This window comes from Caloenas nicobarica, chromosome 8 (assembly GCF_036013445.1).
Source record: "Caloenas nicobarica isolate bCalNic1 chromosome 8, bCalNic1.hap1, whole genome shotgun sequence".
Taxonomy (NCBI): domain Eukaryota; kingdom Metazoa; phylum Chordata; class Aves; order Columbiformes; family Columbidae; genus Caloenas; species Caloenas nicobarica.
Genome location: NC_088252.1, coordinates 3,406,701 through 3,476,750, shown reverse-complemented (window position 1 = coordinate 3,476,750; position 70,050 = coordinate 3,406,701). Strand labels below are relative to the sequence as shown.

General features: G+C 48.3%; 3 protein-coding genes across 4 annotated transcripts; 2 read left to right on the top strand and 1 right to left on the bottom strand.

Annotated features, from left to right (window-relative positions):
* The first annotated feature begins 21,993 nt into the window (after positions 1–21,993).
* Positions 21,994–24,851, top strand: A4GNT (alpha-1,4-N-acetylglucosaminyltransferase). The gene is made up of 3 exons (XM_065640193.1): positions 21,994–22,110; positions 22,848–23,297; positions 24,240–24,851. The coding sequence occupies exons 1-3, from the start codon at positions 21,994–21,996 to the stop codon at positions 24,849–24,851; spliced, it is 1,179 nt and encodes a 392-aa protein (XP_065496265.1).
* A 5,448-nt stretch (positions 24,852–30,299) lies between these two features.
* On the top strand, positions 30,300–41,587 carry DZIP1L (DAZ interacting zinc finger protein 1 like). The gene is made up of 15 exons (XM_065640192.1): positions 30,300–30,344; positions 30,395–30,904; positions 32,299–32,383; positions 33,235–33,362; positions 33,650–33,811; positions 34,032–34,160; positions 34,911–35,051; positions 35,559–35,589; positions 35,841–35,885; positions 36,258–36,397; positions 37,505–37,697; positions 38,414–38,618; positions 39,670–39,821; positions 40,546–40,685; positions 41,459–41,587. The coding sequence occupies exons 1-15, from the start codon at positions 30,300–30,302 to the stop codon at positions 41,585–41,587; spliced, it is 2,235 nt and encodes a 744-aa protein (XP_065496264.1).
* Positions 41,588–47,700: 6,113 nt separating this feature from the next.
* Positions 47,701–63,138, bottom strand: CLDN18 (claudin 18). Of its 2 annotated transcripts, none has more exons than XM_065640390.1 (5): positions 62,919–63,138; positions 50,749–50,913; positions 49,042–49,147; positions 48,571–48,681; positions 47,701–47,878 (listed from the first exon to the last, which is right to left on the bottom strand). In XM_065640390.1, the coding sequence occupies exons 1-5, from the start codon at positions 63,136–63,138 to the stop codon at positions 47,701–47,703; spliced, it is 780 nt and encodes a 259-aa protein (XP_065496462.1). The 2 variants fall into 2 exon arrangements, with proteins under 2 accessions (XP_065496462.1, XP_065496461.1); XM_065640389.1 differs by lacking the exon at positions 62,919–63,138 and adding an exon at positions 55,061–55,280.
* Between the last annotated feature and the right edge of the window lie 6,912 nt (positions 63,139–70,050).

Sequence of the window (70,050 nt, the reverse complement as noted above, 5' to 3'; positions counted from 1 at the left end):
TCCTGCAGATCCTGATCCTGATGGTGGTGGATGTGGGAGCACTGGAGGATTAATGTCCCCAAGCCCTGTGGCCGCGTTCACATTGTTCTGACGAGTCACCGCTTGGATGTTTCTGTTCCTTTTTGGTGGCTTTCCATCACTTTTCATAGGTTCAACTCACATCACCTCCTTTGGAGGTGGTCTGCAGGACGTTTCCCATACTTGCTGGTGTCCCCACAGCCACCATGTGATGGGATGCCCAACCTGCTTATATTCTGACATCCCATGCCTTACCTAAGCCTTTCCCACCCACCTTGGGAGATGATCTTTAAGTGACCATTTGGAGATTGCATCCAAAAAAACCCTCCTTGTTATGCAGGAGCACCAGAAGTGCTTCTAGAATTAGCAGCTACTCCAGGTTGCCCTGTTCATTTTGAAATGTGCCACTTCAAAGCCCTTCAAGGGCTTGATTTGGGAAGTAAATGGGATTCAGAGCAGGTGAAACATTAAGTAATTACAAATTATTGGAACACTTCATGTTATGAAAGCCCTTCAAATAATTTTAAATTACTTTGTACTAATTGTGATCAGTGCTCCATTCATTTCCAAAGCCCTCTTCAAACGACAAGCCATGGTATATTTTGGGAGCTGGAACCCAGTGCTTGGTTAAAAAAAAAAAAAATAATTTTGGAAGGCTACGCTTCTGAAAAAGATCTGAAAAGTGCACTTACCAGTTGCATTTCACAGGTTCTTCCACATTGCCTGGAGCAGCATAACAAAACCAAGCCAAGGCCAATGCGTACAGCTGATACCCCTTGAGAGGAGGATATTCCCCAATTGTACCACTTGGGAATAGTTCAAAAAATGAAAGAGAGGACTATAGTGGAGAAGAAGACCAGACAACTGTGCTTCTGCCAAGAAGCACAGGCATAATTGGAGTGTGAGAGAGCGCAACAGGCACCGCTCCCGGGCATCCTTCCTCCAGGACGGCCAGAAAAGCTTTTTCATCATCCTAGCCAGCACCAGACTACATGGAAATGATTTATTTTCTATTGTGTCTTGTTGAAAACCTGCTCTGGGCTTCTCCAAGGGCATCTGCAAATGGGGCTTTTGTGAAGACGTTCATAAATGCTTGGTACTGGTAGGAATACTTCGTTTTGTTTGGAGGTCGAGGCACCTTGGAGTTGTAAGACTTGTATTGAGTGATTTCTCAGTTGCTTGAGGTCTCCTTGTCTTACAATGGGATGAATCATCCTTTAAGGGTGTTTTTTCTCACACAAAACTATCAAAATCAGCCCCGATGATACATCCAGTCAGATGATGACAGCAAGCTTGAGCTACATGGATGCACCGGACCCACAGCATGTGTGAAGCTGATGTAGAAGTTGACTGAGGAAGTTGTTTAATGTCCCCTTCAGCTAATAACACGTTATTTTCACTATCTCAACTGTACAAAAGTGTTTTATGAATCACTAATAAAACTTTTTTTCAAAAAACCCATCATATCTGATGAATGTTTGAGGAAATTTATCTTTAGGTAAGTAAGCTTGCAGGCAGTTTATGTAAATTCATAGCTGCAACTGTTAAAAAATGGTCCTGTAGTGCAATTACTGTTTCCTTCATTGCAGATAAAGTCATAATACTTTGAGCTTTTTTCCAAATGCATTATGAAGATGACTACGTCGGGTGTTTTGGCCTCATTACCAAGTCTTGGATGGTCCCTGACAGACCCTTGATGGGACAAGCCAGGAGGTCGCTGATGGTGCTCATGCATTGTAGGTTGGATGGTCAGAAAGAACAAGAGTGGTTCACAACATTAAGAAGAGCATATTCCTATCAACCTGAAAAAACAGGAAAACGGTGCAGGGTTTGGGGGTTTTTTTTTAGGGTTTTGCTGGTTTTTAGGAAGAAAAGCTTGCAAAATCCCAGTGTTTCTGGCTCCTCACCCCGCCTCTCCCATCCCAGCTTCTTCCTGATGATCTTTTCGATTCCGAGCTCCCTGGGTCTGACCATCCACCTGCACCCAGCCTCGTGGTGCCACCGGGATGCTGTTCTCCACTGGAGGGCTTTACAGTCACAAATGCTTTATTTCCTGTTCAGCAGCAAAGGTCTGACTTGGGAAACAGTATTTTTACCTCTTGGTATTTATCCCCTTTTTCGTGTGTTTTATGTGGCATGGCATCAAGTGCATTACTCGTGTCCTGACTCGCTAGGAGGGGCTTTGCTTGAGTGAGAAAGCATCTTCCTGAGTCCACTGAAAAAGTTAATGGAAATCACAGAGTTATGGGTCTTACCACTTCGCTGCACCTGGAGAAACCGCCTCTCCCTCCTGCTGCTGCTCCTCCTGGTGCTTGTGCAGCTCATTATCCTCTCCTTTCCCCATGAAAATGCTGAGGGCTTATGAAGTTGATGGTTTGAAGTACTAGACCGTGTCGACAGGATCCTTAATCTCTCCTCAGGGAGGCTCAGCTCTGCGTCTTGAGCCCTTGTGTCTGTCTGGGTCCTGACTCAAGGTGGGAAAGGGAAAACAACCCATTTGCTCCTTTTTTGAGTGAAGAGGTTGAGGCTGGAAGAGGTTCACCTTGCTGAGGCCTCCCCTCTTGGGTTCATAATTCAGTGATCCCACCAACTCCTCATTTTAACATGTCATTAAAAAAAAAAAAAAAAGAAAAAAGCATGTAGTTGGATGTTTATCCCATGAGCTGTACCAAGAAAAAGTCAAGTGATGGTGTGGGCAACCTTTGCAGGCTGCAAGCTTGTGTTTGGCTTTTCCAATCATCACCCATGGGTCCATGCCCACCTGTAGGCAGCAGCTATTCTTGCCTGAGTTTGCAGAGAGCCTGAAACGATGACGCAGGGATGTGAACCATCTTCATCAACCGCCTGGAAGCATCAACTCTAAATCAGGATGGTGCTTTATATGCCCCAGCAAATACTCTTGGTGGACTAAATGAGGAGATGCAGAGAGAGAGAGAAGCAGGATGGGAGGAGGGACTGCACATTGCTGGGCTGAACAAAATGGAGAGAAAGAGAAGAAAGCAAAGAAACAAGGAAAAAACCAGAAAAATAGAGGATACCAAAAGCAAAAGTGATGTCTCAGAGGGAAGCGATGGGTGGGCAGAGAACAACTGCACTTGAAGCATCTGATTGTATTTAACAGCCACCTTCCCACGGACCAAAACACGCTTCTCCCAGTTAACTTTATTTGCCACTCTGCTATGAGATGAGGGGAGAAAACTTCATATTTATTATGTCTTAAATACCTTCGTTAGAAATCCAGCTGCTGCCAAACCCAACGGCGAAATCCTGCCACCCTTCCCCTTACTGGTGGCTGTGGTTGAAGTCTCACCTCTCCTCTACTCAGCTGGCAATTTTCACAAGGCTTGCAGGAACTTAATTATCTTGGAGACATCAGCTGCACAGCCAAATGTTGGCTGAAATAATCCACAGTTCAGAAAGGGTTACGGGAGAGCTTGCCAGCCAGCCTGCCAACCTCCCTGCCTTAAGAAACCGGGCTGAAAATGCGGAGGAAAAACAGCACAAAATCAGAAAATGGCCACTTTACTAATTACAATAACAATAAAATTTGCTCATTAAAAAAACAGTTAAAGCTGCAAACGAACAACTGCTTCAACAGTTATCGGTAACAGCATTTACAAGGCCCAAGTTCTCAAAACCCATGAAAACGAATAGCTCAGGATATCATAAATTTTATACTGCTCCCATAGCAAACCTGCACACAGTATACCAGAAAATGCATATTTCATTACCCCTCAACAGCCTTCGCTCCCATGCAGACTGCAGGCATTCTTTTTGGTGTAATTTTATAATATGAACACAATTCAAAGCCTCTTTGTAAAAGAAACATAAAAATGATGCATGTGCGTATTAAAGGATCGTATTTATCAGTCTCAAATGTAAGTTCACGTACATGCTTAATGTTGCCATAAATCAACAGCTCTCTCTGTTAAACCACATATGCAACCTTATTATCGAGAAAACCTATTTATGAACACTAGAGCAAGTAATCCAACCATCGTTTCAAAAAATATTTATTAAAAATATTCCCTATCTGAACAAATTACTCAAAAGATACATCATGAAAGCAAAATAAAACCAAAGCCTACTAATTAAAAATAGGAAAAGACTTCAGGCTGAAGGAGACAGAAGGAGGAAGCGTTTATTTCATACACAATGAAAGCGGCGCCCTTAGATAGTCGCACTCCTCAGGTGGGCATTTGAGCCTTTGAGGATCCTCCATAAAGTCTGGGCAAAAGAAAAAAAACAAGCTGTCAAAACTAGTTTTGGTGAGAAAAGTAAGTTTTCAGCCAGAACAGTAACTCCGTTTGCTTCTGTTGAAAATGAAGTATTTCTCATAAACAAGAACAAAAAAAAAGCATGAAAAAGCATGATCTGTTGCTCGTGGTTGGACTCGATGATCTATGGTTGGACTCTACAGTCTATTGTTGGACTCAGTCTATGGTTGGACTCAATGATCTGTGGTTGGACTCGATGATCTTAATGGTCTCTTCCAACCAAAACGATTCTATGATTCTTCATGGGGAGGAGGCAGAAGCAGTGGCCTGTCCACCTTGGGCCACCCTTTGTCACCAGGGTCCCACCTCCTGCTTCTCACGCTGGCCAAGAAGGACTCCAACCATGGTGAGAAGAAGAACCACACCTCCCTTCTCATCCCTGTCCCATCTCCAGGCAAAGGCTAATGCAATTTTGGGGCTTGCACACAGGGAAGAATATCCCCCTGCAATCTCAGCCCCAGCCTCTTGCTAATATTCTGCGACTGTGTGGCTAAGAGCTCATTAGTATTGAAATTGGTTCGTGCATAGTTCGCTTGCAATTTAGGCTCCAATAAGCTTCCTATTTAGAGCCGCCAATGCTTCGAATTTCTGCCCAGCTGAAATCTGTTACAATGCTCCCACATAGACATGCAATTTCATAGAGAGATAAGATATAGATCTGCTGTACTCTGGCGATTCTCTTTCAGAAGTGTACCTTGTCAGGCCATAATTTGATATTCTTTTACCATTTCTATGGCGGGGGGGAAAGCCCTTTAATTTAAAAAAAAAAAAAAAAATCACATTTTCACCCTTTTGTTCAGTAATGACACAAATAGTAAAATGTTCAGATTACATCAGGGAATGGAAAAGCCCCATGGAGAAAAGACACTGACAAAAGCTTCATTTTCAGGTAAAATTGCATGAAGCTTGGGGCAGTGCATACTCTTAGCGATGTTGGGGGTTTTTTTCCCCCTGCCTTTCATCCCCATGCATCCCTCTGAATGTTAATAGATTTTACATGTGGATGTTTAAGCGGAGTGCAGAGAAATAGGGTTTTATCCACTCTAATGTCTTCCAGAAATCTCAAAGCAATTTACAACTGTGAATAATATACAAGTAGTTTGGTGAGAGCAGGGGCCAGCACATCAGATGCTGACTCCAGCTGCAGCTCGCATCCTGCTATAAAATCAGTTTTAATCAGGATGCTTTCGGTAATATATATATATATTTGTGTGTTTTATTTTTCCTAAAGCTGCATGGTATTTTATACTCTTGCCTCAATAACCATCAGCAAAAAAGGGAAAGGGGGTGGTCCAAAGGATGATGTCCTTACCAGGACTGCACTGGAGGATGGCACAGGCTGGGATTTAACAAGTGTCCAGGTCAAATGTGTTTCGGGATGCCACACTCTGAGGACAAGCTGGGCACATCTCCCGTGTCTTTGAAGCCAGAAACAGGTTGGATGGAAGGGGTACGTGACTCTTGGCTGGAGTCAAGGGACAATCAGTGAGAGAAAATGCACCGTGTACAACCCAAGCAGCACTTTGGTTTCATCTCCCTGGGCTGGGCATGGGGACTTCTTGTCTTGCAACACTGAAATTCCTTGTGTATGGCCCTTTTCCCATTTGGCCATAGGGCAAACTACTGGATTTTCTTTCAGACCTACATCTTTTCCAAAAGTTTTCTTCTGCCAGGGGAACATTGGGCTGAGGACTATGGTTCTGCTCATGGAGGCAAAGCAGCTCCTTTATCTCTTTCCGGGGACACTGCGCAGGTTCAGGTCTTAACTACAGAGAATTTTGGTCCTGGCTTGTCAGGAGACTTCTTGCTCCTCATGTCAGACTGCACCGGTCAGGATCACCATGGGTTGAGGATGGTTTGGACTCAGGTAGAAGAACTGTGCCAGGATGTCATGAAGTGAGTCTGGACTAGCAGATGGCTCCTCAAAGGACACCAGCATCCCTCTCCCAAGAGAGGGAGATGAGAGCAATGCTCACTCCCACCACCCCACAAGCAGCACCCTATAGCCAGGAGAGGCCCACAAGCGAGATAGTCAGGGAGCAGCAGCCTCTTGACTGTTGTTCGCTGCAGCAAATCAACCCTCAAACCCTCCTGAACATGTTCACCATATTCCAATGCAGGGTCTAGCTCTAATTAGGCTTTACGTGCCCAAGAGGTCATTAGCCTGTCCAGCCCGGAGAGAATAGCACCCCAAGTTATCCAAGCAGCATCCACCTGCACCTGAGATATTGCAATGCCAGGAGCTCTGTGCTACAAGCGGCTTCTTTTTCTTCTCTGTTGAGCTCGTGATTTAAACCTTATCAATGCTGCTAAACTTTTTAATGTATATCAATTGGGTAAAGTTCACAAACAAAGCAGGAATCGATGGCTGGAATAATAAAGTATTGATCAGGCTGATGCTAACCGATGAACCTCCCAATCAATAAGGAACACGGATCACACTCTCCCCGCACATTCGGTTACTGTTCACTCGGCGGCACGCTCCGTGGGACGGCAGGCGGGAAGGGAAAACCATTTCATAGCTCCACATGCTTTGCAAAGCACTGCAGCAGGTGCTGCTCAGTGAATACATTTCTCTAGGCACCAAGCACTTCTCAGACGGGCTCTTCATTTCCGTCATCACCCTCTCAGCCTTTTCTAAGCTGGAATGTTGACAGGTAAAAATATTCTGTTGTAGCTGCCTGTGTAATGCATGAGATTTGCCTACCTCTACCAAGAACCCCTCCGCTTGCACATTTGAGAGCTACGTGTGTGGTTTCAGGGCAGGATCACCTGAAGGGTTTGCCATCCCAGACTGAACACTTGGTCTTTTGCTGTCAGGTTCCCTGCTTAAAACAGAAAGTTTGTTTTGGAGTTCCCAAGAGAATAGGGGCACCAATTTCCCTATTACTTTTGATTGCAATAATAGTGATTGCACCTGTATCGATAGGCACAAGGACAACTGTGTACAAGCTGGGCACAGACAGGTTGAAGATAGGAATGAGAAGAAGGCTTTTAGCCGTGAGGCTTTAGCTGAGCCCTTCTGGGGGTAGAGGCACGTTTCCCTCTGCCCTCCATTGCTCTCTATGAAAATCACGAGCAATTTTGTTTTCAGACATCAGAGAAGAAAGCTGCCCCCCTACCTGGTCCAGACAGGGCTGCGATATCAAATTGTTCTTTTTTGAAGAGCATTTACTGTTTCCAAAGGTTTAAGAGAGCAGGAGGTAGCTCATTCGGTTATTCACTTGGACTGGGAGCTGTTAGACACAGATCTTAATGGATAGTATTGATTGAAAGAAACAAAGCAGCCGTTTTTTTTCTTTCTTTCTATCAGGGGATTTCAAGGCTAAGATGAGAAGAGTTTGCTGGCTTACACTCTTAACAACAGAATACCATATTACAAGGTCCCCAGAAGTCTCTCAGGATAGCACAGCAGTGAGAGAAAGAAATGTGCAAGGTGTTAACGGGATAACAAATTAATAGAGAATAGGATTAGTGAGGGACACAGGCTGGTAGCAGAGCTCCTGAGGTCTCTGGTGTCGAGGTTTAATCCATTCTTGGCACGTTGTCCTCACTGACAGATGAACACAATGGGAACCCACCTGATTCCTGGTGCCACTGGGATCCCCAATGGCAGCTGGGACAGTGACGGCGTTGTGAGTGGCCAAAATACAATTTAAGGGGAAATCAGCGCCCGCAGTACCTGGAAAGCGAGTATAATTCTGTCCTGTAGCATCTGAGAACTGTGACGAAGCAGCAGGCTTGGAAACAGTTTTAAAATCATTACTTGACTCTCTGTTGTCCCATGCAATTTTCCCATCCATCTGCCAGTCATTTCGAAAGGTCGAGAGCAAGGACGTGCAAGTTTGGGGACCTGAGACTCACTGCTGCATCTAATTCTGGTTTGCTGTCACCCACAGGTGGATGGCCCAGGCCACCAAGGCTTCCTGACCAGTCCATCCCCACCTGGACAATTGCCTGGGCATGCCAGTCTTGGCCATCAGCCATCACAGAGCTGACAGCTGAGCCCAAATCCCTTGTCGTTGCCACCTTCCTCACCAACAGGCTTCGAGTCTCATCTCCTTCTTCAGGATCTTGGACTTGACAGAGGCTAATTTTACCAACAGAACAGCGTGTGCCTTTCTCATTGCCCCTGAAGGTATCAAACCTGGAGTATTTGGAAGGTAGCATGAGCTGTGATGTCCATGCTGCCTGTTGTATTAGATTCCAGGATTCCAACCATTTCCACCAGCGCTGGGTGTACAAATCCCCTGGGTGGCTTTTCACACCCCAGCCCTCTGCTCCAGCCACCTTGGGCACCTTTGGAAGTTCTCCTGCCTCTTGTAAAATATTGATCTTGGGACTTCTAAATGAGTGAGAGACCCTAATTTCACACCATTCGCAAGCTATTCAGTCCCTCCTGGCATGAAGACAAAAACAAAAGGGCTTTCACGTCTACTCTGCTTTTGACAGCGAGAAGAGGGATGGGACCCAGGATGGGACCTTTCATTGCCTTTAACGATGATGTTGATTTTGGATGGGCCATGAAGGTCACGGAGGTTTTGGAGGGATAACTGCCCCCCAGTCCCCTTGGCAATGGTGCTTGGTTGTGTGATGCTCTGCAATCCTTCTTCCGGCACTGTAACACCTCCTTGACAATATTCTGTCTCTCCCTGACTCTGACAAGTCACTTATTATCTCTGGTTTTTTATTTTTTAAGGGCCCCCTGTCTTTCCTAGATCATGCTAACAAGACAGCTATGGAGAACAGTGGCCCTAGGGATCTTCATTAGTTCCTCCCAGATTTATCTTCCCTGCCAGTTTAATACAGTGGTTTGGGCATGGCTGTACAATGACAGGGTCACAGTGAGTTTCCAGAGGTCAAGAACCTTGGTCCTCTTATTTATAGCTAAATTGGAGGGGAACTCTAAAACTGCTTAGTTGTTGCAGGGCTCCAGTAAGGAAAACGCTGACGACAGGAGGGATATCTGCACAACCACACCATCTGCACAGGCTCTGTGTGTAAGGATGGAGCCCCAAAGGATTTAACGATCAAAGTGAACAAATATGAAATAGGTCTCCTATGAAGACAGGCTGAGACAGTTGGGGGTGTTCAGCTTGCAGAAGAGAAGGCTCTGGGAAGACCTTATTCTGGCCTTTCCGTCCTTAAAAGGGGCTAATAAGAAGGATAGGGACAGACTTTTTAGCAGGGCCTGTTGCGATAGGACAAGGGGTGATGGTTTTAAATGAAAGGAGAGGAGATTCAGGCCGGACGTGAGGAAGGAATTGTTGGCGCTGAGAGTGGTGAGAGCCTGGCCCAGGTTGGCCAGAGAGGTGGTGGATGAACCATCCCTGGAGACATCCCAGGCCAGGCTGGACGGGGCTCTGAGCAACCTGAGCTGGTGCAGATGTCCCTGCTCATGGCAGGGGGGAACTGGGGGAGCTGGGAAGGTCTCTCCAACCCAAATCATTCTGTGATTCTGTGATTTAGTGTTTGGTCCTACAGGAGAATGTGTAGAAGGTGGAGACCAAATACTGAGACTCCCACTGCTCACGGCTGTGTTGCAGCCAGCAGGCCGCAACGATACCTTTGACTCTCTCCTCACTGCTTTATTTCCCAGTACGGGGCGGTTTGCACTGCTCATTCCATCCCCATCCTCGCACCCACTCGCAGGGGCACGCTCGGTGCCTCCCGCCACCTTCCCTCATACCACTGAGTCCATCTCCACCAGGCACATCCTTTTTTTTCAGATGCTCTCACCGCTGCTGACAGTAAATTTGCTTGTGGAAAATGGAAATGCTACCACCTTCAGGATTCCCCCACGCTTTTCCTCTCCCATCAGGGCCAGGGAAGCTCACACACCACAAGGACTCTCAACAGCAGGTCCACTGAGGAACCCAAAGGGCGATGAGCAGGGTACCACAAAAAGCCACCACCCCCCCGCCTCCAACAAACACTCAGCTGGGAAAAATCATCACGGCTGCATTCAAATGAATACATCTTGATTTACACCACTGGGCCCACATTAATTTGGAGCAGCTGGGGCCAGGCTTGTGCAAGACTACTATAAAAAGAGATGCTGCCTGCCAGCCCTTCCTCTCTTACAACTCTAACACATAATTTAGTAAGTGATAGATGACCTAAAGAAATTCCTGGGTAGCTGTAAAATGAGAGGGAGAAAGAAACGATTTTATTGTGTAGCCTACCACTGGCAAAGAAGTGATTGCACCGGTACTAAAAAAAGGTAAGAAATCCAGAAAGTAAGAATAATAATGCATGAATTTCAACTTTCGGGAGGCATCATAATGACTAATGATTGACTAAGGAGTTACAGCGGACTGCTAACGCCCACATTTCTCTGAAACAGCATCCTTTAGCAAATTCAATATTTAAAAGTCCCCCCCTGAAGACTTATTAAAGCCAACAAAATTGTTCTAGATTTAAAGAATAATGAGATCCTCCAACCTTTTATCAAAGCATTAAAGAAAATCATGAGTCTTCTCCTTGGCTAAATCCGTCGCAGGTAAAACTCAGCATCAGGTATTTCCCTCCCAGGTGCCTTCAGAAGCCTCTTGTTTGCTTGATCTTCTCTGCTTTGTTTTAGATTAAAACATTTCTAGTACACAGAAAGGGTCCGAATGGGATGTATTTAGCTCAGCCCAGGCAGAAGCAACCCACTGCTGCATTAAATTCATAAAGATTTAATGTACCTTCCCTACCTTCTCATTTGAGAAAGGAGCTGGAGCGATCAGAAGTGATGCACGGCGGGGGAAAAAGCAGCTCAAAGCATTTCTTTGGCCCTCTCCGATTTCTTGTTTAATATGAATGGGAGCATTTTATGCTTATATAAGTTATGTACACGCCAAAGACTTTTGAATCAAGGTGTTAGTACTTAACGCAAACACGTTCCCTGCTGTTTCCCAAGGTTTAAAAAGGTGATCAAGAGTTATTAGGATTAAGGGCTCATTTCAGCTGAATTGATCAGATGGCATTTGGATGTAATTTAAGCTAAAAATGCAGGGAAGGAATACACAGATTTTATTTCTATATAAAATTCTCTCCTCCTGTCCCTCTTTCTCTGCCATGCACATGCGTACACATTTGCACTTACCCTGAGCAACATTGCCTGGTTTGGGTTTTATTTTTTGTATATTGGGAAAGATTATTTGGACTGGATCTGCAGTGAAGATAGCAAAGCTTTGTTCCTCATCTGACATATTTAACCATGCTCACCTGCATGTTTTCAGTCTGGAGACACGAAGGCTGATTTTCCACAGCCACGTTGCTCGAGCCACGCAAGGACTGATTTAGCCTCCACCATCATCGTCGTTTCACAGTTGCAGTCACTGATTTTTCTCGGAGTACGGACCGAAATGCGTCCAGACAGCGAAAACTAGAAGATGAGAGGAAAAGGATGCTCTTTGGTGGAACAACATTGCCATCTCATGGTGCAGGTGCATCCCTACAAAGTCCGCAGCGATGCTCCCATCCTCAGCCTTCAAGGTCGTGAGCGCCCAGGGCACGTGAGTCATGCTGCAGAAAATCTAGGTAATCCAGCAAACTTCACCAGCCTGCGCCCAGCCTTAGAGATGGACCAGGATCAGTCTCAAGACAGGGTTTTTGGAGCCCCACCAGCAACCTCTCACCGGTCCAGTTTCCCCCGTGACAATCCTGCTGCCGTCTCTGCGCCAGTCTCCACTTCAGGGTTCTTCTGTTAATTCTCATTTTCTCAAGCTTCACTAATAATTTCCCATGCGGCACCATATCAAATGCTTTATTGAACTCTAGATAGATTAGATCTACCAAATTTCCCTTGTCTGGAAAACCAATTATCTTATCAAAGGAAGATGTCAGCACAGTCTGGCACAAACTGCCTTTGGTAAACCTGTGTTGCACTTTATCTCATTTTTCTCAGTGCCTTTAATTAATGTTTCCTTCAGAATTTGTCCTACAATCTTGTGTATAACTATAAATGGGTTAACACATCTGTAGCTGGCTAGCTCATGCTTTTCATTTTCCTTATCTTCCTTTACTTTCCTTATAATCCATTTGCTTGTGGGGGTTCAATCGGTGCCATTTGACCCGCAAGACTCATTAGAAACCTCTGCTCTCCCCGCTGCACACCATGTGCTGCTTCTCCCCAAACGGGATGGAGATTTCGCCGACCCCTCAGGCTTCATCTGGGTCTCCTCCAGGGTCCTGCTTTGACCGCTGATGTGGCTGATTTTGTTCCCCACCTCTTATTCCAAGTAACTGCCTTCACTCCTCAATCCATGTCACCTTTACCATCAAAAACTCGTTATCTGTTTAATTTGGAAGGAATACTTTACCTTTTAGCCTGGTCCTGCTTTTGCTGGCTGGCTGTTCTCCTTTCTTCCCTACATTTATGTATTTCACTGGGGAAACTTCCAATTCTTTTCTTTTTCCCTTATATGTGTGGTCACACTCAGTCTGGCTTTAGCCTTCCCCTCGCTTTGAAGATGAACCTTTCTGCTGTCTTGACATTTTTGTCCATCCCTACCATCTCATCATAGAATCATAGAATGGTTTGGGTTGAAGGGACCTTCAAGGTTCCCCCAGTGCCCCCCCTGCCCTGAGCAGGGACATCTGCACCAGCTCAGGTTGCTCAGAGCCCCGTCCAGCCTGGCCTGGGATGTCTCCAGGGATGGTTCAGCCACCACCTCTCTGGCCAACCTGGGCCAGGCTCTCACCACCCTCAGGGCCAACAATTTGTCCCTATGTATTGTCTGAATCTAACCTCTTTTGTTTTAAAACCATCGCCCCTTGTCCTATCGCAAGAAGCCCTACTAAAAAGTCTCACCCCATCTTTCTCATAAGCCTCCTTCAAGATCTGGAGCCCATCTCAGTTCCTCATAGGAGCACAAACTCCCAAAGACCAGTGGCAGAAGGGATGGCTGCAAGTTGTCCATGTAGGACAGATCTTCACTGCTCAGAGACATCCCTGCAATTCCCAAGTAACTGCAGAAAACTGTTCCCGTGCTTGGGAGAGACGAGGTCCTCTAAACATCCCAGCGCAGAGTGTTGCTCATAGGAAGGTGTCACACCATATCTGATGTCATGGAGGCACAAGTGGTCAGCAGAGTTAATGAGGGTAAATTCCCTATTAATTTTAGCCACCAAAATGTAATTCTATTTTTTTTTTTAATCAAATCATGATGTGGCATGACTGAAATGAAAGTAACATGGAAGAGACTGGTTCCTCCACTCTGTTGCAATGGACCAAGGCTCTATATTCACATAATTACAGGGAAAAATCCTGAACTCTGGGTTAGGGGTATGCTGAGATTATTACAGTGTGGCAGCAGAGCAACTTGCTGGGGCCATAAGTTTAAATTTTGCCTAGAATTTTTAATAAATGCCCCTTCCATCTGACCCAGCTATCACAGGTACAGATGCTCACAGTGATCCTCTTTGTCATCGCACATGCCTAAAAAAACCCCAAAAACTGGAAAATGCAGCCTTTTCAACAGTCTGCTAGTTTTGTTTTGGCAGATGCTCAACCAAATGTTGCATTTTGGCATGGTGGGATCCCATCTTTTTTGAATCCATCCTATTGGCCTCATGTCAAAATATCCTGACAACCAGATCAGGCCCCTTGGAAAGTCCCATGTTTTGCTAATTGTCTGTGTCACAAATGCCACGGCGGCTCTTTGCGTGGAGGCATCACGTGAAAAGGAGGCGGTGAGGGGACTTGCTGACCACTCTAGGGAAGAAATATTAATAACGGGGGTGAAGAGGGACTTGTTGCTTCTACCCGAAACCCTTCTGTGATGGCAGGGGAGACTGGTCTAGGCTAGCAGAGCTACTGGAGTGCCTCCCAGGCAGATCTTCAGCCTTTTCTGCCTTTTTTTTCCACTCTCCACGCTGTCGGCTAGCTGGAGGAAAGCCGTCGATTGCAGCTGACCCGCTCTATCCGCTCATTACCCAGGTTTAGCTGGCGAGTGCATCATTTCTGGTCAGTCGGTTCATCTCCTCTGCTCTTTGGCAGCGCTCGGCGTTCTGCGGATGAGCTCGTGAGAATAAAAGCTGCGGTACCGAAGGTGCCCATGGGCCCCACCTCCAAAGTACACGAGACGAGGAGGCACACGCGGACTAATAGGTGTCGATAAGGGGGTTTTGAAGCAAAGAGCCTCGTCTTCCTCCTTGGCAATCTTTGGATCAGGAAGTCATTGTGCTGAGATTTGTTTGGCTTCCCTTCCTCTGTACATAGGATGAAGCAGGCAGAAAGTGTGAAGCTGTTATTAGAGGCAGAGCGCCAAGAAATCAAGGGGGAAAAAACCCTCACAGAAGCGTTAAGTCATGTGCCCCGAACTAAACTTGCCTGAAAAAAAAATTGCTAGTGTTATACAAAACCTTATAATGACTTTATTTCTGTTATCATTGTTGCTGTTGTTCTGGTTAATACCTTCCCCACTTAAAAAAACCAAACCAAACCTCAACACAACCCTGTAGCAACAACTACAGAAATATTATTTGCTTGTATTATTCCTTAGGTGGTTCCTGTGCTGGAGGCAGTAAGTAGCTACAATCACTCACCACATAATAGAGAAATTCATTCCAATAATAATAATAGTAACAACATTTATTATTTTTGAAATATGAATCCAATGAATTCATTAATATAGAAAGCTCTTGTCGCTGGCTATCCACAAAATGGTAATAAAACCAAGCATGATTTTTCTGATGGACTTTTGCTGCAGATTTCTACTGCACTTACTCCAGATGTGCGTCCATCACTGCTCAGCACCCAGCTCCTGCTTTTACCATTTCCCAGCATTTTTCTTATTTAGGGGCTGGGAGCTCTGTGGGGTCCAGCAAAATCAGGCTTGCAGCTGTGGGTCGGACAGGGGTGGATTTGCTCTGGACCATCCTGCCCGCACGAAAATTGCTGGTGGGTTCTAGTTTTTGGGGTTTTTTTTTTTGCCTTGCAGGGACTGCAGGATTGGCACAGCCTGAATCTCGGTGGCTGCGATACAATCTGTAACACGTAAACTGGTAGTTTACACTGGCTCTGCTCAGAGGAAACAGAGCCGTTTCTAATGGGAGTAGATTTTTAGAAAGTATTTTATTTTTTTTTTGCCAAGTGAGGCCCTCAAGGTCTAATGGTGTTTGCACTCTGATAGACCGGCACAAAAAGCCTTCGTGATGTAAAGGCAAAACTAGAAGCGCCCCCAACTAAACCATCTCCCTCTATGCTGTACTGACAGCATCATGTCTTCAGTTAACAATCCCTTGTGAAAAAACAAAGGCAGGAAAAAAAAATGCAGAAAACACTTAAAATCTGTTAGTTCCCGCAAGTCTTGGTGTGATGATGTATAAATTAATATCGCAAGGGACGACTAAATTAAAGTGGAGGCAGGCTATAATAATGTACACGTGTTTGCAGAGCGCGATGCTATCGCAAGCTGGGAAGTTGCAAAAAGCTTAACAAAGTAAAATTAGGCATATAAAAGTGAACTTGTCATATTGCAGATATGGTGGCTGCCTTTTTAGTCATTACACATGCTTTATCTCTAAAGCTGTATGGACATTGAGAGTGTTAGAAATATAAATATGGAAACCTTTAAGCACAGATATATTGCTTTACAATTGCTTGTAATTTGGCACAATTCAGCTCCTTGCATTCCTTGCTCTGATATTTTTTCCTCTGTGCATTAGTGCCCATGGCCCTGCCTTCCTCTGAATCAACCGAGGAGCTCGTGCTTAAGAGCTGTAACTCTGGGTCCTTCTTTTTATAACAAAGCGATATGAGCCTCACTTTTGTCTATATGCATGTAAGGTATAAGTGCTTTACTGTTTCCTAAGTGACAGCTATTGATTTTTGGTAAAATAACTAAGAAAGCTTAAAAGGAGCAAACCGGTTTTCTACCAGATCAACATAATTCTAAAAAAGACATGAGCTTTCAGTAAATATCGAAAGATATACATGCTGGCAGTTGACAGCAGCAAGTAAGACGCATAAAACATTAGTGTACAAAGGGAGCACATCCAGGCACGTTTCTCCCCGTATTTGTGAACGCTGAGGCTGGTTTTCAAGAGGTCCTGTTCAAAACTAAGCACCATAAGGAAGGGTTTATTCCCCTTGTCTTGGCAGTAAGGGGGGCATAGCTGGCTACTGAATCCAGCTTTGGGGCCCCAGGATGAGAAAGACATTGGAAAACCAGAGAGGGTGTAGTGGAGGGTCACCAGGGTGGTTGCGGAGGATTAACATTTTGAAGAGAGATTCAAGCTGGACATGAGGAAGGAATCGTTGGCCCTGAGGGTGGTGAGAGCCTGTCCCAGGTTGGCCAGAGAGGTGGTGGATGAACCATCCCTGGAGACATCCCAGGCCAGGCTGGACGGGGCTCTGAGCAACCTGAGCTGGTGCAGATGTCCCTGCTCAGGGCAGGGGGGGCACTGGGGGAGCTGGGGAGGGCCCTTCACCCCAAACTGCTCTATGATTCAATGGGTGGATGGAAGGATGTGTTCATCCCCAGAGGAGCCTCCTGGCTTTGAGCTGGACACCATCCATCCTAGTTCCTTGCAGGTCAAACTGCAAACGATGGACCTGAGCAAGTGTTTGCTGAAGGAGAGGGTTTCTGGCAGAGAGGTGTGCTGGGATGTGAGGGGGGGCTCCTCACCTACGTCATTCCCTGAGGGACTTCTTTGGAGTTGGAGCCCTCCTTGTGTTTTCACCCAGGGTGCTTATCTGCTGATTAAGCCCTGACTATCTCGATAGCTTTCCGTGGGCACTGTTTGCTCTGCCTGGCCGTGCTTGCATCCTCCGCCAGCTCTCTGCAGCAGGAAACACGTAGGCAGGAGGGCAAACAAAGCCGGGGGCAAGACCTTTGCACCCTGCGGTGGGGCGAGGTGGGGTCCCCCTGAGCCGGCCCGCAGCAAACCGGCACACCCTGGTATATTCTGTGCCTCCTTTTTTAAGAGCAGGCAGGCTGGCTTCCTGCTGCTGCTACAAGCTGCGGAGGAGATTTGCTGAGCAGCTTTTCATAGAATCACAGAATGGTTTGGGGTGAAGGGACGTTCCCAGCTCCCCCAGTGCCCCCCCTGCCATGAGCAGGGACATCTGCACCAGCTCAGGTTGCTCAGAGCCCCGTCCAGCCTGGCCTGGGATGTCTCCAGGGATGGTTCAGCCACCACCTCTCTGGCCAACCTGGGCCAGGCTCTCACCACCCTCAGGGCCAATTCCTTCCTTAATTCTATTCTGATTCTACCCTCTTCTAGTGTAGAACCATCATCCCTTGTCCTATTGTAACAGGCCCTACTAAAAAGTCTATCCCCATCTTTCTTATAAGCTCCTTTTAAGTATTGAAAATTCACGATAATGTCTCTCCAGAGCCTTTTCTTTGCCAGGCTGAACAAACCCAACTCTCCCAGGAGATAAGTTGTTTTCTGGGTGGCAAATTAGTGTTTTTGCCATGCTTGCATGTGCAAAATGTGGGGCTGCCGGCATCTGTTGGCTGGAGAAAGCTTCCAACCCTGCTGGTTCAGCATCCCTGGAAGGGTTTAGCAGACGTGGAGATGAGGTTCTCAGGGACATGGTTTAGTGCCAGTGTTCGGTTAACAGTTGGACTTGACCATCTTGAGGGTCTCTTCCAACCAAAATGATTCTATGACTCTAAATCTTCCCTGGATTCATAGCCTTGCCAGAAATCAGGAGAAGAAGGGAATAAAGCAGCAGGAGGGGAGGTGCAAAGAGCCCGATTGCTGTGGGTGACTAGGAGCTGGGGGTTTGCATCCCAACAGGATGCTCTGGTCTCCTCGCATGGGCTGGGCAGCGCTGGTCCAGCACGGCTCAGGGTTGCAGGATGGATGGGATTTCTCTTCGTAGCTAATGTTCCACCTCTCCCTTAAAAATTCTGCTGTCCCAGCACAGGACAGTCACTGAAGTTCATACCCCTCACACCCCAGGGCCAGGAAAGCTCAGGGGGATCCTTCCAACTAGAGGTGGGTCATCCCAATCCTGAAGGCACCTTATGGTGCTCCTGTACCACTCAAGGCTTCCTCCTGGGGACAGGTTGTGAGGATAAGCAGAAAGATGGGTCAGCAAACCTCCCTGCCTGCCTGAACTCTACCAGGGAGCTGGGCGGGCACCTGAGCTCGTTGGGCAGCCAGTTCAGGATGTGTGGTGTTCACTGGGATGTGTTTCTGTAGGAGGCCCTGTGGTTGCCTGCCTTGGAACCATTCAGAGCATCGATGTTCTTTGCTACAGGCCAAAGAGATCTAAGCTGTGGTTGCAAAGTAGCCTCCACAAATGCTGTTCTAGATATAATACAAAGAGAAAAGGCTTAGTATGCTGTAAAACACCCCAAAAAAAGGTTCCAATGATCTGCCTTTTGGCACCCACTTGGCTCAGTCCCACCCATCTCTCACGTCATGACAGCGGTGGGGCTCACGTTTGGCCACCCAAAGGACCTCGTGCTGCGAGTTCCTCGGAAAACACAGCCCAAGCTCCTTCCTCAGCCTTATCTCAGCGCACCAAGAATGCAAACACCAGAGTGGCTGGAGAGCGAGCCATGAGGCTGCTCCAAGCCCTGGCAGGGCAGAAGATAGCAGAGAGGCAGTGCAGCTCCTCTGGCAGAGGCAAAGGACTCGCCACCACCTGGGGACACCTTCCAGTGGGGTCCAGCTTGGCTTTGCTTCCCAACAGACCGCACACTTCACCTGTTTTTTGCAGCCAAGAGGTGAGTTTTGCTTTATCTCTCAACTTGCCAGGTCGGGGAATCAGAAAGCAGGTGAGAAGCGGTGCAGTAAGAAGCCCCTTTGCTTGCGCCAGTTGGGAAGGCTGCACTAATTACAGTCTGCGACGAATACGATATATTCTTCTGCAGGTTTTCCTTTTGGAAGAGGTTTCCAAACGCGCCTGGTGTTAAATCTGGAAGACACTGGCTTTGAGGGTCTCTTCCAACCAAAATGATTCTATGATTAAGTGCACGCATGTGCGCGAACTTGATTATAGCTGTAATTTACTCGTGCAGATTCTATAAAAATATGAAAGTAAACCCATGTAGGTTCAAGCAGTACCGTGCATTTTACAAACAGCCTTGGGGTCATTCCCTGCCAGGAGAAATACCGACAGTCACCCAGCTGACGGATGCTGATCCAAATGCAAACCCCACTGGTTCTTGGAAGAAAGACGAGAGGATGGGAGCCTCTCTCTTGAATCTGAATTGAATTTGAGGGATCCCCAGGGGCTGCGGGGATGAGGATTCAGTGACAGTGGAGTTTGGCGTTGCCGAAGGACCGTGATGTGTGTACCACCTGTTAATTTGTAATGCAGGCACCTCGCTTCAGATAGTCTGAAACTCCAACCAGATCTGAACTAAAGGGCTGTGCAAACTGAAAGCTGCAGGTGCTATTTTTTTTTTTTTTTTAAATTAAAAAAGCTCCATTTGGCAAATGAGGCGAAGACTTAGTCCCTGTGCAAGCTGAGCCGGTGTCCTGAGTCCCTGCGGGGCTGGTTGTGCCCCACAGGCTGTCCTGGGAGGGGGTGACAGATCCCCAGCTGTCACCGCGGGGACCCCGGGCTGTGACATGCTGGGGGTGTCCAGAGCCACCAGCACCCCGGCGGGTTGATTTACCCCATTTGGTGGCATTTACTGAAAAAATCCCACTCTACCTTGCTGCCTCACGTGTCTCACAGGCACCGGGGAGGAATTATCGCGTGGCAGTAACAGAGCTGTAGCGCCTGCATTTCTAGTAATCTCTCTTGTAGTCTCCCACCCATTTTCATCTTGCACTTGAAATACTGAAATTGCCCTGGGAAAAGAAATATCTTTACAAGATGGGCCATCAAGCCAGCATGCCGTCTGCTGCATCCCGAAGAGCAACCCACTCAGCAGGGTAATCTATTCAGTGGCTGGGATTTATTTTTAACATTCGGTTCTGCAGTCCTTTTAACTTGAGCAGGGAAGTGAACATTTTGATAACGGCAGCCTCCAGGTCAAATGTGATGAGAATTCATAACTCGCCACATAGGGGTTTTGGAAAACCAACCAAGCAAAACAATTTCCCAGAATGAGACGATGAAGATTCGCATTTCTCTTCACAATGTCGTACACAGAGCCGGTATCTGTTGGAGTGTCTACTTATTCTCTCCCCACAATTTGCAAATAAAATGCCTTTCGGACTGTTTTAAATTTGAACGACTATTGCGAGCGCGGCTTTGCTAGGCTGCTCATAAAGACCTGAGACATCAGATCTTTAGGCCGTCAAAGAAGAAATATTAATCCGGTAATGGGAACGTTCTGGTGGTCCCATTTCTAATCAAAGCAAAGCCCAGGTTTTCCGCTCCGAGCAAGCATTGCCAAGAGAGCGGCATCGAGATTGAGAAATTGCAAAGGAGCTGCAGTCCCTGGGCTGCACTGGAGCAGCACAGACACAGAGTCAGGCACTGTTTGGGAATGGGGGAAAAAAAAAAATAAGCCCGAAAATCTGGCCAAGCTGAGATTGGTGAGGGAGCTGCCAGGAGGCAACTTTTTCCTTCTGTTTTATTTTCAAGTGGCTGGAGTTGAGTCGGAAGCGCGTGGCTGAGAAAGGCAGGAGGTGAACGTGGGAGGAAATTTTGTAGTTCAAGTTAATGTGGTTTATTTTCATCTCGCTTCTGCTGCTGGGCTCAGCACCAGGCTTTCATGCTGCACCTGGGCTACTTTATCTCCGGGACTGAGAACATGTCATTTCCAAACCGCTTTTATTTACTCTCCGTTCTCCGTCTTCCGTTCAAATCTGATACCTGCAGGGAGGCCCTGGGTGCAGGGTGCTGCCTCTCGAAGCAGCGGCTCCTCTGCAAAGCGCTGGGGCAACACAAGACAGCGGGAAAACTAAGGGAAAAACACTAATACTGCTATTAAAAAAGCAGCATTCCCTCCTCTGCGGGCTGAAAACCTGCTGGCTTTGTCCAGCAGATCGTACCCACAGCCACACAGGTGCCTGGTGGAAATAGCATTGTCACCCACGTCACCCCTGGCATCTTCTCCCCTGCTGTCACAGGAACCTGGGGTGTAATGAGAAACTCGGTGCTGTGGCGATGAAAAACAGCAAAAATGGGCTATGCGGCATGGAAAGCCGTACTGATGGGAACAGGCACCGCTTTAATATTTAATTCGATTTGATCTAGCTCTGAGAAATGGATAAGGAGCTGCCACGGCTTCGAGCACTTGCAGGGGAATTTCCACCGAGTTTGTTAACTGTGGACTTATCTATATTCTGGTTGGGTGACATGGTAAAGTGCCTCATTAATTAACCAAGCACACAGAGCCATATTTACTCCCATTCCCTTTAACTAATCAAGTTTTAAACACTTCCAGGGGTCGCTTGGATATGGGGTTGTCATTCAAAGCGTCCCCCCTCCGCTGGCCCCTGGCTCGTGGTCTCTGCAGGGCAAATGTGGTTGCTCAGATGCAACCAGGTGGCATCTTGGAAGGGAATTTCCTTGTATCACGAGCCTGTCAAAGAGTGCAATGAAGATAAGATTCAATCCTGTCTCTTACCGGCAGGAACTCACTGGGCTCATGTCGTGGTGACACCAGGAATGAGGAGCTGGGTTGATGTAGGCATGACATGGGTCTCACCTAAAATCTGCCCCTTCTTTGCCCTTTTAGGTGGGTCCCGTTGGCCCCAAACTGTTTCTGGGATTGGGATTCAGCCGGCAGCAGAGCCAGTTTTCCTCCGTGCTTCAGTCTCCTGCCTTCAGAAAGCCCTTTGCATGCTCCAGACGGTTTGGGTGTCCTCACCAAGGAGCTGGGCTTCGAAGAAGCCTGCTTGCCACCGTCATGGCAAGCAAACAAGCTGGAAACGTGGATTTGTCAGAGCTATAATCCAGGTAGGTCCTAGTTCCGTGCTTATACAAAACCATCTGCTTCCTATGCTGACATCTGCTTCTGGTCCTTCTGCAGCTCCCAACCCTGCAAGACCTGAGTCCCTCATGGCCTTCAGGGTTGACGTGTGAGCAGAAGGGGCGGACTGGGAAGAAGACTTTGATGCCTCCATGCTAATGCTTTAGCTTTGGCTGACACACCCCAAGCTCTAATCATGACCTTCCCCTCACTGGCATTCACAGTCCCTTTGGCCACCTAATTCCTCCGGCACATTTTGCTCTTCAGATCCCCTGGACATCTCCTGCTCATGGACAAGCACACGTTGCCATGATGCTGCAGTGCTGGGGAACAGTTTGCTCCACCAGCCTGCCCCAGGGATGGGGTTGGGGGTCCTTGCCTTGGCATGGGAGAGGTCATCTGTCTCACCTTGCTCTCCTTGGTCCTTCCCTCTCAGCCAGCCCAATGTGCCATGGGACATAATTGTGTGTCCCTTCTTCAAGACCTCTCCAGGTCCCCCCCGCCTGGCTGGGGTTGAGGAGGTGGAACCCCAGCACTTCACTCCCTGGGGTAGAGCCCTCTGCACCATGAGGCATCTTGCCACACTTGTCTCCTGGGGTGAAGGCATGAGCTTCACCAAACTGCCCTCCATGCTACACTATCCAAAGCCACCTCCTACCATTTCCCAGTCCTGCTAAGTAGTAACCCTGGCATTTATTTTTTGCTTTTCCTTGTCTCTCCTTAGCATCCATGTCCAAGGCATGTCCCCAAAGGCCCAGGGAAAGCAAGAATGTTGAAGAAAATCCAGATATGCCTCTGCTTCTTCTTCGTCTCGGGCATTTTGTACGAGATCTCCCTGCTGTCCAGCTGCTTCTTCTCCTACATGCCTATGTCCAAGCACTTCCTGACACCGGAGGAGGTCTTGAACCTCGGCAAAAGCATCATCTTTCTGGAGACAACGGAGCGGCTGGAGCCACCTCCGCTGGTGTCCTGCTCGGTGGAGTCTGCTGCCAGGATCTACCAGGACCGGCCCATCATCCTCTTCATGAAGGGACTTACGAACGACACGGCCTTCGACTTAAACTCCAGCTATGCAGCCTTCTCGCTTTTGTCTTCTATGAAGAATGTCTTCATTTTTCCTCTCCAGATGGAAACCGTCTTCCAGGAGACCCCTCTGCTCCAATGGTACAATGAGGTGAGAGTTATAATAAGGGGAAAATGGAGAAATAGGAAAATAGTTATAAATAGCGGGGGGGAAATGGTCTGAAGTAGGCTTAAAAAGAATGGAGGAATGCAAGCGTGGCTATGTGAAATTAGTCACTTTTAATTTTTTGGTTCAGAATAGATTCATTTTTGCCATGTTTTGCAGTGTATTCATCTATCTGTTTATTGAACACACTATCAGCATTTCCCCTCCCTTTCTGGAGAATCGGATTTTTTGGCAAAGGAACCATTGGTAAAAATAGATCGCAAACGTGTTTTGATAAAACATCGCTTAGTAATGTTTCTCGACAGAAGCTGGTTGAACAAAATGTGCTGCCCGAGTCATCTGGGTGTTTGTTAATGCTGCCACACACTGACAGAGCCTGCAGTAGATAAGACGCGGGAGAAATTTCAGTTTTGCAATATGCAAACCCAAGGTGGGATCTCACGAGCTCCTCCCTGGACATAAGTTCCCGGTGAACTGCTCACAAGTAGCTTTTGTCAAATTTGTTTGGCTCCATCTCTGGGCAGAGCAGGAATATTTCTTCCAAACTCTTCCTTCTGCCGAGAAAAAAAAAATTACTCCAAATACCAACAGCCCCAAAAATCCACTCCAGCCTGTTTCAAAGAACCGGGAGTGTGTTCAGTGGGTTGAGTCCCACTGAAATAGCCAGCAATGATTCATGGTAGCATTGATTTAACGTCATAGGTTCCATCAAAGCGCCTGTGAAACGTTCCTGCAGTCATTTATATTAACGGAGCGTTGCTCTGCCCTGCCCCCTTATCTTATTCCAATAAAATTCAGTGGCTGGAGAAAGAAAGGGTGGTCAGGGGCATTTGCAGGTGTGGTTTTATGGGGCCATTTGTGTCCAAAGGATGGATGTGGTCCGTTCTCTGCCAACGGCATCGCTGTCTCACCTTTCCAACTCTGCAGGTGGTCCCGGAGCAGGAGAAGAACTGGGTCCACATCAGCTCCGATGCCAGCAGACTGGCGCTCATTTGGAAGTACGGGGGCATCTACATGGACACAGACGTCATCTCCATCAGGCCCATCCCCGAGGAAAGCTTCCTAGCGGCGCAGAAATCGCGGTTTTCCAGCAACGGGATCTTTGGCTTCCCTGCCCACCACAAATTCATCTGGGACTGCATGGAGAACTTTGTTCTCAAGTACAACGGGAACATCTGGGGGAACCAGGGGCCCTTTTTAATGACAAGGATGCTCAAGGCCATCTGCAATCTGACGGATTTCAAAGGCACCGAGGACCACAGCTGCCAGAACATCTCCTTCCTCAATCCCCAGCGTTTCTACCCCATCCCGTACCCAGCCTGGGGCCGGTACTACGAGGTGTGGGACAAAAGCCCCAATTTCAACCACTCCTACGCGCTCCACTTGTGGAACTTCATGAACCGCAACCGGAGAGCCGTGGTGGCGGGCAGCAACACGCTGGTTGAAAAGCTGTACAAAGCCTACTGCCCCACCACGTATGAGGACCTCATCCAAAACGCGGAGCTGAGGGATTTCGCACAGTCTGAGGACGTTGTGTGATGTGGCATAAGGAGGAGAGGGGTCACCTTTCCAGTCCTCTCCATCCTCGGGCCAAAATACAGTCACCACGCATGCAAGTAGCTGGTTTTGTAGGAGAAAGACAGACCTTTTCATAACCACCATCCCTCCTCCCTTGGAGGAGCACGTGCAGAATGGTGGTGGGTATCCATCCGACGTAGCCTCCAGTGACACTAAGGACACTTCTGCCTCAGTTCTGTTCCTTTATAGGTGCTCATGAACCAAACCTTCCTGAATCAAATGGACTCACAGGCCTTACTACCGAGCTTTTCCAAGGGAAAAGTTCCTAAAGAGATCCGTGGCCTCCTGCAAGGAATTTAATCTCTGCACCTCTTGGCGCTGTTGGCAGCTGCCCATGTCAGAAAAGTCACAAACACAACGGGCTTTGGACTGAGGTGAAGCCTCTGAGGCAAGCGTAATGCAAATGTATAGCAGAGGATGGTTGACAGGAATTGCTAACAAAGAGAAGCCCAAATCACTGTCTTTTCATTGATCTGTGTTTTTCTCACACAATCTTTACACCCTACGTTTTTGAGAGGGATCGCACCAGTGCAAGTGAAAATAAAATGGTTAATAAACCACCACTCCTCTGAGCTTGCTTTCCCCTGCATGCCCCTGGAAAATGAGTCCCATTTTGTGCATATTTGTGCCCCTGCACTTCTCCTTTGGCTCCTTCCAGAAAGGGGCTGCACTGCCCTGTGGAGGGGAGGAACAGAGGCACCAAGAAACGATGCGGATGCCCCTCCAGATCTCTCAAATCCCTTTGCAATGAATGCATTTGAGCTACTCTGCACATGAGGTCCAGCAGCTCTAGAAAGTCCCTGGTCACCTGTGCCATTTACTTTTGCCTTTTTATCTCCGTTTTCATTTCCCATGCCACATTTTTGTGGCCTTCTTCCCTCTCGCTGGCATCCTGCTCACCCCGAAGGTGCTGGTTCCCGCAGGGTTTGCTCCTGCCAGCACCCAGGACCTGCCATTCCCATGGGCCACAACAGCCCACCAGCCTCTCTGAACTCCCTCCGTGCTGCTTAATTTGGGGGATTATCCATCCATTATGCGTAGCAAAAGAAAATTCCCATTTAACCCCAGCAGGGCACGCAGAGACTATTTTTCTGCTGCAGAGCAATGCATCGCCTTGCATTTACTTTTTTCCCCAGGGTAATGCGTATCCACCCAACTCCCTAAAACGCAGCCCAGCCTGCAAATCTTTTCCGAGTCTGTCTGAGCAGCTGTTTTTAACTCGGGAGCAGAAAGGCGGGGGCGGATCGCTTGCCCGTCATCACATGTTTGCCATCTGCACAATGCTATCTTCCGTCAACACCGCGGCTAAGGAGCGTGCTGCAATCGGCAGCCCGGTTGCTGCAGCTAGAAGTTGCAGAAGGATTAATTGGGAAAGAAAACCCGCTGCGTTCAGGGTTTATGTGCACGTTGTGTTTGGACTCTGGGGTTGAGCCTCAATCCAGCCCCGTGTCCCCACCAGTAATTGCTGGAGTTAGTGGAGCTGCACCAGGATAGAATCACAGATGGTTTGGGTTGCAGGGACCTTCCCAGCTCCCCAGTGCCCCCCCTGCCATGAGCAGGGACATCTGCACCAGCTCAGGTTGCTCAGAGCCCCGTCCAGCCTGGCCTGGGATGTCTCCAGGGATGGTTCATTCACCACCTCTCTGGCCAACCTGGGCCAGGCTCTCACCACCCTCAAGGGCAACAATTTCCCTTTATCCAGCCTGAATCTCCCCTCCTTTAGTTTAAAACCATCACCCCTTGCCCTATCGCAACAGGCGCTGCCGAACAGTAGAAGGGCAGCGGGTTGCCAGTGGGGGAATATTTGTTCTTCCCTTTCCCAGGCTCAAACTCTCCCAGTTCAGCCCAGGGCCGTTGAGTTTCACAGCCCAGTGCCCTCCACACTGGTTTAATTCTGCTCCCCACTCTCTCAGAGCAGGTTTTGCCCGCTGCTTTTCCTCCGTGACTTTGCCTTTAATGGGCTGGGGGGGGAGTGTCACAGCCCAAAAAACCCTCCCAGCTTCCCTCCGGACAGCCCCATCCTCCTGCCACCACCCCGCTCTTCTCTTTATCTCCGGCAACAAGTGAGTATTTTGCATTTTTCTGCGCTGTGTCTCGGCTCTCCAGACCCCCCGGGCTGGGGGACGCGCAGGGAGCGGACCCGCTCCGGCTGCCTTTGCAGATGAGCTCAGGCCAGAAACATTTCCGAGGTTTTGCTGGGTTGTGGAGCGGCTCCTCTGCAAATGAGCTCCCACCCCGTCCCAACTTCTGCCTGTTCTTTGCTACCGGGTCTTTTAGCAAAAGCTAAAAAGCGGGAGCAAGCGCAGATCCTGCATGGGGACATTCTCCTGCAGCCCCGAGTAATTACCAATCCACTGCTGCTTGGCATGAATCTCAGATGGTATTTTGGCAAGAGGAGAAGCTGAGAAATTGTGGGCAGTGATGGTTTCTTTTGGGAGGGGTCCAGACAAAGCTGCTGGAGCAGCGTCTGAATCCGCTGGCACCTCTCTGCATCGCAATAAAGCATCTCCCAAAGTTTGCAGGCTCCCAGATCCACAGGGATGCTGCCCTGTTTCCCCAAAAATAAGCCCCAACCTGTTTTTTGAGGATGCTCGAAATATAAAAAAGTCAATTTTAATAGTGTCCGGGCAGCTATACATGTAAAATAGTAAAATTAATTTTTGCTCCAAAACTTCTAAGACCCTGTCTTATATTCAGGGAAACAGGGTAGCACCTGGGGCACTCATAGACTTTGCAGGGAGCAAAAAAAAAAAAGCCCTTGAAGAGTTCAGGAAGGTGAGGAGGGCCCCAGGGTGGCAGTGGGGAAGGGCTGAGGAGAAGGAAACAAAGCGAGATTTCCCTGCCAAAGGCTGAGGCTTCCAGAGAAAAGGACCGTGCGACAGCCCAGCCCAGCCCAGCAGCCGTGAGCTGGGACAGCAAACACACCTGGAAAATGAAACCCCATCGTGCTTTCTGAGACTCATCTCCACCAGCATTTCAGCCAAGCTGTGTTTTTGCACGGTGGAGTGGAAATGGAAATCCTGCTGAGGCCACGCTTGCGTGGTCTGAGACCTTATATATGGAATTTTGGAGGGGAAAACCCCGCAGGCTGCAGCACCCGCAGCCGTGCTGCTAAGCAGCAGGTTGGCATTAACACCCAGGCGAAAACACAACTGGCTTTGGTGCGTGAAGACCTTGTTAATATTAACGAGGTTATGCAACCTCCCTGCCTCCTGGGGTATGCGGTAGATCGTTAGGGGATTTTAATTAGTGCTCCCTGCAAACCCCTCCTCTTTAGAAGTGGTTCATTTGTGCAACAAAACCTCACCTGCAGGGACCCTGCGCCGTTTCCCAACAGATAGAACACGCAGCTATGAGTCAGGGCTATTTTTACACCTATGTATGCATATGTATATATATATGTAAACCCCACTTTGCCTGATGCAATGAATTGGGTTGTTTGACATTGTAGTGCTGCTAACAGTATGTATATCACAGCAATAACAAAAATTAGCCTTGCTGCCCATACGAGCCTGGAAGGGAAGGGGCTTGCTGAGCTGCCGTTTTCAAGTATGCACCAAAAAAATTAAAAACTGAGCAACCTCTAAAGGGAAACTGTGGTTAACTACAATATCACACTGATCCACAGCCGTTCCCAGAGGGTTTCACGTCTGCAGCAGTGCGTGACCTCTTCCTAGCTTAGCTGCAGCCCTGAATCAAGGCTTTCCAGTCCCCTGCTGTATCGAGGTGGCAGAATAAGAGAAAAGGGTGAGAAAGAAGAGGGGGTGAGGTGAAATTGGTGTAGAGCTAAAAAAGTGCTTGAAAGAGCCACCCAGGTCAGTCCAGATTGGTTCAGAGCAGTCGCTGACCGCTGGTATTTACATGCAACAGGGAGAGACCCCAGTGAAGAAGCTTCAGAAGCTTCAGACCCCTCCTGAAGCTACAGGGAAAAAAAAAAAAAAAAGGTATTTATGTGGCTGACAAGTTAGACTAGAGAGAGGCAGAGATGTGAAGGGGCTCGTGCAGGGCAGGAGGAGATTGAGAGCAAGAGAGGACTTTGCAGACTTTGCAACGGGTCTGAATGCTGCTAAGGCGGGCTGAGAGCAACCCAGCCTTGCAAGGAGACGGGCAGCATCGTGCGGATGGAGCAACCCCGGCAGCGAAGGCGGCGGAGACCCTGGGGTAGGGCTGGAAAAACAGCGCCAGGGGTTGGAAATCGCTCGCGGGCTCGCGGACGTGACCGGCTGCAGTATCAGCGTGAACGGGCTCCACCCTGCACAACCCCAGATAACTTCTGGGAAGCCCTGTGATTGCTCCAGCATCAAGAAAAGATAAGAATAGGATTATTCGATCGCGGGACACATGCAGGCAGCGCGCGAAGTGTCTCTGGGTTGGAAAACCCTGCGCGCAGGGCTGGCTCAGCCTGGCAGCCCCTTGCTGTGCCCTGTGTCACCGTCACCCCCTGCGCCCGGTGGGGCTGAGCCTTGGAGTGACACAGCGGGAGCCTTGGAGCCTCCTGCTTGCGAACTACATTTTGGGGACTGAAATTAGGGCCAAAAAAAAAAAAAGCTGATTTGGGCACTCTTGCTGCTGCAAGCAGGCAGTGGTAAGCGCTGCCTGCTCTTTCTCTAAGTTAGCAGAGGAGAGCCTAGCAAAGCTCGGCTTTGTCGCACCGTGCGCACGGTTATTTGGCATCTCCCTGGGTTACCTGACCCTGTTTGCTGTGTCTCCTGAGCACAAAAGTGGTTGCAGGCTTTGCAAGAGGTTGTCCAGGAATCGCGTACGCAGCACACCCAGCAACACCCAGCAACACCCCGACACCGTGTGCCGCTCGGCCTCTGCGGGGACCCATCCGCACCCCAAAACATGGTGAGTGGCCTTGCAGCAAAGAGCTTTTTTTTAAAAAAAAATATGAAATTTCTTAAAAGTGGCAGGTGGGTGTAGCAGAGGGGAATCTGTAACATGGGGAAGCAGCAAATCCCTTGCTAGAGACTGAGAACAACATACGGCAGGTTTAAAGCTATGTATTTTAAATACAATCGTTTAATTATGGTTGAGCACACAGCTAGGAAAACGAGCAGATGCCACTTCTGGAAACGGCCTGGGATTAAGTCTGAGCAAGGCAGAAGGCAGCAGTGTTGTGCTATAAGTGTGTTTGGTGTTCACCATATATTGTTTGAAAACAGACTAATTCTGTTTCCCCAAAACAGGTACAGTCAGGAGGGATTTCCGAATCCATTCAGAATGGGTTATTGTAAGGAGTTGCAATGCGATGCTTTTACAACTCTCCCTTATCAAAAGCAGATGGTGAACAAACTGGCAGGGTTTTTTTGGTTTTTTGTTTTTTTCTGCAGAATTTGGCAAAGTAGTAGATAGCAGTTCTGGATGGGGAGGGAAAAAGAAGGTGGTTTATTTTTGCTGCCATGCAAGATGAGCTTTGACCCCCTCCTTGACGCCCACAGTGTGTTCAGGCTGGTGGGGGACAGCGGTGGGGACGGCCCTGACGTGTCCCTTTTGCTTTCCAGCCCTTTTCTGCAGACACTCCCGAGCCTGCGGGGATGCCGGGGTTGTCCCCAGGACTTGTTATCCCGGTGGACATCCCCCCTTTCCACTTCCAGCCCCGCCGGCTCGGCGTGGACTGGCGTCGCTTCAGCGCCGTCGACGTGGAGCGGGTGGCCCGGGAGGTGGACGTGGCCGCGCTGCAGGAGCACGTCGCCGCCGTCACCTTCTGCAACCTGGACGGGGAGCGATGTCCCCACTGCGGGCGGCCGGCGGACCCCGTCCTGCTGAAGGTGCTGAGGATGGCCCAGCTGAGCATCGAGTACCTGCTGCACTGCCAGGAGCGCCTGGGGACCAGCCTGGCCACCCGTGCCCAGCGCCTGCAAGCCACCCGCGCCGAGCTGGCCCGCAGGCAGGAGCAGGCAGCGGAGCAGGCAGCGCAGCTCCGGCGGGCCAAGGAGGAGAGCAGGAGGTGGAAGAAGCTGGTGGTCACGCAGCAGCTCCTCCTGCGAGCTGGCCCCAGCGCCTGCTGCAAGGTGCGCGGAGGTGTCGGGGGGGAAAGCGTGTCCCGTGGAGGATGTTCTTTATAGAGTCATTTCGGTTGGAAAAGCCCCTCAAGACCGTGGAGTCCACCCGTTCCCCAGCCCTGGCCCTGCCCCATGTCCCTGAGACCCTCATGTCTGTCTGTCCAACCCCTCCAGGGATGGTGACTCCAGCACTGCCCTGGGCAGCCTGTTCCAATGCCCCACAGCCCTTTGGGGAAGAAATTGTTCCCCAGATCCAACCTCAACCTCCCCTGGCGCAACTTGAGGCCGTTTCCTCTGGTCCTGGCGCTTGTTCCTGGGGAGCAGAGCCCGACCCCCCCTGGCTCCCAGCTCCTTTCAGGCAGGTCAGAGATCAGAAGGTCTCCCCTCAGCTCCTGTTCTCCAGCTGAACCCCCAGCTCCCTCAGCCGCTCCCATCACACTTGTGCTCCAGCCCCTTCCCCAGCTCCGTTCCCTTCTCTCAACTCACTCCAGCACCTCAAGGCCTTTCTTGGCGTGAGGGGCCCAGAACTGCCCCCAGGGTTCGCGGTTTGGCCTCCCCAGGGCCCAGCACAGGACGGTCGCTGCCCTGCTCCCTGGATTTGCAGCCCTGCTGCGGGGGCACCACAAGCTGCTGGCCAGCCCTGCTGCTTTCCCTGGCGCTGGTTCATTGTCTTCAAGGAAATTGCAAAGTCCTTGCTAGGGATGCTCCCTTTTTTTGTGCTAACCACAGGCAGTCAGAACTGCGCAGAGTGCGGGAGGGGGAGTCTGTAGAGATCCCTGTGTCCTGGGTGGGTATCTCTTCCCAGGGAGCCTTTAAACATCCTCCAGACCAGTGCAGGATTTCTGGATGCTCCTGAATTTGGAGATTTTGCTTTCTCCCCCCCGCCCCAAGCTTTTCCCAGCCGTTCAGCAGGCAGCCTGCCGGCTGTGCCTTTTTGTCTGCTGCTTCTCCATCGCCAAATCAACCCGCTCACTTATTCCTGGAGAGCAAAAAGCCACCAAAACCAGCTGATTTAGGTTCATACAGCCTCGTCATCCCCATAAGTGCGGCTCTCCCCTCCTCCAGAGCCAGACCCTGTTATAACTAGGACCTCGCTGCTGCTTTGGTCACCTTATTGTTCTCTTGGGAAACCAGCATTTTTTTTTTTTTAACCCTGAGCCTTATCCCTGCAGCATCTTGGCTTCTGCCTTCTCCTGATCCCTAAAGCGCTTTTTCTTTGGCTTCAGACAGGAGAAACCCCCAGCACCCTCCACCTACGTACCTCCAACACAACAGCCACATCTCTTGAGGTCTCTCATTTTGCTTTAAAGCAGCAAAGCTTTGTCTGCAAGGTGGGGGACGTGGGGAGCACCCATTTCTGCAGATCCAAGTCCCTCTGCTGACTTTTCCCCCTCGTTCTCCAGTGCCACCTCTGCGATAAAGCCTTCGTGGACGGTTCCTTCCTGCAAGCCCACCTGCAGCGCCGGCACGCCGAGGCCACCGAAGCTGGTGAGCACCAGGACAATTTTCTCCCTTCGCTTCCCCAGGCGGGTTTTCCCCCTTTGGATGTGGATGCTGGAAACCAGAGAGTGACCACAGGAGGTCAAAGATAACTTCTTCTGGCTTATTTCTTCTTCTGTGCGTATCTTCCTGAATGCTTGCTGCCTTCTCCCTCAAGGACAGGTAGGACGCGTGGCCAAATCTGGGACTGCATGAGCATTTAAAGCTCATCTCTGCACCTTGGTTTCCCTAAGGATCTTCTCCACCCAAAGATTTCATAGGACCACGGGGATGGAGCCACATTGGGAGAGTGTTTTGCTGTTTGGGAGGGGGGTTCACCTTCCCTGGACCCCCTTTTTGCCGAGGAATTGATGCTTCTTTGGAAAACACGTTGAAAGGTGCAGGTACAGCGTGTTGTTTGAGAGCCACGGAGCCTCATTACAGCTTTGCCTGCACCCAGCACTTGAACTTGGCAGATAAAACAGCTGCTTTTGCTGTTTGCTGGCAGGTCTGAAACCCCAGCTCGGGGCTGATGCAATGCAGCAGCTTGAGCTTTGCTCCAGAGGCACCTTGCCCTGTGCAGCCTGAAATGCAAAGCCGCGCTGCTCCACGAGCCGCTGATCCCTCCAAGTTTACAAAAATTAAAAAATAAATGGAAATAAAAAATAATTTGAGGCCACATAGCCACATTCGTCACGGCTTTTCCTGCAGGCCAGCCACCCCCTTCTCCACCCTGAAGCCCCGCAGTGGTTTTGCTCCGTATTTTAGCAGGATTCCACCTCCCCCCTCAAAGCAAATCCCGGCAGGAGCTGAAAGGTCCTTGCCCTTGCTGATGATGCCCGTTTCCCTGAGCTTTGCAGAGAGGCAGAAGATGAAGCAGCAGGTGGAGCAGATGGAGGACGAGGTGGAGGAGCTAAAGGCGAAGCTGCGGGAGATGCAGCAGCAGCTGGAATTGCAGAGGGATGGGGAGAAGCTGCGCAGGGAGCAGGTACGGGGCCAGGGCACCGCCGCCTGTTTGGGGTAAACGAGGGGAGGAGAAGTGACGAAACACGGGATATTTTTAAAGCAGAGGTGGAAAAAGGCGCTGAAAAATATTTTCTGGTGGGGCTCGTGCTTATTTCTTTGGAAAATTTGCCCCTCACGTGGTGCAGGCAGGTTCTGAGCGTAATGAGAGCATCAGTGCTCACGCTGCCGGTGCCAGGGCTTCTGCTGCAGCCCTTGGTGCTTCTGCTCTGCAGCCAGGACGTCTCTTGTCTGATTTTCCCCTCCCTTTAGGAAGCAGAGAGAGCTCGCGAGCGAGAAGAGGAGGGCAGGAGAGATCTGGAAAGGTGGAAAGAGGAGGAGAGGACGAAGCTGCGTGAAGAGATGGATGGTCTGAGGCGGCTCTTCCTCGCAGCGTTCAGGGACGTGGCCAGCAGGAGCAGTGCCATGGAGGGGGTATGTCAGCCCCCCACGTGCTACTCAGGACAGAGAAGGGGATGTCCAAGGTTGCTGCCTCACCTGATCCAGGTGGCTTTCCACGTTCACAGCCCAGCGAGGCCTCGTGTCCTTCTCCTGGGGTGTTTTGGGGTGGGAGGCAGTGGCTGGCTAAGGTGGGCTTCACCAAGAGGAACGTGGATGCTCCCGTGGGACACGCGGCTCCTTCTCCCCGCTCCAGAAACTGCAGGAGCTTCAGGCCAGAGAGGTGGCCGTGTCCAACCTGGGGACCCTGCGGGACGATGACACCGATGAGGCGCGGTGGCAGACGTGGAGCCGGGCAGAGCCGCGGGAGAGGATGGCAGCACAGGTGAGCGGTGTGGGATCCGTGTTCTTGCCCCTGCTGCACACCCCAGGAGGTGCGTTAGGATGGGGGTGGACCCATCTTCACCAGAGCGCTGAAGGAGCTCGCCGCATGAAAAAGCATTCAAGGTACCAAATCAGAGAATCACAGAATCATTTTGGTTGGAAAAGAACTTCAAGATCATCAAGCCCAACCGTTAACCTTGCACTGCCAGGGCCACCACTATCCCATGTCCCTGAGAACCTCATCCCCACATCTGTTAAACCCCTCCAGGGGTGGTGACTCCACCACCATCCTGGTATAGTCTAAAATATAACCAAAATACATTTATTCACCTATGAATCTGTTGCCTTCTCAACATCTAAATCCATCTGAAGAAGGCTTTGCCCTGCATGGTACCTCTGAGCATGGGATGGGGTGGGAACGGCACTGCTGTTAAGGTGCAAACCGTCTTTTGGGACCCAAAGGGAAGGTGAATTTCTCCAAGCTTAAAATGAGCCTTAGCTGGACTCCAAAGGCCAGGGCAACACAGGGCAGTTTTAGTTTGTCAAGGGGAAAGACGAAATGAAATGCAGCAAAGCTGCATCTTGCCACGGCCAATGAGAAGACATGAGCTTGCCACCAGCAGACTTTGAAGCTGGCTGTGCGTGTTCTGCAAAGCCAGATGGGCTTTACCTTGCTGGTAAAGGCAAGAGGTGGCTCCAAACCCATTTTTACCATAGTCAAGTCTTCTTGTTCCTTTTTTGCTCCTCTCAGTTGAAGAAAGAGAAGAAGCCACTCCATGTCAGCCCATCCCAGGACCAGCAGGAGGTTCTGGACCATGTCCATCAGCAGATGGATGCACTCAGCACCCAGCTCAGGGAGCAACCCAAGGTCACAAAGTCCCAGGAGAAGAAGGCAAGTGAAATAAAAAAAAAAAAAAGGGATCCTCAGTTCATCAAGAGGGTTTAAACAGATGTTTAACTCTAAGCAGCATTAAAATATTTGCTGAGTTAAGACTGAGCCTGATTTCTGTAACACTTTACTACGTTCGGCTCTTTTTTGCACCCATTAAACATGAAGCATTACATGAATATCGTCCAGCATGAGCTGTGCCCACCGGGGTGTACGTCACGTTGAATTACAAGTTGGAGCATCTTTTGCTCGTTATCAGACCTGTGAATAGCACATGGGTATAACAGGGTGGCATCTGTACTACTGATAGGGGCTTTCCTTTCCGTAATACTAAGCTGACCCCTTGCAGGAATGGGCTGCTTAAGGGAAATAGCACTTGGAGAGTGCATGTGCCCACTATTTTCTGCTCCTTTTTAAAATGCATTTAATAATACTCTGCAGAAAAAGTTGCCCAAAATTACAGGCAAAGAAATGATTTTTTTGAATGATGCCCAGTCTGTTTCTTTACAGATCAAGCTGCTGTCTGCAAGCAAACCTTCAGGTAAAGATTGCACTTTTAAAGTGAATCAGTGTGGGTCTAGATAAATCTTTCATGGCAAACAGCCCTTCAGACCACAGTGTCTCTGCTGTCTCCCTCACAAAAGCATCCCATGGAGTCTTCTCCAGGGATCTGGCTGCGTGTCCTCTCGCATGAAGTTCCCGTACAGGAAAACCAGTTGTTGATCAGCACTTGATTCTGCGCTGGGACCTCGGCTCCTTTTTGACCTTCACAGGCTCTTTTCTTCCCTGCAGTGACCTGGGAGGTGACCAAAGTGGTGGCTGATGAAGAATCATCAGGTGGGTACCAGAGCTGGGACATCCCTGTCCCAAGAGCACCAGAATGAAGCTGTGGTGGAGTCACCATCCCTGGTGGGGTTGAACAGATGCGGAGCTGAGGTTCTCAGGGACATGGGGTAGTGCCAGGAGCGGGGAAACGGTTGGACTCGATGAGCTTGAGGGTCCTGTCCCTCCAAAAAGATTCTATGATTAAATTAGAGAAGGAAGTTGACTCTTTGTAGAGGGATGTGGTCTGCTGAGGGCAACCAGCCACTTGCTCTGGGACTGGTGGGACCCGTGTCCTCAAAGAGGAGGAGGAGGGACCCACCAGCCCACTCCCAGGGCACAGACCACACGTCGTTGTGCTGTTATCAGCACCCACCTTCTCTCCAGCCAGGGACGAGGCTGCTGCCCTGGGTGGGAAGCGGAGGCTGCTGGAAGCCCTACGGAGAAACCCCAACCTCCTGAAGCGGTTTCGCCCCATCCTGGAGGAATTGCTGGAGGAAAAGCTGGAGAGCATGGGCGTCAAGAGGGTAAGTCTGCCCTTTGGGTGCCGCATGTGCGATGCCAGCCCTGAGCCTGTGCAGAGACACAAAGATTTATTATTTTTTGTGGGGAAGAAAAACTGAAACACTAACAGTAAAATAAATAAATAAATAAATAAAATGCCCATCGTCTGGAGCAATCGCACCCTGAGATGTAAGTGGGAAGGCAGAGGCAGAATCACACAGTGGCACAGGCAATAAACCACTGTGCTCCCCTCTCTGAAGCTGGTTATCAGTATCTCTCCAGCAAATCTTTCTCACAAGCAGCGTTTCATATGCTAAATTACCCAGGGCTCCCTCTCTTCTAGGAAAAGAGGGTGTTTAAGGGCACAGCAGCCCCTGCCGCTGGGATTTTCAAGGGGACTTTCACTGTCCAAGTCCTTTTCATGCCCAGCATATTAACTAGCGCCTCGGAGGAGTCTTCCCGAGCTCCTGGCGATGCAACACCACCACCTAGCACCCTGCGGAGCCGCTGCAAGGACAGCGAGCGGGCAGGCACAGCCGTTCGGGTCCCAAAGGCAGGCGATTGAACCACTCATCGTGTGATTGTTTTTGGAGATGCTCTTGAGGAGAGCTCCTGGGTTCATGTGACATAAGCTGGAGCCCTGGCACGTCCACCCCCCCTTTCCCTGGAGTGTTATTTGGGGACGCCAAGGTGCTGTGGAAAGTGGCAGAGGTGCCCAAAGCCAGGCCCGCAGGTGTACCCCCCCCTTTACCCTTTGCTTCTCATCGCTTTGCATCTCCATAAGCCAGGACATTCATGGTTGCAAACCCTGCTGGAGTTGCAAACCCTGCTGGAGTTGCAAACACCTCCTAAGAGAAAATGCTGCGCGTACCCTGTAGCCTAGAAATTGCCCAAAATAGCTGAGATTTAAGCTGTCATTTACCCAAGCAGATGAGGGTTTTGCAAATGATGACAGAAGCCTGATTGTGGGCTGTTTGCACGGGAAACGTCGTGCCGTGGAAACAATGGGTGTCAGGGCTGGTGAGAGCTTCCTTGGGGTTTGGACAGGGCTTGGATGCTCTTGAGATATGGGCAGTGCTGTCGAGGGCTGGTGTCACCACGTGGGGCTCCTCGGCCACCCCCTGCTTTAGGTTGCGAAGGGGATCTCCACTCGGACCTACAGAAACCTCCAGGCTCTGCTCAGGCTTCAGCAGCAACAGAAGGCTGAGAAGTTCCCTGGTCTCCTGCAGCTGAGGGATGAGTTGCTCCGAGCGGTGATGGGGAAGGTCAGGCGATGCAAGAAGCTCAGCAGTACTTTGCCTCGGCACCTCTCCGTCATCCCAGGTGAGGTGACCTCCTCTCCTCTCTACATACCAACCGTGGGGACCTGTGGCCACCCACCCATGGCCACGGGATGCCGTTCCCTTACCCCATGAGACAAGAAGACAAAGAAAGGGCAGGAAATCACATTTAGGGTGATGCAAATCTCTGCAGTTGCACTCTGTGTGTTGACTTCATGTGGGTTGGCCTGACGTATTCAGGAAAAAAACATCAGCTGTCTCCAGAAGCCCCAGCAGGGTGAAATACAGGTTTGGTGGTGCTTGCAAGTCTCTTTCACAGAATCCCAGAATGTCAGGGACTGGAAGGGACCTCGCAAGCTCATCCAGTGCAATCCCCCCGCCGGAGCAGGAACACCCAGATGAGGTTACACAGAAGGTGTCCAGGCGGGTTGGAATGTCTGCAGAGAAGGAGACTCCACAGCCTCCCTGGGCAGCCTGGGCCAGGCTCTGGCACCCTCACCAGGAAGAAGTTTCTTCTCATCTTTAAGTGGAACCTCCTGTGTTCCAGTTTGAACCCATTACCCCTTGTCCTATCACTGGTTGTCACCGAGAAGAACCTGGCTCCATCCTCCTGACACTCACCCTTTATATTTTTAAAAACATTAATGAGGTCTTTCCACCCTTTTCTTCTACACAACCTCGTGTCAGGTCACCGTGTGGCTCCTCAAAGGCAGCAGGAGGTGGGTGGTGATTCTTCCCGCTCTCCATATTGTCTTCCAGCTCCAAGCCCAAAGAGCCCCGTGTCCCTTGGTGGGTCACAGCCCATGGCGACACCAACTGCGGCAGAGCCTAAAGCCTTGGTGATCCCCCAGCCTGCTCCTCGGAGCAGAACCCGCTCCCCCCACAGCCCCCCGAGGTCTCCCTGGGGCACCCTGAGGACCTCCAAAGCCACCTGCCACCACCGAGGACTTGTCCCACGGCAGAGGTGAGTCCCGTCACCTCCTTTTGGTCTCCAGGCAGGCGGGCAGTGCCCAGGACCCTCAGCCACAACCTGCCCAAACATCAGCACTCTTGGAAACTGCCAGAAGAGTTTGTTTGGAAAGAGAATTTCCTGGGGTCTTCCTGCCTCTGTGGTTTGACTCAAACAGCTTGGCAAGGTCAGACCTGAGGGTTTGTACTCACCATGTTGTGCTGGAGGAAACCACAGGGCATTTCCCACTGGTGTTCGGCTCCTTCTTCGCCTCCCAGAACCTCTGCAAGGGGATGAAGGAGTTCTCAAGGTTTTGGAGCAAAAGTAGTAAAGGTGTAAAATAAAAGCTTGGAGAAACTGTGCAGACGGTGCAGAGAAGAAATAATGTGGAGGGGATATGAGATGTCAGCAGAGGTGTCATCCGTGGATGGGAGCAGTTGAGGAAAAGGAGTTCCTTGCTTGCTCCAGGAGCAAGAGAAAGCCAGATTGAGCTTTTAAACTCAAGCAAAGCAATACCAAACACAGGCAAGGTGTGGGTGTGAGTGTTTGCTAGAGATGCTAGCAGCACGGTGCTTCCAGTCCATGGATAGGATGGACATATCCATGGGGACTGTGGGGCTTCTATCTATCTGAAAGGAGGTTGTAGCATGGAGGGTGTTGGTCTCTTGGTCTCCCAGGTAACAAGTGATGGGACAAGAGGAAATGACCTCAGGTTGTGCCAGGGGAGATTGAGGTTGGATCTGGGGAACAATTTCTTCCCCAAAGGGCTGTGGGGCATTGGAACAGGCTGCCCAGGGCAGTGCTGGAGTCACCATCCCTGGAGGGGTTGGACAGACGGACATGAGGTTCTCAGGGACATGGGGCAGTGCCAGGGCTGGGGAACGGTTGGACTCCATGATCTTGAGGGGCTTTTCCAACCAAAATGATTCTGTGATTTTTCCATGGGCCGCCCTGCTCTGGGTTGGATCCCAGCCCAGAACATCTCAGGGCTTCCCCGCCTCTGCTTTGGGAGTGGGGAAAGGGACACCAGAGCAATCCCATACCTGACCCATCTCTCTGTGCACAGCCCAGAAGCGATGCTGGGAGGGAAGAAACCCGCCCCGTGCCCCGTGGAGCTCAGCCCTCAGCAAGAGCCAGCGCTCTCTGCCATGGTGCCGGGCGATGAGACCGACTCAGACAGATCAGACCTGGACTTCCTGGAGGAAACGGCTGGTTCGGGTACAACTTGTTCTTGTAGCGACCGCTGTGGGTCAGTGAGGTGGTGGGGACAGTCCTGGTTAGTGCCATCAGTGCCACTGTGTCACCTGCTGCCTGGGGCTGAAATGGGACAAGTCTTACCCCATCCTCCCCAGCCAGGCACTGGTGGCTTTAACCATCTGCAACGTGTGTGCCTGATCCTGCCGGGGTAGATAAATCCCAGAATCCAGGCTGGTTGGGTTGAAGGGACCTCTGGAGACCCCCCAGTGCAACCCCCCTGCTCACGCAGGGTCACCAGAGCAGATCACACAGGTCGGTCCAGGCGGGTTTGAATGTCTCCAGAGAAGGAGACTCCACACCCGCTCTGGGCAGCCTGGTCCAGGCTCTGGCACCTCCCAGCAAAGAAGTTTCTCCTCATGTTCCGATGGACCCTCCTGTGTTTCAGTCTGTGCCCGTTGCCCCTCACCCTGGCGCTGGGCACCACTGAGCAGAGTCTGGTCCATCCTCTGACACCCACCCGGAGATATTGATCCCATTGATCAGATCCCTCTCAGCTTCTCTTCTCCAGCTCAACAGCCCCAGCTCTCTCAGTGTCTCCTCATAAGATGCTCCAGACAGTGCTAGTGAGTTTATACTCTTTAGAAACCAGCTCGCCCTGGGTGACTGGTGGTCCTGTCCCTTCTCACCCAGCTGTGCCATCGCTGTTCTTTGGTGCTCCCTGTTCAACCCGCTCTGCCCTGTGCAGGGACAGCCACGTCTGCGGTGACGAGGCTCTTGGAGAGACATCTGGATGCAGTGACACGGAGACCATCCCACGGGGCGAAACTCTTCCCAGCCTTGAGCTCGGCATCACCAAAACCCAGCCAGCCCGCCGGGAAACTCCAGGTATCTCACGCAAAGGGCCACAGGGATGTTCTGTGACATAATTTCCAGGAAAAAAAGGCGTATGAAACCCTTTTGTCAGCTCATGCCCATCAGCAGAGCCACAGGGTGTATCTGTGCGCAGGGAGTTCCAAATTACAGCAGCAGAGACTCGGCCACTTCATCCACTTACGGACGTCTGTCCGTCCCCTAATGTTTGTCCGTTCACCCTCTTTGCGGTGAGGTGGAATCAGTATTCATGCACTCGGGAGCAAAACAGTAAGCGCCAGGGAATCGAATTGAAAAAAGGTCTCTGGAACAAATCCAGAGATAATTGGAGCGGTGCAATGGCGAAATTATTAAATTACTAAAACAGGACTTAAACATAACCTCAATTTATGGGAGAGAGCTGATGTAATTAAAGTGGTGGCAGTGTCAGAATCAAATTGCCTTTTTTCAGAAAAAAAAAAAAATTAAAAAGATTTTTACCCAACCCGAACTTAGCACAAATAGTGGGAAGATTTTTTTTTTTTTTGATTGCAATGGAGATGAAATTCTAGACCTTCATTGGGGTAAATTAAAAAAAAAAAAAAAGCGAAGCATGAGGCTTATGGTACAACTTGCAAGCCATGGAAATTAAGGGTCTCCTGATGCGGCCACATTTGACCCTCTTTGCTCTATTTTTTGAGAAGAAATCCCTGTTGATTTGCAGCGGGGCGGGGGGGCACGGGGTGCAAATTTGAGGGGGGGGTCCGGCCCTGCTGCTGCCCCTTTCCCCTCTCTGTCCTCCTCTGCAGTTCACAGGTGGCAGCAGTGACCTGGACACCTCCTCACCGGAGGACCCGACCGAGCCACCAGCGCTGGCACCTGATGATGCTCTGGGTACCACCTGGGTCTCCCCGGCTGCAAGGGACGCCTGGCGGTGACAGGGAAGGTGACAATCCTCTGCCAGCAGCCACTGGATGGTGCCACAGGACCAGGAACGGGCAGCAGCCGTTCTGCGGCTGCTCCTGCGCTCCGGCCACCCCTCTTTTTGGGAAGACCCCCCCCAATATTGGGGCTCTCCCAGACAGAACAGGGTGGTCGGGTCCCCCCTGACCAGCTGCCATCGAGGAGGAGAAATGCTGCGTGGTCCGAAAAGGAGAGATTTCTGCACGTGAGCTGTAACTCAGCGCCTGACGGTGCCGTGAGCGTTCAGAGCCCCAGCAGCTCTCCCTGGACTTTGCATCCCACGGGCTGGGACTAACTCTCCGCACTGGACACAGCCTGGGTCTTGTGTGTGGCTTTTTTATCCTTTTAAGCAGGCCAAAAAACAGAGTCAGGGAGGGGAGAAAGCAGCTTTCCTTCTCCTTGCGTCTCTCCTTCCCCAGTGCTCCTGAGAGTGATGGAAAATGTCGCGTTTTCCTGGACTGAACGCACTCAGAGTCCCAAGCCACAGTGTCTGTCTCCTTCCTCCTGCCTTTCTTGAATTGGCGGGCGTAGAAGAGCCCTGAATAATCACCTTGGGTTATCCCAGGTGATGGGCTTTGTCTCAAGGAGAAGAGAAGCAGCAACTCCAACAACATCAGCTCCATCTGTGTGGACCGTCCAGAAAAGAAATTTTACTCAATTATTTTTTTTTTCCTGGTTTTTTTTTTATGGATTCCTGCCCCAGATAAAGCACCTGCTTGCGTACCCCTTTTTAGAACGCTGTCCTTTTCCTGATGACACCAAATTGGGCCACGTTTTGGGGTACCTGGCAGGACTCCTGAGCGCTCGTGCTTTACTGCTCAATGCTGACCCAGATTTCTGTAGCAAAACAAAACAAAAGCCTGTGGAAAAGCAAGTGCAAGTGGGGACTCTCGTTCGCAGCCGAGTTTAAATAGGCAGGCGGGTGTCCCGGTGTTTCCTTTGCACAAATATTTCTTTGTGGCTGCATTAAGGAAGCAAAATTCGGCTTTTCCCGCAGGAGAATGACAATGGAACAAGAGCTGCCTCCAAAATGCATTTCCATCGCCATGCAAAGATGTGATGCTGCAATGCCATGAGCTAAAAAACCCCATGGTTTTGTTAAATGACGGCAGATCATTTGTTAAATCATTTGTCAAATGATGGCAGACCCCAGCATCATGGGGTGATTTGGAGGAGCGGGTTCTGTCTGTACCCGTATTTTTTCCTCTACATGAGTCTTACTGTGGTTTTTACCTCTCCTCCAGCACAAGAAGCCAAATCCTCACCCCTCTGCCCCTGTCCCCCCAGCCTGGGCATGTCACCCCATCCCTCCCGTACCCAAACTACTCCCCTTAAATTCCAGCAGGTTTTTATTTTCCTCCCTCTAATTTTTCAACCTTGTCTTCAGCACAGCACGGAGGATTCTCCATGGTCATCACCAATTGCTGGTGCGTCGTGTCTCCCACCAGAAGTGACTCCTTTTGGCTTCGTTCTCTGCAATCTCTGGGAACATGAAGAACTCCTTGATTTAACGAAGGAGAAACTGTGCAAACCAGGGTTTGCCTCTGCAAAAGGGACCTTTTGTGCTGCTGTGGAAAATTGAAATGATGAAGAGGAACCTGATGCCGGTTTTACAAACAATATCCCAGCTGATGCCTGAACACTCAGCTTGCAGGTACTGTAATGGAGAAATGCCATTTAGGACAGAGGCAGAACCCATTTCCATGGGGGAAAAGCAGCATAGATACTCTGAAATTGCTGGTCGAGAGTTTAATGCCATTGCAGTCTCGTGTTCTTCAAAATAATATATTTTGCCTTTTGTTTTTCTTCATGAGATTTGTCTTCATGGGGCCCCAGTTATTGGTAATACTTTTATAAAGCATTAATACATTTGGGGCAATTAGTAGCTATTCAAACCACAGGATCTCTGAATGCAGTGAAACTCTCCCAAATAATATCAAGCTGAAAAAAAATGAAGGAAAAGAAAAATCCTATCAAATTTATTCAGCTGGAATATCTCACCCCGAGAGCTATTCTCCCATAATATTTGGGGCAAGCACAGTGTCATAAATCTTAGTGCTATTAATCCGTAGACTCATTCATCTCTGTTCAGCTATATAAAAGCAATAACCTTGTCACTATAGGAAGGAAGATTGGGCTTTTAATTGCATATAGATTTCAGGAGAGGTCTTATCTCATAGTCCAATTTGTAGCTTCAGACATGGGTCTTTGCTTCCCTTGGTCAAAGTCCATGCAAATCTGCCGCGCTCTCATATGCTTTTAAATGTTGCAGAAGCTCAGAAAGAACCTATAGAGAGTTCTGCTGGCAGATAATACATGCAGCCTTTTCAGCGTTTGCTTTATTAGACAAGCCTATATTTAATTAGCTCCTCTGAAACAGGTTTTATGGAAGCAAAACCATTTCTGAGTGCATGCGCGCACGCAGCGTCAATCACAATTTCCTTGACTCGTCTCCCTTGGCTCTGCAGGTGCTACCAAACGCATACTTTGCCCTGCAGTTTATTGTCATTAAAGGCAAAATGATTGTCAAGGGGTCTTCCAACCCTCAACAGGAACAAGCACAGGAGGAAACGCTGGATTTATTCATGCGACCTGCAGTATCTGGGTTCTGGTTATTTCCAGGGACTCCTGGAGGCACAAATCTCCTTGTTGCTGTGCAGCTGGGCAAACCAGCAAGTCCAGCTGAGCCCAGCAAATATTTAAGCGAGGTGGGGGCTTTGCTCTGCATGGTACAGGACCGGACCCTCCTGAATTTTGGCTAAGAATGGGGCGCTGCTCCATCGAGCAGCTTGGTTTTGCACCTAGTGCTGGGTTCAGAGCCTAAATTTGCACCTTTTAGGGTAAAGTGCTGGGGACCCAGCTGGGGACCCTTTTTTCTTTAAGTCCAAGATATTAGGGTATTCTCTTTTTTTTTTTTTTTTTTAGCCAGCAGGGCTGCAGAGGGAAGCCTGGAAATGGAAACTTTATTCTCACCAAAGACCAAGATGTTTCTCAAGCAGGTGGTTTTGGCTGTGGACACTGGTTGTCCCCACGCTGTTTTTCCCCAGGTGGTGCCCACCATGAGATAAGGTCCATTATGGCCAGAAACAGAGGGGAGCAGCTGTAACGCCAAGTGCCGTTACACCACAAACACCCTCATAAATAAACAATTCCCCGCTTTGGATTTTTTTTTTTTTTTTTCAGTAAAGTTCACCGCATTAAAATTTTTCATGCTGCGTGTTTTCGGCCGAGGTAAGGAAATGAAAAGTGATGGTGGAAGATTAGAAAGGTGCTGAGGGCAGGAATTCCCGGGGACAGCTCTGTCTCAGCTCTCGCCCGTTCTCCATAGAGCTCCTACCCGCAATCTCATCATCTACACGCTCACACACATCAAAGTGAACCCGAGACACAGGCGAGATTGTCGGAGTGTTTGTGTCACATGAAAATAAAATGTAACTTCCAAAGGTCCTTGCTCGTGATTCCATTTGTGTGCCTTTTTTTCATTCTAATGCAGTTGGAAACCTGCATTTCAAATTTTTCGGGGTGTTTTTTGGTATTTTAAATTACCTAAGCACCACTTAGGCGGTTCCTATCTAAATTAAACATTCCCGTGCTTTTCAGCCCCTTTCCAGTGGGGGCTGGCAGGAGGGGAGCATACCAGCAATTTTTCTGCCCTCCTAAGTACAATTAAGTATTTACAAGTGTTTAATTGCTACCTTGAAAGTCAGACAGATGCTGGCCTGGCCAAAGTGTCCCCAAACTCCCATAGAGCCACATGCTTGTCCTCAGCAAGCCCAGGGTCCCAGCAAGAACCTCTGATTTCATCGCATATTCATCTGCTTTTCTGATATTTTGTCTCAGCATATAACTAAGTGTATCTTAAAAAGGAAAAAAAAACAACCTCATATTTTATTTTTTTTCCCCCCAACCACACATGCTACACCTAAGAAGCTGCAGAACCCAAAGCTGAGCTGAGTTTAGCTGAGCTAAACTTGTTTGTCACAAGGAGAGAACAAGTGAAAACAGTGATTTTGGTCTTAAAGATTTTTTCTTTCTTTAATATTCATGTATAAAAAGTAATTAACAAAACAAACAAATCCAGCATGCAAACAAACAAACAAACAAAAGGCAGAAAAGCTAAGTCTATACTGAGAGGTAGGGAAAAATCCATTGTAAAGAATATTGTTATTTTAAAAATAAGATGGGATTTACCTCTGCAAAACCAAATTGTTCTTTCAAAACATCCTTAAAACAAGTTGTTTGCAGGTACGAATGGGAAAGTCAGCACTGACCTCCAGCAGAAGTGGTGATTTACCCCAGGTGGCAGCAGCGACCGATGTCCAGCCTGAGATGGGACCAAGAGCTTCTGTTGGATGGAAGCTCTTCCCACCTCTCTGTAGAGGTCATCTCCTGCAACCACCAGCCCCTGGTGCCACACCGCATCTCCTCTCACCAGCCTACCCAAGGTGCAACCACTCCGCATCTCCTGGACCTGTGCTGGAGATGTTCCTCCATGTGGTGGTGGAGAACTGGTGGTTATGGGGAGGTGATGGTTACAGAGAGGTGATGGTCATGGAAAGCTGGTGAGTAAGGTTTGTGCTCCCTGGGAGCACTGGTGTTCATACAAGCCACCAAGATGCCAGCTAGACACTGGTAGCTTCACCTACCAAAGGTCCAGCTCTGGAGGAATGTTAAGCTCTACCTCTGATCCCTCCAGAAGATGAAACCACTGAAGGGAATACAGCATCTCACCAAAACAATTTTGCCATTGAACTCCTGCAGAGAACTTATAACCATTACAAGCGGGGCTAAAACCTATTGCAGATACCTACCAAAATAGCTTCTTTTATTTGACCCCTTTTTTCTCTCTAACTTATCCCTCAGTACCCTTTACTCTGCTCATAGGTACTGTCTGGAGCTTCACTAGGATGTGCTCTAGAGCCACATAAGCTCTTGTGTCTCTTCTTCTGACCCATTCAAATAAATTTCCTCTGTGATGGATTGGCTAGAAGAAGCGATGTCCCACTAAGGAGTTAATCTTCACATCATTGGGGGAAGAATTAACACAAGAAAGTCCTGATGTCAGTGTGGAGTTACACATCTAATGCTCCCTGGGATTTCTGCTCCCAGTGTAGCTCTAATTAACTCTAAATGAGAAATTCTTCTGGCTTCATTAAAGATGACATCTGCAGGAACACCAGTCGCACACAGAGGTTTGCAGCTATTACAGCAAATGTCTAGCATAGGAATAACAATGGATTATACACATTCCCTGGAGAGATCAGTAGAAATAAATACACTTTGGTATCACGGGTTATAGCAAATGTCTAAGTAACGTAAATCAGATTAAATATCACAGCAGATCAGCATTGTAGTACAACCAGCTAAGCAAAGGTGTGTCTGAGTAGAAACAGTCACCAGGGAGGAAGATGCCACAACTATGGGGTCTGTACGCGCTGGCCAAAGCCAAAGGGACGCAACTGAATTTACTTAAAATACACAGAAAAATAATATAGGAGACTAGTAGATTATAATTTTTGCTTTCAACTTGCTCAAAAAAAAAAAAAATCAGGTGGCAAAACTAAAGCAAAGGTACACTATCATTTCAGCAAAACACTGTTTTTTCTGATGAACAGGTGACACTGAGGTCACGGGATACTGTTCACCTCTCCAAACTCTGAGAAAGTAGGGGATGACATTGCCCAACTGCGTGGAAGCCTGCTCCAAGGGAAGAAGGCAATGGAGTAGCATCACTTTTACATCTGGAACAATATTAAATGGGAATTTTAGCATATTAGAATTAGAAAAGGGCACAAGGCACAATCCTGGTCCTGGTTATCAGAGTTTATATGTACAATATGAGCAAACTGTTCTACTCTGAGAGCATAAAAAGGCATTACTTTTGTTACAGACCTCCTTCTGGTAGGCATAATAACAGGCACTCGAGTTAAACCCATGTTCATAACAAGCTGGGATACAACCTCAGAGCAGGGGAAACATGATAGAAAACACAATCCTATTAACAGACTGCCTTCTTTGCATATACTTTTTGCTTCTGAAGTTAAAAATGTTTTGTAATAGATAGTTAAACTCAAGCCCAGAAAGTCTACTAGACATAGTCATATTTTGAAGGGTATGAGCGTCTTCCATCCTCACTTCGAGGAGCTTCTTCGTACCCTGCACCTTTCCTAGTCTTCGTTTCAGGTTCGTACCCAGAACCAACCTTATACGGCCCCGTTCTGTAGGAGATATTCCGTCCCGACGCATTGTAGGACACCGCTTTGTAACTGAAAGAGACACAAAAGGTGGCATCAGCCAGTGGAAGGTCTATGACTACCCAATGCTGCATCCTGTTTGCTGCTGGGTTTTGGGCAACTCCATACTGTGTCAGCACTTGGAGCCTCTCAATGAGCTCAGAGCCAACCATCCATGGACTGGCTGTAAGTCTCTTTCATGTTTTTTCATAAACTTATACTTTCTTTCACATGAGTAAATCCTTGGTTGAAGGAAGGACCCAACTACAATGCCCAGCTATGCAGGTGTACAAGGCCCTGCCTGATGTAAATCATAGCTCAGCTCATACAACCTACACCTCCTGATGATCTGCAGTGCAATTTGCAATCAAAGCTGCAATTAATGAGGCTGAATTAGCCAGCACATTGCAAATTTTAGATTTTAGGGTTGATCTCTCCTGCCCTCTCTATTTGTTTGCAAGTCAGGTAGTCAAGGAAGGGAAATGGTCACTTTTGACCCATGATACAGGGCAAACAGGTGTAACATCATGGTAACTCTTGCAACAGGGGTATTACACATAGAGACAGAATCATAGAATAGTTTGGGTTGGAAGAGACCTTCGAAAGCCATCTAGTCCAACCCCTGCCATGAGCAGGGACAGATCCCGTGGTGTGCTGGCTGTATGCTGTCCCGACAACTAAGGCTTCACCCAATACCTTCCCATGTCTACCACGGACAGGCTTACCGGGATTCTTCTGGAATCAGCCCTCTGCAAGCAAGGCACATCAAGATGCCTCCTACGAGGGCCAGGCCACCAGCTACCCAGCCAACGAAGAGGGCTGAACCAAAGGTGTACCTAAAAAACAGAGACATGGCTGGTTGGTGCGGTGGCAGTGACCCAGTCTGCTTCTTCTGAAACACGCTGAACATTGTCATTCTCCCTCCAGCCCTGCAGAAGTTCTGTGAGCACCATCCCACCTGCAGGCTCATCCTCCATGGGGTCTCTACCTCCTTGAGCTGTGTGAGCAGAGACATCCCAGCCAATTAACTTGGACAAATTATCTCCGGTGCAGATAAGAAAGAGACTCAATAAATCTTGCAAGTCCTGGGACCAGATTAATTCACACCCAGAGTTTGCCCTTCCTTTGGCTGCAGCACACCCTGGCCCTGTGGGAGACATGCACCATGAAGAACGCTGAGCCAGTTGACCACCTACCTGTTCTGGACGTTCTGCATTCCCTGGTACATGTTGGCTGTGGACATCCAGAAGTTTGTGACCAGCATGTTGGCAAACACGGACACTCCAGTGATGGCACACAGGCCTGAGATCAGACAGAAGGACAGACTGAGACCCACATAGTACAAGAAGTCACCTTGGACCTTGGGGAAGCACCTTACAGCTCTGGAAATGTGTGTGAGACACTACTGACGTGGGGACCCACCATGTGCTACACATTTCTGCCAGGACTTCTACACATTTACAATCCAGTAGCAAGAATGTAATGTCACACTACAGAATCCCGGGTCATATCAGCACCAATCTTTCTACTGATGTGTTTTCTCATAGAATATGAGTTTAACAAACAGATTGTTCTAGCTGCTGAAGATCATAGAATCGTTTTGATTGAAAAAGACCTTTAAGATCATCAAGGCCAACCATTAACCCAACACTGCCAAGGCCACCACTAACCCATGTCCCTGAGAACCTCATCTCCGTCTGTCCAACCCCTCCAGGGATGGTGACTCCACCACTGCCCTGGGCAGCCTGTTCCAATGCCCCACAGCCCTTTGGGGAAGAAATTGTTCCCCAGATCCAACCTCAACCTCCCCTGGCGCAACTTGAGGCCGTTTCCTCTCGTTCCGGCGCTTGTTCCTTGGGAGCAGAGCCTGACCCCCCTGTAGTTAAGTTTGAAAGGTCTGTTTTACAGTGAAAAATATGGATGAAAGATTCCCTATAAGCAATTATTTTTTTGAATGGGAAAACACACTCTCTGACACGTGGATGAGGAGATACGTTTACAACCTATTCATCACCAGGCAGTGATGCCTGCCTGACTCTGCCTGGAAGACCAGACTTGGGAAGGAGGAATTTCTCCCATTCACCTGCACAGGTGATCACTGGTATGCCCAGCTGCAACCAGCCTGGCAGCAATGACATTATCATTCACTATTGCTCTCCTTAGCAGAGTGATTCATGCTAACGAAGACCACCGTTGTACTGTAGGCCACTGTGGAAAGAGGTATAAAAAACAGCTAAAGGTCGTGTCAGTGTTTGTTGCCAAAAAATACGGACTCCAGCTTTTCTGGGCATCCGAAGTATTTATCCCCACTACAGCAAAAGTAACTGCTGTTCAACTGCAAGGATTTGAAATAGGGACATTCTCTTTCCCTTCATTAGGCTATGGATTTGATCTGATTACTCATCTGCAATAAAGTGTGGGAAAACCTGTCAGTGGTGTTCTCAAGCATTTGCAATTTTGAGGTAGCTGGGCAACACTAGACATCCCTGCAGCCTCCCTAATAAACCAAAGTATTAAAAAAACTTAGGCTACCACAACCCTGAGAGTCTTTATAAAATTACTATGTGCAAACCTCAGACTCTTCATAAAGCTATTATGTAAAAATAAAGGATGTAATTGGACATAACAATGTTATACATGTAACAAATTGAGAGAGATGATTTTTTTAATCTGTGAGCTGTTTTTTCAGCCTACCGTGTTCTGTCCCATACAAAAACTTCTGATTTTCTTTTACTAAGCAGAGGTAGAAACCACTTGACGCCAGGATGGAAGAAAAATGCCATGAACTTCATGCAAGCAGCAACACTTTGGGTTGCACCAGAAGGGTGTGAAGACTTTCCCAGCCATCAATTCCAGGCAACCGCAATGCCTTGCACAAGAAAGACACAGCACCATCCACTCACCAGCAATAATAAACATGATGCCGGAGGTCAGAGTCATGTTGGCTTTTGCAGAATCCTCCATGCTGCCAATCCGGATGCATTTCAGAGCAAAAATGCACACAAGGAGGCCAAGGATGCCCAGGACAATACCCACGATCATGAGGGCCCTCACAGCCTGGAACATCGCTGCAAAATAAATGGACAAGAGTGACTGAAATGAAATTCATCAGAGCCTGGGAGGTTTTTAAAGATGTTTTTTGTCTAAAAATAAAAATATTAAAGGAGAAAATCCCAAACATATTTAGCAATTCATGTGCTGAAAGCAAAGACTATGCCTTGGAAAATGGGCACTGGATCTACTCTCAGTGGTTTTTTATGGGGCACCTCTGGAAATGTAGCTGGTTTTTTGAACTTCTGAAAGAGTTTGACAGTTTCAACATAATTTTTGTATATGTTCATTGGCACTGGGAACAATCTGAAACTGAGCTGGTGTGCAGCTGGGATAAGAATGAGTTGTTTCATAACTGAAATGATTGAGAAAGCTTTTTTCTCTCCCCAAGCAGCAATGGAAGCAGATGTCTCCACCCAGCTACCCATGGTGTTTCCAGCTACTGTGTGACTCAAGGTGAAGTTCTGTATGTTCCTGCTTTCCAGTAAAACATGTGGCACGGGGGAAGAGGAAAATCACCTTGACAAACATTACACATACAACAAGGGAGAGCAACAAAACTTCGGCAATGATATCCCCAGAATATCCTTTCCATGGTTATTTGCAATATCAGTCCTGTATACAAATGCCCACGTTCACTAATATGAATACCCTAGCCCTAGATTTGTCCCCATCAAGGTGAGGATGCTTGGTTGGAGGTTTGCGGTGATGCTGGTGGGTCATGCCCATGGGAGATGAGCGCTGCTGTCAACCAGCTGAAGGCCTCAAAAACCCTCCAGACTCCTCTTGGCTGGAGTAGAAAAGTAGAGAGAAAAGAAAAAGGAAACTTAGACCTTTTAAAATGGAGAAGTGAAGGGCGAAGGCCATGCATTCGAATACCAAGGTGATTTTCTAAGAAGGTGGCACACAACCCATCTTGCCCGCAATTCAGTGCTGGCCCCAGACGCTTCTCCTAGCTGAGACAGAAAGGCGGCAGCGCTGGTAGAGCACAGGGAGAGGGTCATCGAAAGTATTTCAAGGGCTGTTATGATTTGGCCGGGACGCTTTGCAGCGTCGTCTTGCCCTCCCAGGAGTCCTCGCAGTCCTGAATTTGGCTTTGATGCTCCCCATGCACGACTGCTCATCTTCTGGGAAGATGATGTGTGCTCCTGACCAATGGAGATGGGAACGCAGCATATCCTACAGCCCCAGGGACTTCACTCTACCTGCCTGTCACCCCTTTTGCTGGGCTGGCTGGGATGACCATGGTGCCCAAGGGTCCCATATGGCCGGACTAGAGCAGGACAGAAGGGAGCAGACCCTGCTGGCCTCGCACAGGTTAGAAGAAATGTTTATAAACCCTCCCAGGAGGGCAAGGGTGGGTGCTGGGATGCCCATGTGGGTCTCCTTGCTTGTGGGGTGCCACAAACCCAAGCAAAACTGTGCTTGACACCACAGCACACAAGGAAACCAGTGGTCTGCCGTCCCACAGGCTGGGAATACACCACCTTCTCCCACTGGGGCTGCTGCTCTTATGACTCAATTTGCCCTTATCAGCTGATAACAAGTGCTAACGAGCCTGGGATTTTCAATCTCCCATTCATCAGCCCCCAGGTGCAAGCTCATTAGTTATTATTCATCAGAGAACAAGAAGCTGGCGGATACGCCTTATCAGCCCTCAAAGGTTGTTCGTGCAGCACCTGATGCAAAGCAGAAAGCCACAAAGAGAAGAAAATCGCAGTACTCATTTGTCTTTGTAGTCAATTAAGTCTCTTTGCAACTGCTTTTGTTTCAGGGCCGGCAGGAAGGGCTGATACTCCAGGTCAACATAAGATGCTATGGATGGTGAGGTCCTTGTCCCCAAGACAGGAAGACGGTCACTCATTCCTGGGATGCTTCCTACAGACCTTATGGTTCCTACATGCCACCACTGTGGTGGTCTCAACCCTTCAAGAAGTGATCTTAAGCTAAGACCTCACGGAAATATTGTGGGTTGCCAGGAAAGATGTTCCAAGCGCCTTGGGTGCCCATGGAAGGACATGACAGGCAGGCCAAGCCAAGCAGCTCCTGGGACGTTGCACTTGTGCTGGAGCACTGAGGTCCAAGTGTGGTGAACCTCCATTGAAAAGGAGCAAACTGCAGCTGTTGGAAAGGGGAAAGAGACAGAAAAAATGCAAAATAGGCATCAGCAGTGATTCCTCTCTTCACGAGGCTGAAGAATGCGTCATCTCAACAAAAGGACAGAAAGGAGAAGAAAGCACTCCCAGGTCTGCTGTGGCATGAAGTCGTCTTCGTTTGGCTCATGGGACTGAAAGTGAGAACTGTTTGGAAAGAGAGTGCTGCAGTTTCAAGTGAATTTTCACATCCATCAAAAGTTCTCTGAGTAGAGCTGCTTTCCAAAGCTGAATGACCTCCTCTAGAAGGAAGGAGTGGAAGGGCTTAGGCAAACAAAATAGGAGATTAAAAAAAAAAAAAAGTATCAGGAGCACAAGGTAGCAAACAGCCCTATAGTTAAAGTCAAGCACAGAAACTACCTGTGGTTTTGCATCCACATTTTGCACCAAGTAGGATAACTTCGCTTCATACCTGCACACCTATAGTTGCTCATTTTGCACACCTGATTTCCATACAAAGGGATGGTGTGCCCAGAAAATCGTAAAAATGCAAGCTTATTCACTGAAATAGATGTTTGCATCAAAGTAAATGTTTGCATCACCGTGTTTTTCAGATATCAGTGAAACTGGAGAGTTGTCTTTTTCCCCAGTGTTGCTGTAAGTAGTGAGACGTGAGTGAAATAAAACAACTTAAAGTCATCTAAACTAACATCAGCTGCATTTCTGTTACTAATACAAAACCGCAAAGGTGGAAATCTAACTTTATGACTAGTTATGATTAATGGAATATAGAAAGTTTAGGGAAAAAATAGCTTTTAAGTTCACCAAATTAAAGCAGGGGCATTCCTTCTTTATGTTTCAAAGTATTCATCAACTAAACAGACAAATAAAGAAAAGAAAACTGACAGAATATCTCTAAGGCACCACTGAAAACTCCTGTGACTGCTTTGCACATTTGCTTGTTGCTATATTACCTAAAAATAACATAATAAGTAAAATCACGACTATGATAAATTGGAATCAAAATGATGGTTACTGTTGCCTCATTGCTCTTTTAAAACAGTCCCCTACACAGCATTATGAGGATAGATACAGATATTGATCAACATTTGTATATATAGTTCAATAAATGTTTTTAATTCTTCAAAACAAACGGTCCCTTAGGAGAAGTGACTGCAAACATCACTTTTGCTCTTCCAAATGAAAAAAAAAGAAGTCGCCTAGCAATCCTGAGGCTGGGTACACACAGACACGTTTATTCCATCGCACCCCTGGCAGTGGGGAAGCAAGGTTGGCATCCCTGAGGATACAGGGCTCAGCCCCCACATCCTGCTCTCTTCTACACCCATCATAAATGCAATTTATTAGTGCTTGCTTGTACCTATTTGCAATTGTGCACCAAGAGTGAAAAATACACTCTGGGGGCCGTATTTATTGCAAGGCACAGGCATGACAGGTCACAGAGGGGTGGGAAAAATAGCCCTTCTTGTAAAGTAAGCAAGCAAATGAGAAAGTAATACCCCTCTGCAATCTACTTCTGTGACCACGAAAACTCCCCAGGTAACGTGAAGTGACTGAGCGCGCCTTCCCCCTTCTCACCCTTCCTACACATGCTGCTCACCGTCAGATTTCTTCAAGTCCAGTTTTCTTCTTGGGGGGGAAAAAAAAAAATCAATTGTTTTCTATAGAAAACATTATTGTGATCACCATGCAAAATTACACACAATTGTTTTCCTTGTGTTTCGATTCAAACGGACAGAACATCTGTGGGTTTAAACATACTCGCTCTCCTCAAATGAATGGAGCTGTGCTGATTTATGCCAGCAAAGGGGCTGAACCCATGATGCTCATCCAGAGATCACCTACACGTGCTCCAAGTTATAACCTCTGCCAAGTCAAGGCATTATTTTGGTAACAGACATGCACATATTTTTATGCGCATACACCGCAGAGCCTGGAAATTTTATCCCTCGCAAAGTGCTTTAAGTTGTCTGCTCCTGCTTTTGGATGAAAACTGTGCAGGGCTCCAGGAGAGCTCCTGGGTTAAACCTACTGCATCTTTTGTCCCTACCTGGCAGCCCAAGAATGGTGAAATACGGCCGGCACTCTGTAAAGCCAGAGCTCTGCCGCACGCAGCTCCTCCACAGTCCCTGATACTGGAAGACGGCCGTGACCGGGTTGTCATACAAGTCCTGCGTGCTCCACATATCCATGGAAGTGGACACGATGCACCCCGCGACGCCCAGCGATGAAACGATGAAGCCCATCACCTGGCAGATGGTGGTGGACATGGTGTCTCCCCTGGCGAGAGGAGGTGAGGCTGCCCCCGTGAAGCTGCAGACCTAATGGGAGCACCCAAGTCCTCTTGCCTGAGCCACCAGAAATGCAGCAGCTCTTATCAGATGCTTTGCATTGAGCGGTGTGTTTGCTCAAAGTGTTTTTGCAAGATAGTCCAGTTTCACTCTCACCGGGTAGGTTCGTGCCGGCAGGGCCAGAGATATGAGCTTTTTGTCCTTTAGAAGTGCTTGTCCTTCCCCAGCCGAGCAGCCACGCTCCGTTGAGTGTTGGGCAACCCACTTAGAACATGCGCCGTTCCCCCCACCGAAACCCTTTGCTGCCCATCGGGTTCTCCGGTGCGCTTGGCACGGTGCAAATGTGCTGAGAGAAGGACCATGGGCCCAGGTGAGCTCAGCATCTCACCCAGGTCACCACCTCCCTGGCCCTCTGCTTGTGCAAAAGGGGAGTAGATCTCCCATCAAACCAAGATAGAGACATCTCTACACGTGGCCACCCACGCCAACATCTGCACAACAGACATGTGGATAGTGAGGGATGCCAGGGCTGAGCTCTGCAGGAGGATGTGGGGACACCAGCTCAGCCCAGGGGACAAACAGGGACATGGTGGCTCCTTGCAGCCACTTTGAGCATCACCGAGGTTGCCTCAGATGTTGACCATAGCACAACACAGGGCACCAAACCAAGAGCCACAAAATGATCCAGCAAAGCTCCTGAAACCCTGTTCTCCTCCCACCTGCATCCACATCACATGGTCCCACTGAAACCCATGTGGGGAGAAGGACGGGAGGGGCACAGGGACCATTTGGAAACTGCCTTTTTACGGGTGGTTGTCTGTATTGACAGCGGTGATGGTCCTGAAAAAAGGAGTGGGGGATATAAAAATTAGGAAATGAATTATCTCTTTGCACTGTGGAGAAGTGTGATTTTATTCGAATTTAGTAATTTCTACTGCCTTTGATAAGTTTATGTAAGGAGTACTATCTCCAACTTCTCTAAAGGTCAGAAATTGCCAGTAAAAATAATAGCGAGAACAAAAACCATAGAAATGAGCCCTCAAGAACCAGAGATCAAAAGAGCTGCCCATACTCTGAGGGACAGGGCATGCTGGCTAACATTCTTCATCTTGGATAATTCATCACGAAACACAGGGATGGGGAGGACCTAGAATCTGGGAGGACAAGTGCTAAAACACGTGGCTGGGTCTCCACCCCGTCCTTCACTGCCCATGGCCTGTGGCAGGTGGGAACCCCAGCAGCAGGAAGAACAACGCGTCTTGAGGGTCTCTTGCAATCCAAATGATTCTATGATGCTACGATAACCTGCTCTACCCCTTCCTGCACCCCAGTCCAGAAAGGCTGGTTGCACCCAAGCCCTGATGCTCCCTGGCAGCTCTCCTTCTTCATGCCCTAGAACTTGCCTTCTTCTCACCATCTGGAGGTAAGGGACCACTTCGCTCTTTTTCCAAGCTAGAAAACCTCAAATCATGACCCAGGGGCAGATGTTCTTCTGGGGCATAACCCCTGAATGGTGGTGTCACCCCACAGCATTAGTGTGCAACGGTTTGCAGGGCTGCACAGTAAAACGAACCATGGACTGCTCACAGCTAAAAAAACCCCAGACCCTGGGGAGGAAAAAGAAAAGGGGGGAGGAATACAAAGGGCAAACTATTTTTTTTTTCCAGATTATTTTTTTTCCAAAAACCTCTACCACCTTTAATTTTTTTTTTTCTACTAAATCGGACAAGTGGGTTGTTGTATGAATACCAGTGGAGGTAGCCCTCCCGTGCACCATGCCCACGTATTTGCTTTGCCGGGAGGGGACCCACCACTCCTTCCTCCAACCCTTTCTGCTGGTTTTGGCTTTGTGCAGCTCGAGCAGCATTTCAAATCAATAGGGACCTTCTCACCTCCTCTCCCCCTCCACCATTTCACATCCCCAAGCCCCATTGCTCCCCCCAACACACCTACTGGAAAGAGGACCATCCCCTGGATTGTCCCTCATTGTGTCCTGAGCCATCCGGGCAGTGCTGCCTCACTTTTCCTTGGGCATATTGTTTTCTCCTGTTCATGGGGGATGTTGCTTCTCATCATCCCTCTTTACTCAGGGGCATTATAACCCCAGAGCAATGGTAGAGCAATCAAAAATTATCATTGAAGGCCTCCAGACATCAAGAAAGCCTGGGTGAACCAGCCTGCCTTTGATTTTGAGGGCCAGATTAAATCACGTCTCTAAAGAGGATAAACCAGCACAGGGTTACAAATCCCCCCCTGAAACCTCATGTATGGTCCCCTCCAAAATGGAGCTGAGAAAGCAAATTCAGTAATGAGGGTCACACTGCTGTCCTTAGCAGAGACAAACAAACACCCAGCCATGCTCAGCACTCCAGATGGTGTCATCTTTGAAGGATTATTTTGTATTGGGGGGCATTCTATTTGCTCATCCCTAGGAATTTTCCCTAAGGTGCTATCCAGCCACCCCAGCATCGGCTGCTTGCCATTTCTCATGCTTTGGTTACCGTCACACTTGTAAACATCGGGAACTCAAATCTCCCACGAATACCTTCCTCAGTGGCTGGTTGAAACAAAGTTCTGGAGAAAAAAACACAAATTTGTTTCCATCCCAACCCTTCTCCTAGCCCACTTTCTCTACTTTTCTGAAATGTTCTTATTTTAAGCTTATTTTTAGTAGTTGTTTCTGAGTCACTTATAATAAGGAAAAGTGTGTTTCCCTCTGCAAGAAACTCATCAGCCTATTTCCTCAGCAACCCAGCCCAAGGAGACACCTCTTGCAAAAGCCAAGTTTCTTCACCAAGAGGCAGAGAACAGGGCTCCCAGTCCGCATACTGGGACACCTACAGTGGTTTACCCAAACTGGGAAAAGAAAGGAAAGGTACATTGTGACCGCTCCCCTCCGCAACCTTTATTTCAGCTCTTATTTGCTTTATCTACCCAGGCATTGCCTCTATATTATCTAAAAACTGTTCACTGGGCCCATTGCAAACTCCTGAATGTTATCACCGCCTCTCCCATAAAAATCACCTACAGCTCATGTTTGCTTTAAAATTTGCAAATATAGCCCACACCCTGCCAGTCAGTTCCAGCTTGTTCAGACCGAAACAAAGCAAACCCACCCTTCTCCTTCAGTCCCTCCACTGCTGCGACAGCCACAACCTCCAGAAGTGTGTGGTCCACCAGTCTGTAACACGAGAAGGGCTCACTGGCCTTTCTGAAACGAAATGGGGAAAGGTGGCCTTGGAACACCCTCATGCCAGCTCAGACCCACTCCATGCCATTGATCTTCAGGTGGTCCAGAGGAGCTCAGGAGGTCCCTCAGCAGAGCTGGGATGCATGAAGCTGCATCCTTCCCTACGTGTCTATGAGCTGTAGCCCAGCCCCACATCTCCACTGCCTCTTGCCGTTTCCCTCGCCTTGCTCCTTGTCCGGCCCTCAGCCTGGATCCTTTAGAATTAATTTTCATATCTCTTGTCCTTTCATGGCGCAAAAGCACGAGACAGTAGCATGGATGCAACGTGTGCATCTAGCTTTTTGACACCTCCCACTGGGCTTTCTGCCACGTCTCCCCACCCTGAGTGTTGATGGGGATTGGAATACCCAAAATCTCTCTAAGGGTCCCACATTAGCCCTTCTCCCATCCCCACACCTTCTTCAGCTCCTGCTGTGACTGCAAACCCACCACAGCCTCACAGGTAGGTCAGATCAACGTGGTAGGTTATATCAACTTGATAGGTTATATCAACTTGGTAGGTTATATCAACTCTCCAGCCCATTTGGGCCACCTAAACCCTCCTGTGCATAAAACTTGATCTCAAAAGACTTTAAAAGCAGGTTACAGTAGTTGCCTGCAGACATTTCAAAACCTTGAGCTGAACTGAATGCGTTAAAGGACTTTAAGTAGCAAGCAGAGCTTGGATGAGACTTTGCCGTGGCCATCACCAGTGGAGGAGAACGACACAGCGATTAGCAGTCCCCGTCCTTAAAATTTTGGGCATAAAGCAGTTCCAGGGAACAGAGATGCTGTTTCTTTGGCCAGGGGTGCTGCCATGTCTCCAGAATCCCGAGAGCGAAGATTTTACTGATTTTACTTTTCGTATAACAAAAATAAAACCTTGCCAGAACATCATTGAAATAGAATTTAAAAAATTCAGAGACTTCAACATTAAAAACTTCCCAGGTATAAATTGTCCTTGGGGAGCATCTACCCATCTCTACTACCTTGCGCTAGCAAAATTAAAAGCTGTTGTTTTGTGCAAAATTCTGGACAGTCATGATTAAATTCCCATGGGCTATTTTTCATCTGACCCCTGTAGCAACACATACCCATTTACCAGTTGCGGAAGTTTAACGGGGTGCTCTCAGACTAAAAAAGTTTACCATTGGAAAAGCAAAAATATTCATATTTTTCAAACCACCAACTTTTTGTTCCATGGCAGAGGTGCCTCAGCCTTTCTGAAAGGGTCAAAAAGGGTTTTGACTTGAGAACAAAATGTCCTTTCAAAAATGTCTGAACCACTCTAGCCAAACAAGTCAGGAAATAAGAGAACAAAACAGAAAAATTACTGCCCACGTTCTTGCAGTTTCACAAACTTGTCAGCAACTGAAAAATGCTCCTTTCAGCCCAAAGTGCCCTGTGAGTGTCACAGTAGGTGAAACTACCAGCCTGCCAGAGCTCAGCTGTTGCTATTTGTCTGTTATTTGCGTGTTCGAATTCAGATTGTGTCCTCCAGACAACCACGGTAAAGTCTGCTGACACACCAGAGCAAGCAGCAAAAATAATAATAATAATAATAATAGAAAGCAAAATCTGAACAAACAAGCTGAGTTCTCAAGTGACATATTTCACCAGAGACTGTTTATAACCGAGCAACAAAGGTGAGAGCCATAAACTACTCGTGTTATTTCTCATTTTCATCTATTATCTTGATTTTTCCTCAATCTATTTGAAATTAAAATTCCCAACTAAATTGAAGATGGATGATGGGTGAGACAAGTTTAATCTTTGCTATGGGAGCGAGGGATTGAGAAGAAAAATCCTCAGAACCCAAAACTTCATTGATGTACTCGGGTCACCTCGCTGCTTTGCTAGAGTCCTATTATTTTTATTCACTCCGGCACTATTGTTCCCAATATAAATTGCCATTGTCAGAATAATAAATAGGGGTTTATAATGGAAATGCTGACAAACCATTAACTATGGTGTGGTTAGCAAGGAGGATTTAATGGAAATCAAGGTGCAACACGGTCAAAATAAACACTGGGATGATCCGCTTAAATAATATCTTAGCAAATTAATAATTTGATTTTTAGCATCACTTTTTGCCCCCCACTCTGGTTGGGATACAGTTGCTCTTTCCTGGGGGTGGGTGGGAAGAAATGCCCATAGGAGCAGGTGAATTCAGGAGACAGAGTATAATATAATATAAAGCACAGCACTGGGCTGGTTGTTTTTGCACCAGCTTCTCCAGAGACTGGAAGTGTCAGACAATATATAACAGGAGGGAAAAGAGCGAGGGAGAGCAAGGGAGTGACTTCAGAAGAACAAGCCCTGTTCATTAAAAAAATAAAGGGCAAAAAAAAAAAAAAATCCACCTCACTTTGTAGGGCGGTGCTGGTAGCACCGGTCACAGAAATCTTCTTGTTGGGACAAAAGCAAATATTAATATTCATGTACCTGCACACCAGCAGAGAAGGACAGCATCTTTATTTTTAAAGGTTGCGTTTTATTCTTTGGGCTTTTTAAAAATCCGTTTTTGTAGGTGGCTGCAATAAGCCCAGCAAACACACGTGGTAATTACCCTCCAAGATGACCAGTTCATTAGAAATCCTGATATTTAGGATAAGATGCCCGTTCCTGTCCGCAACTGGGAGGGAGCTGCAGAGCTTGTTGGATGTACAGACTGACCAGCAGCCCCTCTACTAAATGAAGGCAATCCATCCCCCAACACTGCCATATATTCTCATTTTAGGAAATTAAAAACACACTCTCCAGACACCAGTCTTGCAAAAAAATTGCAAAAAGACTACTCCAGCTTTTCACTGTAATGCTGAAGTTAGCAAGAGAGGTATTTTGAAAGAACAAAAAAAAAAAAAAAAAAAAAAGCGCCAACCCAAATTCTCAAGTATTCTGTTTTTTTCACAGATTGAAGTAGTCCCCAGAGCTGAACACTTGAAAAGTTTAATTGCTTCTTCTGTAGAGTTACATTTTCTGTAATTTTAAGCTTTCAGAGCTGAAGAATGGAGGAAGTTCTGCAGCATGTGATGGGTGCATGCGTGCGTGGGAAGGATTTGCTTTTTTCCACCTCTATTTATTCCTCATATGCCAACTTCAATCTCTTTACTTATAAGCAATTAGCCTGCTAGAGTCAAGGCCCTTGTACTTCCAGGAAAATGCATGTCTGCACCCCAAACTTTGTGTGAGCAAATATGGACTTTCAAAGCCTCAGCTCTGGTAAGAGGAAGATGCTCACAGGCATCCCTGGCACTTGCACCACGGCAAACACCAGTTGGGAACGAGATGATTGAGATGGAAATACAGCTGAGGGGGCAAAACACCCCTCCCTACTGATGTCAGAAGCCGCAGCTGCACTGGGTTATACTGGTTCGATTTGCGCAGAAGTAGACTACTAAGGAAGGAAGCAATTTTTGTGCACAACTCTTATTTCTGTGTGCCTTGGCGATGCCGTTTTGCAGAAGTTCTGCAACAATTTGTTGATATAATTGGCTTCTTCCCCCAGTTCTTGCTACGTCAAAGCACAGAGGCTAGATGGATATAATAGTCCATAAGTGCCTTTTTTTCCTCACTATATTAAGGCAAGAAGGAAATCCAGATAATCCTGTTGTAACCTAATTGTTTGCACCCCTAGATACTCCAGGCACAACCAGCACAGGAACGATACCCATGGAAGAAGAAACTGGAACCAAAGGAGAATTAGGGAGAAATCCAGCCTGGTGGTATTAGCCCGTACAGAAATACAGTGAGCTGAACTGTGACATATCCTCTTAGAAGAGGATCTTCTCTGATGCTGAGAATATTAGTGGTTTCTGGTGGGAAGCCACGCACAGCCCTGTAGCTGGGGTAGGAGTGGATGCCCAAGCCAGCCACAGCACAGGGGACAAATTCTTCTCAGTGAGGGTGACGGAACACTGGAACAGGCTGCCCAGGGAGGTTGTGGATTCTCCTTCTCTGGAGACATTCAAAACCTGCCTGGACGCCTTCCTGTGTAACCTCACCTAGGTGTTCCTGCTCTGGCAGGGGGATTGGACTAGATGATCTTTCGAGGTCCCTTCCAATCCCTAACATTCTGTGATTCTGTGATTCTGTGAAATGTCCCCACGGAGCAACCACCTCAGGCACCCGACGCACAGTCAACCGTAACGAGTTTTGCTGAGCCTCAACTTGGCCACGGGTTTGGGTTGAGGTGCCTCCAAGGGACCTGTCCTCCAAACAAGGTGAGCACCCGAGGCCCCAGAAGCCTAAAATTTGGGTTCCCCGCTCTGCACCGAAAGTCACCCATCGCCACCGCGCACGCATGGCTTCTAGGAACAGAGGTGGGAGGTGATGTGCCCGTGGCTCTCGCCTCCCATCTCTCTGCCGTCGCCGCGATCGAGTCCTACCTGGCAGCCCCAGGATGGTGAAGTAGCCGCGGCATTCGGTGAAGCCGGAGCTCTCCCGGACACACGTGCGCCAGAGGCCCTGGTAGTTGAACACCGCCGTCACCGGGTTATTGTACAGGTCCTGGGTGCTCCACTGGTCCATGCACGTTGACGCGATGATGCCTCCGATTCCTAAAGCGGACACCACGAAGCCCATGGACTGGCATATTGTCACGGACATGGCGCCGAGCGCTCGCTAGGCAGGTCCTCGGCACGTACAAAGCCTCCACGATCCGGGTCTGGGGCAGGCAGCCAGGGCAGAAGGGACTTTTAGCTGGAGGCACAGCTTACGTCACGGACGGGAGTCGAGAGAGGCCTGGTCCGCGCCGTATAAGCCTACCCTTTCCCTTTATCTGTTTCGGTGAGATAATTTTCCTCGCTCGGTACCAAGAGCCGTTTGTTACGCATGGTGTGAACGCCTCGCTCTCTGTTTACCTTCTCCCTCCAGGCAGGGGTGCAGCCGGCGCGGGCAGACGGGGACCAGCAGGTCCCTCTGAAACAGCCCGGGGACACCTTCTGCAGAGGAGACTGTGTGCTCCAGGAAGCCAACCACAGAGGTGCTTAAAGCAGACGGAACGGATAAAAATTATGGAGAGCCTAATCCTTTCCCCCTGTACTGGGTGCTGGTGAGGATGCACCTCGAATCCTGGGGGCAGTTTTGGGCCCCTCACGCCAAGAAAGGCCTTGAGGTGCTGGAGCGAGTTGAGAGAAGGGAACGGAGCTGGTGAGGGGCTGGAGCACAAGTGTGATGGGAGCGGCTGAGGGAGCTGGGGGTTCAGCTGGAGAACAGGAGCTGAGGGGAGACCTTCTGATCTCTGACCTGCCTGAAAGGAGCTTGGAGCCAGGGGGGGTCGGGCTCTGCTCCCCAGGAACAAGCGCCAGGACCAGAGGAAACGGCCTCAAGTTGCGCCAGGGGAGGTTGAGGTTGGATCTGGGGAACAATTTCTTCCCCAAAGGGCTGTGGGGCATTGGAACAGGCTGCCCAGGGCAGTGCTGGAGTCACCATCCCTGGAGGGGTTGGACAGAGGGGGATGAGGTTCTCAGGGACATGGGGCAGGGCCAGGGTGAATGGTGTGAACCTGCAGTTTGCTGTGGGAGGACCAAGTCTGGCAGGCAGGCAAAGGAGGGGAGGAAAAAAAAAACCAAACCACCAACAAAACAATAGAAGTAAAGGCATATCCTCATTTGCTATTGTCTTCACCCCCTCATCCAAATATGAATTTAGACCTGTTTAGATGGACAAAGAATGAAGGTAAGGCAGACATGTTGCTATGTGTTGCTGTAAGACAAGAGACCTGAACTTGTCACAGAAAATCACTTTGTTGGGTAACCTCTTTTTTGCCCATTCTGCTGCATCCCCCACCACTTCTTTACTAGCCCAGTTTTCCACTGGCTCCAACCTGGGTTTGGTTGGAGAGTAAAGAGAAGAAGTGGACCGCTATCATCTGGCTACATTCACTCTTGCTCAAGGACCACTGGGTCTCTCCCAGACGCTTGGTCTCACACGTAGATGGACTTCCCTGTGAAACTGCTTCTAAAGAAGGTCCAACCTGTTGTGTGAACATAAGTGTTGGCTCCTAGAGATGATTCTGTTTCATGCGTCTTTTTGAGAGCACCAAATAATCTTGGGAAGTCATCCAGTCCTTTCCCACACCCAAAGTAAAGCAACTCCTCATAAAGCTTTGATCTTCCATCAGAGACCATCCGCGAGGGAGAAGTTGTTCTTGCCTGGGATAATTTAACCCGGAGTATCAACTCTGACAATTTTATGCCTAATACTGAAGTCCATTACACATCATTCATGAAAAGTAGTGCCCGAAAGTAGACATGAAACAGGGAAAAGTGAAGCCCATGAGTCTCACCACCATTTTAAACATAACATTACCCCATTTTCCTTGTTTGCCCCAAAAGAACAGTATTGGTGACTCATGTAGACTTTCATAATTCACTCTCCCTCCCAGACCCTTTTTTGGACATGGTGATACCCAGTCCCAGGGACACACCTCGTCTGCTGCATGTCGTGGCAGTAATTGCTTTCGGTATCGGTCAACAGAGATTAATCACGGAAAGCTTTCCCAGTATCACACAGCTAAATATAGGGCCTAAGACTAGAGCGCAAATACACTCCCCATGTTTGTCACAACCAGGATCACCTGCTGACTGGAAAGACTCAGGACAGCCAGGGATTGTCTCAACAAATTAACTAAAAGGATAAATTCGCCTTGCATTCGATCAGCCTGCGAGGCCTGAAAAACGCATTTGCATTTGGTACACCTCGATCCCTAGGTGGGCAGCAATATATACGTGCAAAGGGACAGATCTTGGCCAGGTCATCACTCCATTTATTCAATGACTGTGACAATTTACAGCAGCCAGCAGAGTGGGGTCCTGGTCTGCGAGTAGCATCATTCACAAACAGAAAATTCAGAGCTGTAACCAAAAGGGCAGTTTTATCTACTGACAGCAGTTCACGGAGAAAATAATCAAAGACCGAACTCCTTCAACCGCCTAAACTTACCAACTTGAGGTGAGAGTACCACTTATTTCCCTCATTCAGAACTCACCAGCACCTTGAACAACTGTTTCTCGTGTTGAAGTGCAATCCACGGCTCTCACCCAGGTGACCCAGGAGGATCAACCACCAGCTCATCTGAGCAATTCCTCCTTGATTTCCCAGCACTGAAATAAAACACATCCTGCCCTGCTTCAGTTTTCTGTAAAAGCTGATTCCTAGACTGTGGTTTTCCCCAGAGCAAGGACTGGTCCACCCACCAGTGAAGAGTGGCAGGATAAGGCTTGGTAGGAAATGCAGGTGCTTTTAATCAGCAGGATGTGTTCATTGTAAGAGAGCAGATTTAAACAACCAAAGGAAAAAAAAAAGGAAATAAAAGAGGGTGAAGGGTGCCTTTTCTTCAGTTTTTGTTATTTAATTTAGTATTTTAAACAGAAGAACTAAGCTTGCCCCAATCTCCTCCCTAGGTCTGTTGCATTTCTGATATAAAGCCAATAGTATTTTTCTTTCTAAAAAACTGAAAGAGTGCCAGTGTAACCCACTTCTGAACACCTTCCACCTCCAGCATGAAAAAAAACAGAGGGAGATAAAAATATCTCCATAGAGTCAAAGACCTCACAGCATCTCCTCTCAGGATAAAAAGAACCGCACAAGAGCTGAACTCTACAGAAGCGTAGTTGTAAACATATTTTTGATGCTATAAATAAGACCGAAGCATAAAGATGTGCCTGCGAATATTCATGGGCTTGGTGGGCACCACCAAACCTCAGCAACAGTGTGACACTTTTCCTCACTCTCCAACTTACCTCTTTTCATGACACCCACAGATGGACTTTGGGAGAGATGGTCTAATTCTCACTGGGTGATGCTCTGCTCTGCTTCTTCCTTCTGTTTTCTTCCAGATCAATGTGGAACCAGGAAAACCTTCCTTGTGCTGATGAAACAGCCCCGGCGGAAAATAACCTGCCAATGCTACTCTCAACAGAGGGATTTTCAGCAAATGGTGGTGGTGGGTTTGGCTTTTTCTGTGAATTAGCCTCAAAATAGCTATGAAAAAAAAACCAACAAAACTGTAAAGATTAATAAATAATGGAGTACACAAATATCGTGATTTTACATTAGTATAATGCAATATACATATAAATTAATATAATAAAACCCGATAAATTATACATAAAAACTTCTGGGAGAAGATCAATTTAAAAATAAGCAGAACAGAAGGATGTAGCAAGAAATTTGAACCTGCAGTGTCACTTGTCCTGGGCCTTAAATGACAGGCATTTCTGGTAAATACAAAATGACATAGTCTCTTCTCAGTTATCTCCCACAAAATGTAGAAGGCAAGGGCAAAGCCTTCCCTGGATGTTTCTCTAAGAGTCTCGTCAGGGATGATGCCACCAGCTGCTCCCATTAGCCCAAGTCCCTCCAGCTGTGCCCACCAGCTGTTCCCACTGCCCATCACTGAGGCCACTACTGCTCAAGTGAAAATTCATACCTGTTAGAGGGTATAGTTTGGGTTGTTCTCTGCGACTTTGGTGGTTTAGACTCGTTTTAGTCATTGCTACTGTCCCAAGGAAGGGGACCCTGCCCGGAGCCATCAGCCGCATCCACTCTCCATCTCACACGTCTCCTCACCAACTCCACATCTCCGTTGAACCTCCTTCCAGCGCGGCGGTGAAGATTTCTCCTGAATACGGGATTTGTCCCCGCCGAGGAGGACGCCTTGACTGCCTCATTATTTTATTCATAAGCTGGCTGTAATTTCAAAGACATCTAGGTGACCTATCTAAAGCGAAGTGAATCCCTCACCCCAGAGGAGACCTCAACTCTTCTTGATCCCCCCGGGGAGCTGGGGTTGGGTGGCGGAGGAGATGCCGGGGGAAGGATGTGCAGCCGGACAATGAGAAACGCGTTGACAAAGTGTTCACATTATTGGCTGATAGGTCCGCATCAGTCACTCATTCACAAGCACAAGGTCTAAATTGCAGAACCAATTAACAGCACTAATAGCCCTTGCCTGAATTAATCTTTGAGACAAAAGAGGAGAGAAGTGGAAGAGCTATTAGCAAATCAAGCTGTACCATCCCTGCTTTATTGCAGGAATCTAAGTGTCTGTATTTGGCTATTATGAACCGACTGCAATTACAGCCCTCATTTAAAATGATTAAGTGGTTATAATTATTTTTCAATTAAAACTTAGATCTTCCATTTATACAACATTGCAGGCTTCAATTAAAGTCCTTTTTCCTCCTCTTTTTTTTTTTTTTTTTTTTTGAGGAAAGAAAAGTACCACTGTGCCAAAAGAATCTTGCATCCTTTCTGCCCATTAAAAGCCAAATAACATGCTAAAAACACTTTTGTTTGCATCCCTCCTTCCCGGCCTTGCTGAACTCCTACATGGGGAAGGAGATTGAGTGCCAGTACCTGCCAGAGGTCAATAAAAACAAGCCTGGAAAGCGGTGGGGCCCGAGCTGCTTTTCTGAAACAAGGTATGTCCAAATTAAACGGTGGGTTAACTGTTTTCAGGGCCAGGGACCGCAGTATTTGAAGTGTTATTTTGAAATGTGAGTTTGGTTTTGGGGAGCTGGGGGGACTTGGTTTGTCTGGGATTTTTGCAAAGAGTCAACTCACTGGAAAATACAGAGTGTGGCTGCAGATGAGCTCAGGACAGGTTTCTTCAAGGTTCGGTTTTAAAAGCTAATCTGGGGAGAGAGAAGTCAAGATCTTAATATGCAGATTTAGCAAAGTGAAAATTTTGTTTCTACTTGTCACTTTAAAATGACATTTCTGTTTCTAACTTTACTTATAAGAACAGAAGGAGATTTAAAAGAGGGAAGGAAAGGGAAAGGATGCAAAAAAGAAGTTGAGGAAAAAAAATGTTAGTCCAGCCAAAATGTATTTATGCTTTTCATTACCTATAGGAGGTTAGATATGTCTAACAGTGCTACTTGCCCAGACTTCTGTTGCCAAGTTTGACTCGGGAGCGTTCGTCACCAGTCAAGAACAGGAGCTGCCATCACAAGAGCCAGGCCATGCCAAGAAGTCATTCCGTCCATCCCTGGGTGGCCTCTAACAGGGGCCGGCACAGAAGCTTTGTCCCAGAAATGCTGGGCAACCAGGAAACTTTATATAATAGAGTATATTTTGCAAGAAGGGAGGGCTGGGTGAAGGGGGTGACTCAGAGGAGCAGGATCAGAAAGTCTGTAGCCCAGTAGGGCACAGACAGCAGAGCTGCTCTGACCCGTTGGGAAAATCGGAACACAACAGGGCAGCAGCCGTGGCTTCACACTATCAGGGTCTTCAAAGAGCAACAAGGAGCACTTAGCCTCCAGAAGCTCATTAGCTCAACCATGACACCTCCTGGTATGTGCCCAAGCAAGGTGAGCTCCTCAGGAAGGGTGAACTTCATGCAGCCTCTCAACTACTACACACTTGGCCGTCCCTGAGAGGAAGAGAAGGAAACATATGGACAGGAGAGCTTTTGTCCACCAAAGAAAGCTCAGGAGAACTCATTAATTGCTGTTTGTTTCCCTGTTTTGCGATAGGAAAACATCCTGAAGGAGCAGCAACACTAGAGATGGTGTTTGAAGATGTAGGAAATCTCTATTCCCACCCAACCTCAACTTCTCTTCTGCTACCATTGACTTTTCAGTCGTAAACACGACCCTCACTGAAGTGTCCCCAGACAAGATTATCTTCAAAGGAAGCAGAAAGACCAGACCGGCGGACAGAATCTGGGACCTTTGAGATGTCTAGGGCACAAGTGAATGACATTGGCCCCTGTTACAGGGGCCACAGTGCCCTGTATTGACACCAAGACACCTTTACGACCCTGGCTGGCAGGGCTTTTGGTAAAACTTTTTCTCTGAATGTATTTGTGTTTGGGAACAGGTTGTTTAAATCGAGTCCCTGGAGAGAGGTGACCCAGTGAGCTCCATCAGAGACTTCTGCGAGCGAGGAAGATCCAGGCTGTGGTTGCAGGATCTTGTCCCACTGACGTTAATACAAACTAAGCACGTGTGCGATTAAATATGTTCCTGAACAGCGGATACTCACCTGGATCAGAACTTTGCAAGGAGGAATCTGAGAACTGCCCATAATAATGCATGTACCGTGTTTCCCTGAAAATAAGCCCTACTCCAAAAATAAGCCCTAGCATGATTTTTCAGGATTTTTGAGGATGCTCAAAACATAAGCCCTACTCCAAAAATAAACCCAATTTATATTTCATTTTAAAAAAGGCAATTTAAATAGTGTCCAGGCAGCTATACATGTAAAAAAGTAAAGTTAATTGGCAATAGAATGCAGCAGGACAAATGGGGTTTGGAGAGTTATGACGATGTTCCAGAAGATGATGACATGACTGTATTTGAATAAGTGTTGATTTTTGTTCATGAATATCAGTAAATGTGGGTTGTTGTACATGGAAAGAGGAAATAGAGTCACAAGAAATTCATTATGGAATTCAGGGTTTGGAGAGTTATGATCATGTTCCAGAAAGTGATGACGTGACTATATTTGAATAAATGGTGATTTTTTTTGTTCAAGAATTAATGTAGTATGTTGTTCACAAAACAAAAA

Excerpts from the sequence above, each read along its gene's own strand:
- CLDN18 (XM_065640390.1), bottom strand. The coding sequence starts at position 63,138 with ATGTCCGTGACAATATGCCAGTCCATGGGCTTCGTGGTGTCCGCTTTA. Across the intron at positions 49,148-50,748 it reads CATCATGTTTATTATTGCTG|GCCTGTGTGCCATCACTGGA; the intron begins GTGAGTGGATGG and ends GTCTGATCTCAG. Across the intron at positions 47,879-48,570 it reads CTGATTCCAGAAGAATCCCG|TTACAAAGCGGTGTCCTACA; the intron begins GTAAGCCTGTCC and ends TGTCTCTTTCAG.
- A4GNT (XM_065640193.1), top strand. The coding sequence starts at position 21,994 with ATGCTCCAGACGGTTTGGGTGTCCTCACCAAGGAGCTGGGCTTCGAAG. Across the intron at positions 22,111-22,847 it reads TTGTCAGAGCTATAATCCAG|CATCCATGTCCAAGGCATGT; the intron begins GTAGGTCCTAGT and ends GTCTCTCCTTAG. Across the intron at positions 23,298-24,239 it reads TGCTCCAATGGTACAATGAG|GTGGTCCCGGAGCAGGAGAA; the intron begins GTGAGAGTTATA and ends CCAACTCTGCAG.
- DZIP1L (XM_065640192.1), top strand. The coding sequence starts at position 30,300 with ATGAGCTTTGACCCCCTCCTTGACGCCCACAGTGTGTTCAGGCTG. Across the intron at positions 33,812-34,031 it reads GGAGCAGTGCCATGGAGGGG|AAACTGCAGGAGCTTCAGGC; the intron begins GTATGTCAGCCC and ends TCCCCGCTCCAG. Across the intron at positions 38,619-39,669 it reads GGACTTGTCCCACGGCAGAG|CCCAGAAGCGATGCTGGGAG; the intron begins GTGAGTCCCGTC and ends CTCTGTGCACAG.